The sequence below is a fragment of the Heterodontus francisci genome, chromosome 35 (genome assembly GCF_036365525.1).
Source record: "Heterodontus francisci isolate sHetFra1 chromosome 35, sHetFra1.hap1, whole genome shotgun sequence".
NCBI lineage: Eukaryota > Metazoa > Chordata > Chondrichthyes > Heterodontiformes > Heterodontidae > Heterodontus > Heterodontus francisci.
The window spans coordinates 27,196,548-27,268,636 of NC_090405.1; the positions used below are offsets into that span (position 1 = coordinate 27,196,548).

The 72,089-nt window shown below is 45.8% G+C and overlaps 1 long non-coding RNA gene and 3 other non-coding genes across 4 annotated transcripts; 1 reads left to right on the plus strand and 3 right to left on the minus strand.

Annotated features, from left to right (window-relative positions):
• Window positions 1–4,725: 4,725 nt before the first annotated feature.
• LOC137350462 (uncharacterized) lies at window positions 4,726–49,312 on the minus strand. Its single transcript, XR_010969431.1, has 3 exons — window positions 49,231–49,312; window positions 30,383–30,523; window positions 4,726–5,451 (listed from the first exon to the last, which is right to left on the minus strand). It is a non-coding gene; the product is annotated as an uncharacterized lncRNA (long non-coding RNA).
• Window positions 29,595–29,683, plus strand: trnap-ugg (transfer RNA proline (anticodon UGG)). The gene is given in 2 exon segments: window positions 29,595–29,630; window positions 29,648–29,683. It is a non-coding gene; the product is annotated as a tRNA-Pro (tRNA).
• trnam-cau (transfer RNA methionine (anticodon CAU)) lies at window positions 49,028–49,099 on the minus strand. Its single transcript has one exon. It is a non-coding gene; the product is annotated as a tRNA-Met (tRNA).
• Window positions 49,313–59,710: 10,398 nt separating the features above from the next.
• trnar-ucg (transfer RNA arginine (anticodon UCG)) lies at window positions 59,711–59,799 on the minus strand. The gene is given in 2 exon segments: window positions 59,711–59,746; window positions 59,763–59,799. It is a non-coding gene; the product is annotated as a tRNA-Arg (tRNA).
• Window positions 59,800–72,089: the final 12,290 nt, after the last annotated feature.

Here is a 72,089-nt window from a genome sequence, read left to right on the forward strand (position 1 = left end):
TGGGACCTTGTCAAATGCCTTGCTAACATCCATGTGGGACACGTCAGTTGCACTACCCTCATTTATCTTCCTTGTTACTTCTTCAAAAAATTCCATCAAGTTGGTCAAACAAGATCTTCGCTTAAAAATCCATGCTGACTATCCTTGATTAACCTGTGCTTTTCGAACTGACAGTTTATTCTGTCTCTCAGAATAGGTTCCAGTTATTGGGCCATGACTGAGGTTAGTCTGACTGGCCTGTAATTACTCGGTCTTTCCTTCGCTCCCTTTTTCAACAGAGGTTCAACCTCTTTTGTAGCAGACTACTGTAAATTTCACAATTCGCATGGGAAAAAGTATTAAATACTTCACTTACAAGTTCTAATGTTACTGGCAAAATGAGGGCTTATGTATGATTTGAACCCAGGACCTCACACAAATACACAGCAGGAATTCTGCTCCTTTACCAAAAAGCCATCTCCTTTATAGAGATGTAAATATGTAATATTGGAAGAGTGGAGGGCTTGGGACCAGGACAGTGACTTTGACTTTTCTGCCTGTCTTCCAAATTCTGCAAGGTTCCATACAGACAATTAATGAACTGTCAGGGTGTTACTTTATTCCATTCTTCTTCTTCTTCTTCTTCTTCTTAGGCAGTCCCTCGGGAACGAGAATGATTTTCTTCCACTTCAGGGTTCTGGGTCCAGTGACTAGATGTCTACTTAAATCGCAGAGAAATTAAACACTTTTCAATTTGTCTCACGACATAAATAGCAACATTTGCAGATATTTCACAGCTGTATGATTGGATGCTGCTAACGTTGTTACACTCAGTACACATGGTACCTTAATGTTGCAATAAATATTATAATATCTATTCAGGTAACTGTCATCCCACAGCTGCAAAATTTCACTGGTTCAACATTCTCATCAAATACTAAAGCATTCCACAAAGCAAGCCTCACAAATTCAACACCAGTTTCTCTTTTGGAGTCTCTCTGGTGTAATCTGATCTCTGATAGATTACTGGTGATCATCCTCCACATGAGCAGTCGTCCTAATCCCATGTACCTGTCCTGTTCCCACCTCCCTTTCCTGTATACACAACAGAATTCCATACTGCTGATATATGCTGGTAAACACTTTCCTTGTTGTATGAAACTGTGATTACAGTGGAAATCCGCAAGAGAGGAAGCTATTGTTGGCACCTTTAACTCTGCAGCCAGTGACCAGAAGAATTCTCACTCCTGAACGAGGACTGTTTCAATTTCCTTTTGGAAGATCACATCATCACATGAAGGAAGTGAAGTGTTTTTGTATCACAGTGACCACAGAGGAGTTTGAAAACAAACTATTAAATTATGAATTCATATTTTATTTTGAATGCTACATTGGAGGTTAATTTCACAGACAGTCCTGCAGTTTATGATTTGTGTGAAATCAGTGAGATTGTGAGTTGGGTCGACCCCTCCCTATCAGAGTCACCAGGACAAAGGGAGTGTTTAGTCATCGACATCTTGCTCAGTACAGCATTTTGGTGGCTGGCTCTTGAACTCACACCGTCTCCTGACAGTGACAGGAGTAAACATGTCATCGCTGAGGATTTCAAGTGCTATTTAAAGATTAATCACCTTTTACTGTTCACTTACTGCTGGAGGTTTGAAGAGGACATTTGAAACACGTTGGGAGACTTTCTGGGAAACTTTGTCAAGACTTCACCAACACTCTGTCAGCATTTACTCGGGAAATACTCTGAGGATTTCACCTATAAAGAGTAAGTGCTGTGTTACTCCACCTTATTGGAAACTTTATAGGAATCAGCAGGAGAAAGGGAGCGTTTGGTCATTGACATCTTGCTCGGTCTGCAGGAGGAATGGGAGGAGGACACGAGGCCAGGCTGAGCAGCACCAGCCGCGGCAGGAGAGAAGGACAGGAGAGACAGGAGAGGGAGGTGGACTCCTTCTCCTCTAAGTACAGGACATTCCTCCTCCTTTGGACCTCCTCCATCAAGACCTCCAGTACTGTATCTGTGAACCTGTGCCTTCGTTCCCTCAGTCCCTGAGTGATCCTGAAACATGCTGCTGTGTGTCAGACAGCACACTTCACACCTTCAGTGGAAATGTGTGTGTGGAACCCACTTATACTGCACCAAGAACATTGCTTCAAATCAGCACTCGAATGATGAACTGCAGCTTTCTGTTTTCATGCCTCCAGGCAATTTCAAATTATGGTCATCAGAATGTTGTGTGAAAACCAGATTTCAAACAGGCGAGTCTTATTATCACAGCACCCGTATCCCAAAATCACCAGCTGGAATTTCCTTCTGAAAACCACCCACTTCTGGGAGCTGGTCTGGCAAGTGAAGTGGGACACGGCCCCTCAGCAAAACTCCACATCAGAAGTGACCACTGGGATTTCTGCCATGATTTCCCTCTCTGAGCCTCTGTAACTCTGATCATTTTGTGACAGTGCACCCACCAGAATCAAATGACTGGAGCGACGGGAGAGAAATGGCTAAATGTGAACACACAGTGGGCTAATTCTGGATCAGGGATTTACCAGGAGTTATGGCAATGATGATGAAACTGCAGTTTCTGAGCAGTCAAGGCTACGTTGTCAGAATGCCAGCTATGGAAGCAGTAACTGTTGTCACTGTAGAAGTGACCAGAGCTCTTCTACCCTCCTCCTAATGTCTGGTTGGCAGCTACATTGATCTCCCGGACGGCCAGTGCCCAGGGTCTTCCTCACTTCATGTGTTGCCTCCCTCATTGTGTTGTCGGTGTGAGTTCTGGACTCCTCCAATTGTCCCGTCATCTGCACCAGGAGAGAAGAGACTGTCTCCACAGCCTGTGTGTGAGACCAATGCTCATCAATCATTGATCTTTACCAGCCGAGGCCTCGGAGATCTTGCTCTTGGAATCCTCAGCTGAGACCTCCTGCTTCTGTCACTCCCGGGGGAGAGACAGATTTCTCCTCAATGTTATCCCCAGTTCCTCCTGCTCACTGCTGCTCTGTGTCACAAATACTGCCTCCCTGAATGGGTTTGAAGATTCACCAATAGTTACAATAACACAACAGAATATTTATTTAATTACAATCCATACATTTACAAATGTGTAGGTCATGTTGAAAGAATGATCAGTTTGTTGTTCTGAAGAGGAGGAGGTGGAGGAGGATCGAGGTCTGTGTCTTTAGGTTTCATTCTGGTGGGGGACAGCAGCAGTTCATTACACAGCTCGTCCACCAGGTAACCCACCGGGCGGGTCAGACACGTTCCAGCTGCTGCAGGAGTAAAGTTGAAAAGGTCACGCGTGTTCTCGGAGCTGCTCCTGCTCATTATTGAAGAATAACTCACAATCCATGGTATAGGAATTGATCTTTCTCTGATCAATGGTTTTGTTTCTGAGAGTGAATCACAGCAGAGAGAATTCACAGCTAAATTTCAAACATCTATAAGTAGGGATTTGTGTGTCAATAGTGTGGAGACACTAAAGATCCCTTTGAATCAGACAATTATAGAGACGGAGCTGAATACATGGAAAGAAATGGAGGATGGGAACAGATGATGAACCTCTGCAAATTCAACAAGGGGGTTGTTCTGCTGCCAGAGCAATGGTGGAATATGCTGGTCCCAGTCTGCCTGGTATTGTGGAGCAGCTGGCTTCTCACATCCTTAAGATCCAACACTGTCAGGCAGTCACTGTGACTGTCTTCCTTGGAGAAGTGATAAAAGCTCCACAGGTTTCGAAGCATCTTAAACTAACTGCTGTGATAGGTATCTGAGGAAGTCCATGTAACTCCCATTGGGCTCCTCTAGATATCTATGAGGAAGCCTCGGCAGATCCAGTAAGTGGCAAGATCATCCACAGTGTTGACCTACAAGATCTGATGATCTCCTCACTCTTTCCATCCAAGTGCAACAATAAGTGAACCAGTTTGGAATGGACCTGTTGGTAGAAGAAAGATCTTCACCCTCAGATTCCACTTGGTCAAGTTTCCCAACACATTGGAACATTTCCACCTGTACTTTCTCACACCTTCCCTCAAAGAGTGACTGAATTCTGCTGAGGATTGTATCGACAAAGGGTGGATTAGTATTTTCTCTCAACTGAATCATGTATGACAGCACCTCAAGCATTAGCATCTCTTTGTTCTGCTTATTCCTCAACAGGTTAATGATTGAGTCCAGCACCCTCCAAAACCATCCAACATCTCCAAAGGTCATGTTCTCCAGGCCCCTGACACACTGCAATGAGAGAAGCAAACAGCAAATACCTCAACAATCTGCTCACCAGAGTGATTGTGAGTGGTTGCGAAGAGGATGGAAGGACAGCAAGTGACAATATTAGCTTGCCCAGCGGAGACAGAAATTGATGAAACCTGGTGGTGTTTGGTGGATCTCCCAGCTCCAAAACTTGAACAGAGACAGGGAATGAGGCCACCGTTCCCTTCTGCACCCCCTTTATCATCTCCGACTTCGGAGCACCAAACCTACATGGCTCAAGTGGTGACTAAGGTAACTGCAGCAGCCCCGACAGCGTCTCTAGTTGAAATTAGCTAACTCAATCAAGAGTGGGAATCAAGCCTGAGATCCTCTGGTTCATATGGTTGAATGTCAGGTGAACGGCAGTGCCTTTACCACTAGACCATTGGGAGAACTTGACAAAATGCATTTCTAAATTAAAACCTGCAATTTGTTTTCAGCAGCTTAAAAAACACAGATTTAGTTTATTTTCACAATTCCCTGTCTGGTTTTTACACAAATGCACTGAGTTCCCATTGAGCCTTGAGGATAGAGTGTAATTAGTCTACAAAAGCAGACAGGTCAAATGGCTACTGATTGGGACAATCCGATTAATGTCATTTGAGAATTATAATAACTTAAATCTCTGGGAAGGAGAGGAACTTATTACACTGGGTTTTTAAAAATCCACAATATAAGTGATTATGTTTGTAAACAGTTTCAAAGCAGCTGTTTACAGAAGTTAAAGGAACTCGGTTATGAATTATAGTCATCTTTTTGATGAGGCATTATTAGAGGTCATGCTAGATTAACACTGGTGTTTTGTAGAACCAATGCTTCTCTGGTCTCAAAATTCCTCGCGTTCGACCACAATGTTGCTCATCAACACATTTAGCCTTTAGATTCTTAACTATTTACAAACATCTCCCACTCCCCAAAAAATCTTATTCCCCGTGCTTGAATGGATCAGATTGTCGGACGGCTCTAATCTTGATTATCTCATGTTTTTTCATGCTTGTAGAGAAAGTGAATACATTTACAAAAGGTCAGGGATGAGTTCTGTTTGACTTGTGGGTTCTGGATTTCTTCGGTAAGTTGTATGGTCTGTTTAGTAGTGCAGTCTTCGGAAGGCAAGCCTGCTCTTGCTGCAGAGCCTCTGCTGGAAGCACAGCAGCTCAGTGAAGTGCTTGAAGACTCAATATCATCTGTCAAGCTGCTGTCTTCTAGATCTGGGGAGTAAAAAACACAATCACATGAATAAAAAGTTACTGTGCTGAGAATGTTTCAGGTTATTGAAGTGTTCTGGCTCAGTCTGGGTTCAACAAAATCCATAAGACAAACAAGCAGTTTCTCAATTGTATAAAATCCGTCATTCTTCAACTCAACCTAAATCGAAACAAATGTTACATTCTGTAGAAAAAAATTATTCCCTTATTGCTCAGGCTGTCAACACAGGCCAAACCCATGCATACGAGGTAGTCAATGTGACTGCATGGTGTCACAAGTGTTTCTGCCCCGACCTTTGAGGCCAGACTCCTTTTCTTAAAGATGGCCTTTTTGCACCTTCCCCATGCCCCGCACCATAATTCACTCCTCGCCAAGTGCACAAGTGACCTTACACACTACAAATTAGCAGCACTAGAACAGAACCGTGTGGGGCACTGCTCCCCACTTCCATCCCCACGGAGAAACTGCCCTTAACTCCTACTCTCCCCTCCCTCAGAACCAGTTTTTAATCCCATTTCATCCCCTTCCCCTAATTCCAAAAGTGTTAATCTTCTCCAATGGTCTCCTCTCTACTAACTTTTCCAAGGCATTCCGAATGTCCCTGTACACACGGCCACCATTATCTGTCACTTCGAAAGAACTCTATTGGGTTTTGTCGAGCACGATTTTCCTTTATGAAACCAGTGTTTCTGCTTCTAATTATTTTCTCACTTGGATATTTAGTAATTTTATCTTTAAAGATTCTAAACATTGACCTAGAAAATAAGAAATAGGAGCGGGTGTAGATTGTACGGCCCCTCGAGCCTCTCCACCATCCAATAAGATCATGGTTGATCTTCTACCTCAATCCATTTCCCACCCTATCCCCATTTCCCTTGTTTCCATTCGTGTCCAACACTCTACCAATCTCAGTCTTGAACATACTCACTCAACTAACATAGATGTTAAATTAACTGGGCTGCAATTATTCGGCTTAGTTCTGTCACCCTTTTCGAAGATGGATCTTACATTACCTCTGAATGAACACAATAAAAGTGTCAGTGCAAAGCTGAAACCACTTCACACTGATCGAAAATGCAGTCTAAATACACCCAAAATGGAAGAGGGAACTTCAGGATTTTGACCACAAGGACTTCATAATGGCTCCAGTTGATGTGAGGATTAGTGAAATAGATTCAGCAACACATTTGTGAATAAGATCTAGGGTTTTACAAAGAGGTGATGTAAAATACATACAGGTTTGACAAATCTATTTTGGAGATCTGTTAGCTGTACCTTGAGCTCACAGTTCTGTGTCCTCACCGTGCTTATCGTAACCTTGTCACTCTGCATGAGAGGGAGTCTCATGTAGGTGAGTTATCTCTTTTCCATTGGTTGTTTTGCCAATGCAAGCCACTTCACTCAGACTACAAAGCAAACAGATAACATATCCCCAGACATGTAGCTATTCAGCCTTACAGGTTATAAACATTGGGATTCTGAGGAATGCCATCTGGCCTATTCACAGGAACAAAGAACAAAGAACAGTACAGCACAGGAACAGGCCATTCGGCCCTCCAAGCCTGCGCCGATCTTGATGCCTGGCTAAACTAAAACCTTCTGCACTTCCGGGGCCCATATCCCTCTATTCCCATCCTATTCATGTATTTGTCAAGATGCCTCTTAAACGTCTCGATGGTACCTGCTTCCACCACCTCCCCTGGCAGCAAGTTCCAGGCACTCACCACCCTCGCACATCCCCTCTAAACTTTGCCCCTCTCATCTTAAACCTATGTCCCCTAGTAACTGACTCTTCCACCCTGGGAAAAAGCTTCTGACTATCCACTCTGTCCATGCCGTTTATAACTTTGTAAACCTCTATCATGTCGCCCCTCCACCTCCGTCGTTCCAGTGAAAACAATCCGAGTTTATCCAACCTCTCCTCATAGCTAATGCCCTCCAGACCAGGCAACATCCTGATAAACCTCTTCTGTACCCTCTCCAAAGCCTCCACATCCTTCTGGTAGTGTGGTGACCAGAATTGCATGCAATATTCTGTGGCCTAACTAAAGTTCTGTACAGCTGCAGCATGACTTGCCTATTTTTGTACTCTATGCCCCAACCGATGAAGGCAAGCATGCCATATGCCTTCTTGACTACCTTATCCACTTGCGTTGCCACTTTCAGTGACCTGTTGACCTGTACGCCCAGATCTCTCTGCCTGTCAATACTCCTAAGGGTTCTGCCATTTACTGTATACTTCCCACCTGCATTAGACCTTCCAAAATGCATTACCTCACATTTGTCTGAATTAAACTCCATCTGCATTTTCTCCGCCCAAGTCTCCAACCGATCTATATCCTGCTGTATCCTCTGACAATCCTCATCACTGTCCGCAGCTCCACCAATCTTTGTGTCGTCCGCAAACTTACTAATCAGACCAGCTACATTTTCCTCCAAATCATTTATATATACTGCAAACAGCAAAGGTCCCAGCACTGATCCCTGCGGAACACCACTAGTCACAGCCCTTCATTCAGAAAAGCACCCTTCCACTGCTACCGTCTGTCTTCTATGACCGAGCCAGTTCTGTATCCATCTTGCCAGCTCCCCTCTGATCCCGTGTGACTTCACCTGTTGTATCTGTCTGCCATGAGGGACCTTGTCAAAGGCTTTACTGAAGTCCATATAAATAACATCCACTGCCCTTCCTTCATCAATCATCTTTGTCACTTCCTCAAAAAACTCAATCAAATTAGTGAGACACGGCCTCCCCTTCACAAAACCATGCTGCCTCTCGCTAATAAGTTCGTTTGTTTCAAAATGGGAATAAATCTGTCCCGAAGAATCCTCTCTAATAATTTCCCTACCACTGACATAAGGCTCACCGGCCTATAATTTCCTGGATTATCCTTGCTACCCTTCTTAAACAAAGGAACAACATTGGCTATTCTCCAGTCCTCTGGGACCTCACCTGTAGCCAATGAGGATGCAAAGATTTCTGTCAAGGCCCCAGCAATTTCTTCCCTTGCCTCCCTCAGTATTCTGGGATAGATCCCATCAGGCCCTGGGGATTTATCTACCTTAATGCTTTGCAAGACACCCAACACCTCCTCCTTTTTGATAATGAGATGACTGAGACTATCTACACTCCCTTTCCTAGGCTCATCATCCACCAAGTCCTTCTCCTTGGTGAATACTGATGCAAAGTACCCATTTAGTACCTCGCCCATTTCCTCTGGCTCCACACATAGATTCCCTTCTCTGTCCTTGAATGGGCCAACCCTTTCCCTGGTTACCCTCTTGCTCTTTATATACGTGTAAAAAGCCTTGGGATTTTCCTTAATCCTGTTTGCCAATGACTTCTCATAACCCCTTTTAGCCCTCCTGACTCCTTGCTTAAGTTCCTTCCTACTGCATTTATATTCCTCAAGGGATTCGTCTGTTCCTTGCCTTCCAGCCCTTACAAATGCTTCCTTTTTCTTTTTGACGAGGCTCACAATATCCCGTGTTATCCAAGGTTCCCGAAACTTGCCAAACTTATCCTTCTTCCTCACAGGAACATGCTGGTCCTGGATTCTAATCAACTGACGTTTGAAAGACTCCCACATGTCAGATGTTGATTTACCCTCAAACAGCCGCCCCCAATCTAAATTCTTCAGTTCTTGCCTAATATTGTTATAATTAGCCTTCCCTCAATTTAGCACCTTCACCCGAGGACTACTCTTATTCTTATCCATAAGTACCTTAAAACCTATGGAATTATGGTCACTGTTCCCGAAATGCGCCCCTACTGAAACTTTGATCACCTGGCCGGGCTCATTCCCCAATACCAGGTCCAGTACGGTCCCATCCCTAGTTGGACTATCTACATATTGTTTCAAGAAGCCCTCCTGGATGCTCCTTACAAATTCTGCCCCATCCAAACCCCTAGCACTAAGTGAGTCCCAGTCAATATAGGGGAAGTTAAAATCACCCACCACGACAACCCTGTTACCTTTACATCTTTCCAAAATCTGTCTACATATCTGCTGGCTGTTGGGAGGCCTGTCGTAAACCCCCAACATCGTGACTGCACCCTTCCTATTCCTGAGCTCCACCCATATTGCCTCGCTGCATGACCCCTCCGAGGTGTCCTCCCGCAGTACAGCTGTGATATTCTCCTTAATGTAATGCAACTCCCCCACCCCTTTTACATCCCCCTCTATCCCGCCTGAAGCTTCTAAATCCTGGAACATTTAGCTGCCAATCCTGTCCTTCCCTCAACCAAGTCTCTGTAAAAGCAACAACATCATCGTTCCAAGTACTAATCCAAGCTCTAAGTTCATCTGCCTTCTGTTATACTTCTGGCATTGAAACAAATGCACTTCAGACCACCAGTCCCGCTGTTCTCCGCAACATCTCCCTGCCTGCTCTTCCTCTTAGCCTTCCTGGCCTTATATACTAGTTCCTCTTCATTTATTTCACTTGCTGTCCTACTGCTCTGGTTCCCACCCCCATGCCACACTAGTGTAAACCCTCCCGAGTGACACTAGCAAACCTCGCAGCCAGCTCATTGATGCAGAAAGAACTGCATCCCTCACTCCCACACTCTCCAACTGTTTCTTCAATGTTGCCAAGCTTTTTTATCTTCACTGCCCTATCTGGAAGTCTTTTCCACATGGCGATCACTATTTGTGTACGGAACACCTGACATCAGTCCTAATTTTGCTTTCTACCAGTTGAACCTGTGTGTCTTGGTTTGCTAAAATAACTGGCACTAGCCTTCATGTCCTAGGCTGACACTCCAATTTCACTTTCACTGAGGAGCCTCCTAGTCTGTAGATGGAGAATATTACTGCTGGGCACTTACGGGTTCAAACCCACATCATGTTGTTTTGTTGCAGCATCAACTATTGCATTATATATAACTTTACAAATAGCATTTCAATTATTTTATCCAATCATTGTTTTTTTTAACTTTTTCTCCTCCTCTGGTTGTTGAGTCCTCACTGGGATTATGATCCATGGGTTCGGTCAGCCCTCTAGAACATTCTTCATGTGTGAGCTGAGAGAGCCATTGTTGACAGGCTGCTTGGAGCACATCACAAGTTGAGCTTAATCTCTCCCTTGCCTCAGGTCCATCCCTGTGTAATTGACATCAAGTCACTGAATTGCTATTAGGAGGAGGAATCCTGGCTACGTTTTCCCATTCTTAAACTAAGGACACTGAGACTAAATGTGGTACATCAGCTCAGCACAAATCTGGGCAAATCTACCTTGGGGTTTCCGAGTTTCCATCATTCCATTGCCACGCCACATACACCCATTAAACCTTTAGGGGAGGTGGAACAACAAACAGCGGCAAAGAATTTTGATCCAGTTTCTCCAGTTGAATGTGTCCAGTGCATTTCTTTCTTTGTTTTAAAGAACATTTTTTCCTCAAGCCCCAAGAGAGTGGGAAAAGGAACTGGATTGTTATCTCACAACATTCTGTGCAGTTCAGTTCAGTCAAAACTCCGAATGGATGTGTTCTTTGAGATTTATGTCTTCTGGGAAAGCCATTCCCCCTCCCTCCTACCCTAAATGAAGAGGGAGCCCCTCTTATCTGTGCAGGGATAGGCACTGACATGTTGATGTTGCACCATGGACATTTGACAAAATTATTGACTCAGCCACAGACATGGAGGCAATTAATCTGTATATAAATTGTATAGCCAATCTGATGCCTTCAAAACACAGTCTGATTTAAAACATATTTCTCCCTGTAAATAAAGTAGCATACAAACATCAATGGAGAGCAGCACAAATGCATTAGCTAGCAAGCAAGCAATATAGTATGTAATGCCAATGCGAATTACTTCCATTGACAGAATAGAGCCAGCTACACCATGTCACGAGGCAGTAGATGGACCTTATCGATGACTTCTGTGGATTCACACTGTGTCAGGACTGCAAATTCATTCAATAAACCATGAAACCCAAGGAGATGATAGTTATTGTTTTTATTGAGGTGAGGCAATAGAAATATCAGCAGGAAAATGGACCATTTCTCATACTACTGATGTTCTTGTGTTCTTGTGTCTGTACAGAGTAGATAGGGAGAAACTGTTCCCATTGCTGGAAGGATCGACAACCAGAGGACACTGATTTAAGATGATTGACTAAAGAATCAATGGCAACATGAGGAAAAACTATTTTAAGCAGCGAGTAGTTAGGATCTGGAAGGCACTGCCTGAGAGTGCGGTGGAGGCAGGTTCAATCGAGGCCTTCAAAAGAGAATTGGATAATTACCTGAGGAGAAAAATTTGCAGGGCAATGGAGAAAAGGCAGGGGATTGAGACTAGGTGAGTTGCTCTTGCAGAGAGCTGGCATTGACACGATGGGCTGAATGGCCTCCTTCTGTGCTGTAACCAGTCACTGATTCGATGAGTTTATCATCTTAAAGCCCTGTTACATTTGCTCTTCCTTTTATCCATGTTAAAGACGAACATTTTTGATTTCTTTTGTTAAATACTGCTTACATGCTTACTTGCATGAATTTGTATTATTTATTCAGGTTGAATTGTCTTATTCAAAAAAATTATCTGTTTATTTATTTCTGTCTTATTTATTAATAACACCTAAGTACATTTATACACAATGATACACACAAATATATTCCAAAACCACACATACAGACACACACATTTATTCATAATGAGCCCATTGATGCACCCCCGGCTACAGTAAAATAGTGGTAATATTTACTGCACTAGTAATCCAGAGGCCTGGACTAATAATCTGGTGACAGTGATTTCAAATCCCAGTAATAATTTGGTGACAGTGATTTCAAGTCCTATCACCACATTTGCAGAATTTAAGTTCAGTTAATGAAATAAATCAGCAATAAATAGCTTGTATCAGTAATGGTGACAATGAAACAACTGGATTATTGGTTCACTGATGTTGTCAGGACAGGAAATCTGCTGTCCTCACCTGGTCTGGCCCATGTGTGACTTCAAACTCACAGCAATGTAGTTAACTCTTTACTGCTCTCTGAAATGCCTGAGCATACCGTTCATCTGTTTCAAATGAACAACAACAAGAAAAACTGCAAATCCACATGGGCTGCAGCTGTTCAGGAAGCCGGTTCAGCAGCAGCAGCTCAAGGGCAAGTCGGGATGGGCAGTAAATGTTGGCCTTGTAAACGATGTCCATATCTAATGAATGATCAATAAAACTCATCATTTACAGGATCACAGTTTCAATCACAGACATGTATAACATGATGTAGATTAGAAACATAATGAAAATACATTTACAACTGATACCGTCATAACTTCAGCACTCATTTCGTATATAAATGTGATACCCACATACACACACTGACAGTTTATATTGTCACAAGGTACTATTTGCAGTTCTAGGAAAAGTCTACACACCAGAGCTTTCCAAAGCCAAATGCTGCAGTTGTAGAAAATGTGAAATTAGGAAGGGAAATGTTCATAGAATCATAGAATAGTGAACAAAGAGACCATTTGGCCCATCGTGCCAGTGCTGTATATTTGGCAGTGTTCTCCAATTAGTCTAAGTGCGCTGCTTTTTCCTAAAAACATCTCAAAATGATACTCCCCTGTCCTGGCAATATATCCACATGACATTCATTTTATGGAAACTTTGCATGTAAGTCAGCCAATGACCAGAAGAGGGCAGCATGAACCGCCATTGCAGCTGAACATATTGGGCTGAATTTTACCAGCCTCTCGATGTCATGGGTCACGGCAGGAGGGGGCCATAAAATTCTGCGGGAAGAGGCCCGCCTCGACCCCCGACTTCGGGAAAGGCCCGCCGCATATTACCAGCAGTGGGGGGACCTCGGTGCAGCCTCCCCCCTCCCCCCCTCCACCCACCCCCAGCCGCTTGGCAATGGGACCAAGTGTGAGATTCTGAAACCAGTTTTCAGGCTTCAAAATGTGTTCAATGGGGAAGAAGAACAGTCAGAAGTCGTGGTCTATTTTGGAACCAATGACATGGGTAAGAAAAGGGTTGAGATCCTAGAATCAGAGTTTTAGGAGCTGGGAAGGAAGTTAAAGAGCAAGACCACAAAGGTTATAATATTTGGATTACTCCCATGTGTATTAGTGAGTATAGGAATAGTAGGATAATACAGGTTAATGCATGGCTGGAGAAATGGTGGATGAGGCAGGGCTACAGCTTCCAGGAACATTGTCACCACGTCTGGTGTTGATGTGACCTGCACAAGATGGACAGGACAAATGTCCTCGCAGTCACTTTAATTAATGCTTTGTGAAAGGATTTATACTAATTTGGCTGGGGGAGGGGCACAAGGATGAAGCATTAAAGAATAGATACAAGGTGCACCGAGGACTGAGAGAAACAAACAGCATTAGAATAAAGAATAGTTCAGAAACACAAGCCTCAAACAAGAGACAAATGCAAGGCAGACTGAGATAGGTTTAGAGTGCATGTTTGTAAATACTTGCAGCATGGTAAATAGGATTGGTGAGCTGCAGGTACAAGCAGTCACATGGGATTGTGATCCAGTGGCAATAACGGAGACATGGATCAAACAAGGGGAGGAATGGGAACTTAATATTCCTCACTGCGATGTATTCAAGAAAGATAGAGAAGAAAAATAGGCAGAGGATTGTGTGGGTGCAGCTGTATTGATCAAAGATACTGTTACAGCACTAGGAAGAGAAAATGTACTTGAGGGTTGAAAGGTAGAATCTATTTGTTTAGAATAATGCATCAACAGAGGAGTTATTCCACTGCTCAGTGTATATCCAGGCCACTAAATAGTAGGAAGTGGATAGAGGAGCAAATTTGTAGGCAAATTGTCGAAAGATGCAAGAACCTCTGAGTAATGCTAATGGGGATTTCAATTATCCGAATACAGGCTGGGAAAATAACTGTGTGAAGGGCAAAGAGGGAGAAGAATTCCTGGAATGTGTGTAAGAGAACTTTCTGAATCAGTATATTTCCATCCAATGGGGAAGGAGATGGTACTGGATCTAGATTTGGAGAATGAAGTCAGGTGAATGAAGTATGTTTCAGTCGGAGAGGATTGTGTGCAAGAATCATTAAAATATCATTCGTTTTAGAGTAGCTGTGAAAAAGGACTGTCTGTGTGGGTATAAGAACATAAGAAGTAGGAACAGCAGTAGGCCATTCAGCCCCTTGATCCTACTCCGCCATTCAATAAAATCATGGCTGATCTGATCGTGGTCTTAACTTCACTTTCCTGCCCCCTCATAACCCTTGGCTCCCTTGTCAATCAAAAATCTGTCGAACTCAGCCTTGAATATATTTATTGACCCAGCCTCCACTGCTCGCTGGGAAAGAGAATTCCAAACGCTAATGACCTACTGAGAGAAGAAATTCCTCCTCATCACCATCTTCAATTGGAATCACCTTAATTTGAAACTGTGTGCCCTATTTCTACATTCCCCCATGAGAGGAAACATCCTCTCAGCATCTAGCCTGTCGAGCCCCCTCAGGATCTGATATGTTTCAATAAGATCACCTCTCATTCTTCTAAACTCCAATGAGTACAGGCCCAACCTGCTCAACCTTTCCTCATAAGACAAACCCCTCATCCGAGGAATCAGCCTAGTGAACCTTTTCTGAACTTTTTCTCCCCCCAAAAATATGCTTTATTCATAAAAATCTGTAAAAAAAAAGGCATGACAAAACAGTTCAAAACAGCACCAAGTTGACATTCCAGAGATGTAGAGGAAAGGATAGCGAAGATGATTCTCGACAGGGGCGAGAGTAACAGGGTAGTTGTTATGGGGGACTTTAACTTTCCAAATATTGACTGGAAATACTATAGTTCGAGTACTTTAGATGGGTCTGTTTTTGTCCAGTGTGTGCAGGAGGGTTTTCTGACACAGTATGTAGACAGGCCAACCAGGGGCGATGCCACATTGGATTTGGTACTGGGTAATGAACCCGGCCAGGTGTTAGATTTAAATGTAGGTGAGCACTTTGGTGATAGTGATCACAATTCGGTTAGGTTTACCTTAGCGATGGGCAGGGACAGGTATATACCGCAGGGCAAGAATTATAGCTGGGGGAAAGGAAATTATGATGCGATTAGGCAAGATTTAGGATGCGTAGGATGGGGAAGGAAACTGCAGGGGATGGGAACAATCGAAATGTGGAGCTTATTCAAGGAGCAGCTACTGAGTGTCCTTGATAAGTATGTACCTGTCAGGGAAGGAGGAAGTTGTCGAGCGAGGGAGCCGTGGTTTACTAAAGAAGTTGAAGCGCTTGTCAAAAGGAAGAAGAAGGCTTATGTTAGGATGAGACGTGAAGGCTCAGTTAGGGCGCTTGAGAGTTACAAGCTAGCCAGGAAGGATCTAAAGGGAGAGCTAAGAAGAGCAAGGAGAGGACACGAGAAGTCATTGGCGGATAGGATCAAGGAAAACCCTAAGGCTTTCTATAGGTATATCAGGAATAAAAGAATGACTAGAGTTATATTAGTTTAGAGATACAGCACTGAAACAGGCCCTTCAGCCCACCGAGTCTGTGCCGACCATCAACCGCCCATTTATACTAATCCTACACTAATCCCATATTCCCACCTGTCCCTATATTTTCCCTACCACCTACCTATACTCGGGGCAATTTCTAATGGCCAATTTACCTATCAACCTGCAAGTCTTTGGCATGTGGGAGGAAACCGGAGCACCCGGAGGAAACCCACGCAGACACAGGGAGAACTTGCAAACTCGACACAGGCAGTACCCGGAATTGAACCCAGGTCGCTGGAGTTGTGAGACTGCGGTGCTAACCACTGCGCCACTATTCCGCCCCAGATGAGAGGCAATCAAGGATAGTAGTGGGAAGTTGTGTGTGGAATCAGAGGAGATAGGGGAAGCGTTAAATGAATATTTTTCGTCAGTATTTACAGTAGAGAAAGAAAATGTTGTCGAGGAGAATACTGAGATTCAGACGACTAGGCTAGATGGGATTGAGGTTCACAAGGAGGAGGTGTTATTTTGGAATTTTGGAAAGTGTGAAAATAGATAAGTCCCCTGGGCCAGATGGGATTTATCCTAGGATTCTCTGGGAAGCTAGAGAGGAGATTGCAGAGCCTTTGTCCTTGATCTTTATGTCATCATTGTCGACAGGAATAGTGCTGGAAGACTGGAGGAGAGCAAATGTTGTCCCCTTGTTCAAGAAGGGGAGTAGAGACAGCCCTGGTAATTATAGACCTGTGAGCCTTACTTCGGTTGTGGGTAAAATGTTGGAAAAGGTTATAAGAGACAGGATTTATAATCATCTTGAAAAGAATAAGTTCATTAGCGATAGTCAGCACGGTTTTGTGAAGGTTAGGTCGTGCCTCACAAACCTTATTGAGTTTTTCGAGAAGGTGACCAAACAGGTAGATAAGGGTAAAGCAGTGGATGTGGTGTCTATGGATTTCAGTAAGGCGTTTGATAAGGTTCCCCACGGTAGGCTATTGCAGAAAATACGGAAGTATGGGGTTGAAGGTGATTTAGAGCTTTGGATCAGAAATTGGCTAGCTGAAAGAAGACAGAGGGTGGTGGTTGATGGCAAATGTTCATCCTGGAGTTCAGTTACTAGTGGTGTACCGCAAGGATCTGTTTTGGGGCCACTGCTGTTTGTCATTTTTATAAATGACCTGGAAGAGGGTGTAGAAGGGTGGGTTAGTAAATTTGCGAGTGACACGAAGGTCGGTGGAGTTGTGGATAGTGCCGAAGGATGTTGTAGGGTACAGAGGGACATAGATAGGCTGCAGAGCTGGGCTGAGAGATGGCAAATGGAGTTTAATGTGGAAAAGTGTGAGGTGATTCACTTTGGAAGGAGTAACAGGAATGCAGAGTACTGGGCTAATGGGAAGATTCTTGGTAGTGTAGATGAACAGAGAGATCTTGGTGTCCAGGTACATAAATCCCTGAAAATTGCTACCCAGGTTAATAGGGCTGTTAAGAAGGCATATGGTGTGTTAGCTTTTATTAGTCGGGGGATCGGGTTTCGGAGCCACGAGGTCATGCTGCAGCTGTACAAAACTCTGGTGAGACTGCACCTGGAGTATTGCGTGCAGTTCTGGTCACCGCATTATAGGAAGGATGTGGAAGCTTTGGAAAGGGTGCAGAGGAGATTTACTAGGATGTTGCCTGGTATGGAGGGAAGGTCTTACGAGGAAAGGCTGAGGGACTTGAGGTTGTTTTCGTTGGAGAGAAGGAGGAGGAGAGGTGACTTAATAGAGACATATAAGATAATCAGAGGGTTAGATAGGGTGGATAGTGAGAGTCCTTTTCCTCGGATGGTGATGGCAAACACGAGGGGACATAGCTTTAAGTTGAGGGGTGATAGATATAGGACAGATGTTAGAGGTAGTTTCTTTACTCAGAGAGTAGTAGGGGCGTGGAACGCCCTGCCTGCAACAGTAGTAGACTCGCCAACTTTAAGGGCATTTAAGTGGTCATTGGATAGACATATGGATGAAAATGGAATAGTGTAGGTCAGATGGTTTCACAGGTCGGCGCAACGTCGAGGGCCGAAGGGCCTGTACTGCGCTGTAATGTTCTAATTCTAATTCTAAAAAAAAGGTGCAAAAGAAATCAGTTTTCTTCAAAGCAGGAGTGAGTTGCCACACAACCCTTCCATTCCTTTTTTCATGTCGTGTACATTTTACAGCAAACCCACATTTGGTGTAGACAGCCTGAGGGGTTTCCCATGGGTCCAGCCCCTCAGTTCACTATGGTGGGAGGACTTTACACTGTGGTCTTTCCCCATTGAGCCTTTGTGACGGCAGCCCCAAGCTTGAGTGCATCCCTCAGCCTGTAGTCCTGGACCTTGGAATGTGCCAGTTTGCAACACTCGGTGGTGGACAACTCTTTGCGCTGGAAGACCAGCAAGTTTCGTACAGACCAAAGAGCGTCTTTCACCAAATTGATAGTCCTCCAGCAGCAGTTGATGTTTATCTCAGTGTGTGTCCCTGGGATCAGCCCACAGAGCACAGACTCCTGTGTTACAGAGCTGCTTGGGATGAACCTCGACAAATGCTTTTCCACACATGCTTTGCAAATACACATTCCAGAAGGAGTCTCTTCCCCACTGCAGCCACCTCAAGGGCAGCGTGTGGAGGGGGATAGACTCCGGGTGTGCAAGAGGGATCTGACGGGGAGGGCCCTTCTCACCAGCAGCCAAGCTACATCCTGGTGCTTGTTTGATAGTTCTGGTGATGAGGCATTCCGTCAAAGGACTTTGACGGTCTGCTTGGGGAACCATCCGACCGGATCCACCATCTCCTTTTCCCAAAGGGCCTTGAGGACATTCTGTGCAGACCACTGCCTGATGGATTGGTGGTCAAAGGTGTTTTCCCGCAGAAACATTCCCACATCGGATAGTTGGTACGACATGGTCCAACTGGTTGGAGCGTTCCGCGGCAATGTGACCAGGCCCATCCTTCACAACAACGGGGACAGATAGAACCTCAGCACGTAGTGACACTTGGAGTTTGCGTACTGGGGGTCTACACACAGCTTGATGCAGCCGCACAAGAAGGTGGTCATCAGGATGAGGGCGATGTTGGATACATTCTTCCCGCCCTTATCCAGAGGTTAGAACATCGTGTCCCTCCGGACCTGGTCCATTTTAGACCTCCAGATCAAGTGGAAAATGGCTCGGGTGACCACCACAGCGCAGGAGTGGAGAATGGGCGACTTGCGCCACGTACAGCAACAACGTGAGCACCTCGCACCTGATGACCAGGTTCTTACCCACAATGGAGAGATTGTTGCTCCCACATGCTCAGTTTATGGTGGACCCTGGCTTCCCTGAACTTTTTTTTAATTTCCAAAATATACTTTATTCATAAAAATCTGTAAAAAAATTACATGACAAAACAGTTCTAAACAGCACCAAGTCAAAAATTACAAATAGTGCAAAGGAGGTCAGTTTCCTTCAATACAGGAGTGAGTTGTCTCACAACCCTTCCATTTCATTTTTCATGCCATGTACATTTTACAGCAAACGGAAATTTCCCAAAACAGTTCGAGGGGTTTTCCATGGAGCCAGCCCCTCAGTTCAGCTTGGTGGGGGGACCTTACACTGTGGTCTTTCCCCATTGAGCCTTTGCTGCAGCTGCCCCAAGCTTTAATGCGTCCCTCAGCACGTAGTGCTGGACCTTGGAATGTACCAGTCTGCAACATTCGGTCGTGGACAACTCTTTGCGCTGCAAGACCAGCAGGTTTCGGGCAGACCAAAGGGCGTCTTTCACCGAATTGATAGTCCTCCAGCAGCAGTTGATGTTTGTCTCGGTGTGCATCCCTGGGAACAGCCCGCAGAGCACAGACTCCTGTGTTACGGAGCTGCTAGGGATGAACCTCAACAAAAACCACTTCATCTCTTCCACACCTGCTTTGCAAAGACACATTCCAGGAGGAGGTGGGCAATCATCTCTTCCCCACCACAGCCACCGCGGGGGGAATTGCGCGGAGGGGACGAGACTTCGGGCGTGCAGGAAGGATCTGACGGGGAGGGCCCTTCTCACCACCAGCCAAGCTACATCTTGGTGCTTGCTTGAAAGTTCTGGTGATGAGGCCTTCCACCAAATGACTTTGACGGTCTGCTCAGGGAACCATCCGACAGGATCCCCCGTCTCCTTTTCCCGTAGGGCCTTGGGGACATTCCGTGCAGACCACTGCCTGATGGATCGGCGGTCAAAGGTGTTTTCCTGCAGAAACTGCTCCACGAAGGATAGGCAGTACGGCACGGTCCAACTGCATGGAGCGTTCCGCGGCAATGTGACCAGGCCCATCCTTTGCAACACCGGGGACAGATAGAACCTCAGCACGTAGTGACACTTGGAGTTTGCGTACTGGAGATCTACACACAGCTTGATGCAGCTGCACACGAAGGTGGTCATCAGGATGAGGGCCACGTTGGGTACATTTTTCCCACCGTTGTCCAGAGATTTGAACATCGTGTCCCTCCGGATCCGGTCCATTTTAGATCTCCAGATGAAGCGGAAAATGGCTCGGGTGACCGCCACAGCGCAGGAGTGGGGTATGGGCCAGACCTGCACCACATACAGCAACAATGTGAGCGCCTCGCACCTGATGACCAGGTTCTTACCCACAATGGAGAGAGATCGCTGCCCCTCCCTTCCGAACCATATCCCCAGCACCTTCAGGTAGTCTGACCTGACGGTGAAGGGGACAAAGGATCGGTCAGCCCAGTTCCCAAAGAACATGGCCTTGCTCTTGCCATGGTTAACTTTGGCTCCCGAGGCCAGTTCAAACTGGTCGCAGATACTCATCAGTCTGCGCACGGACAGTGGATCCGAGCAGAAGACGGCGACGTCATCCATGTACAGGGAGGTTTTCACCTGAGTGCCTCCACTGCCTGGGATTGTCACCCCTCTTACGCTCGCATCCTTCCTAATAGACTCAGCAAAGGGTGCAATACAGCAAACAAACAAGACCGGGGAGAGAGGACAGCCCTGTCTGACTCCAGATTTGATCGGGAAACTTTCCGATTCCCACCCGTTGATTGAGACTGCGCTACTGATGTTTGTGTAGAGCAGTTGGATCCAATTGCAGATTCCCTCCCCAAACCCCATTTTGGAAAGCACGTCCATCATGTAGGTGTGCGATATCCTGTCAAAAGCCTTCTCCTGGTCCAGGCTGATGAGGCAGGTGTCCACCCTCCTGTCCATACATAGGCGATCGTATCCCTGGGTAGTGCGAGACTATCAGAGATCTTCCTGTCGGGTACAGTACAGGTCTGATCAGGGTGAATCACCAACTCCAGAGCAGACTTGACTCGACTGGTGATGACTTTGGACAGAATCTTGTAATCAACATTAAGCAGTGAGATGGGCCGCCAATTTCTGATTTTTGCCCTCTCCCCCTTCCGCTTGTAAATGAGGGTGATGATGCCTTTCCTCATGGATTCTGACATGCTGCCGGCCAGGAGCATACTCTCGTATACTTCCAGCAGGTCCGGGCCGACCCAGTTCCACAGGGCCGAGTACAACTCAACCGGTAAGCCGTCGCTCCCGGGAGTTTTACTCGTCTCGAAGGACTCAACGGCCTTTGTCAGCGTGTCCAGAGTTAGTGGCTTGTCCAGTCTCTCCCTCCTGCTGTTATCTAAGACCTTTGTGATAGATGACAGGAAGGACTGGGAGGCTCTGCTGTCTGTGGGCTTCGCGTCATACAGCCCAGCATTAAAGTATTTGCTAATCCTTAGTATGTCGGACTGTGAAGACGTGACTGAGCCATCCTCTTCCTTCAGGCTGCTGATAACAGAGCTCTCTGTGTGTACCTTTTGGAAGAAGTAATGCGAGCACATCTCATCCTGCTCAATGGAGCGAAATCTGGACCGGAAGATGATCTTGGAGGCCTCCGCGGCAAAGAACGAGGCCTGCTGGCTCTTCACCTCTTGGAGGTCCTCCTTGACCTCGACCCCCATTGATTGCAGCCGGAGCAGATTTTGCATACTTTTCTGGAGTCGGGACATTTCCCTCTGTCTCTCTCTCGCCCTCTGAACACCTTTGTGGATGAAGAACCTCTTGATGTTCTCCTTGATCGCTTCCCACCACTGAACTGGAGACTCAAAGAGAGGTTTCACGGTCCTCTAACCTTTGTTATCCCTTTTGAGTTCCTCAACGTTCTCTGGGGTCAGCAGTGTAGCATTGAGCTTCTACCTCCCTCTGCCAACCCGCTGGACGTCCTGTAAGTGACAGTCGGCCAGTAAGAGGCAGTGGTCGGAGAAGAACACCGGCTTGACATCGGTGGATCTGACCGTGACAGCACGGGACACAAACAGGAAGTCAATCCTGGAACGGGCAGACCCGTCCGATCTTGACCATGTGTATCTGCGCTGCGCTCCGTCTGCAGGTTTGCTGAAGACGTCGTGCAGTTTGGCATCTTTAACTGTTTCTATTAGGAATCTGGACGTAGCGTCCAGTTTGCTGTCGTCACTGCTGGATCGTCCAGCCGCATTGATGATGCAGTTGAAGTCACCGCCTAGGATGACTGGCCTGGACGTCGCCAGCAGCAGTGGGAGCTGCTGGAAGACGGTCAGCCGCTCGCTGCGTTGTACCGGGGCGTACACGTTGATCAACCGGAGCGGAGCGTTGTTGTCCATTACGTCTGCTACGAGGAGGCGACCGCCCACCACCTCCTTAACTTCGGAGATGGTGAAGTTACCTCCCCGCAGCAGAATACCCAGGCCGGAGGAATGGCAGTCATTACCCCCCGACCAGATCGATGGCCCATGGGACCACCATCGTGACCACTGCCTGTAGGTGCTGAGATGTGGTATTCCACACTCCTGCAGAAACAGGAGGTCGGCTTTGACCTTGGCAAGGTAATCCAAGGTTGAAACATATCGCGTAGTGGATTTAATGCTAGGCACATTAATGGAAGCAATCCTTATACCCATTTTTTAAAAGTTGGTTGTTGCTTCCCATACCATTTGTCCTTGCTAGTCCCAGTCCTTCGGGATGTTCCTGCATACCCATAGTGTACGCAAGCTGTTTCACATTCGTTGGGCTCAGAAACCCCTCCTGGTTTTTCATGCAGGGTTTGTTCCGCTGGGTTGACATCGGGGGGGTCTTGTAGGCAGTAAGGATCGGGTTGTCCTCTGCTGTTCCCCTCTGTTCCTCCTCGAAAACATCACTGCTCCCTGCTTCCCGGAGCTGAGGTGCGCCAGACGTGTCTTTGCTCTCAGTGTCCCGGAGCTGGGATGCGCTGGCCATTTCGTTAGGTGTGGCACTTTGGGGTTGGGGCTCGCCAGGCCCATCACATCTTCCTGTGTCCGGGGGCTGGGGGGCGTTATCTTCCAGCTCCTTGGAGTTCTGCCGCTTCTTTTGAAGGGGCCGTCGTTCCAGCACTTCCTCATCCAGTGAAGAGGAGCTGTTGTAGTCTGTCTCAGAAGGTAGTCTCCACTTGCCACTGGTTTGGGTGGTGACCTGTTCTGCTTTTGGAGGTCTTTTCTTTGTGTTTTTCCTTTGTACCACTTTCCACTGACCGGTTTGTCCATCTGCTGCCTCCTCCTCCATTGATTCTGTCTGTGGAGGAGGGGTTTCCGGGTGCAGGGGAGGTGCTGGGTCGCTGGTTTCAGCTGCCTCCCCTTTGTTCTCCTTCTCAGGTAGAAGTTCCTCACTGCGGAGAAGGTTGCTTGTCTTCTTTCCAGCACCTGACGCCTTCGTCGAACCTTCTCCCGGCCTTTCCTTGGACCTTGCTGCCTGAGCATAACTGAGGCAGCGTTTGGGGCAGGTTTTGTAGAGATGGCCTGCCGCACCGCACAAGTTGCAACACTTAGTCTGCTTACAGTCCTTGGTCTGATGGCCTTCCTCCTTGCAGTTCTTGCAAACAACCATGCTGCAGCTAGCTGCCGCGTGACCAGATTTGCCACAGGTGCAGCAAAATCTGGGCTGCCCAGCATAGACCAAGAAGCCTCGACTTCCCCCGATAGCGAAGCTGGAGGGAGGGTGGATAATGGTTCCACTGGCATCGACCTTCAAGGTCACCTTGACCTGCCGCTTGCTGGTCCAAATCTCAAAGGGGTTCTTGACATCAGTGCTGCTGCCGGCCACCTCGACGTACTTGGCGAGAAAGGTGAGTACATCCACCACCGGAACATGGGGGTTGTAGAGGTGAATCGTCACCACCTGGTCACGTTGTGAAGAGTGCCTTCACTGTGAGGATCGACAACGGCGCCTGGTCCCCTTTCTCCTTGAACGCCTTCAGGAACTTGATGCATCCTGCCACATTCTTGAACATCATGTCGAAATACCCACTGTTGGGGAAATCCTGCAGGCAGAAGATGTCCGAAGCTCGAAATCCACAGCAATTGATGAGGATTTTCTTGATGAAGAAGGTGCGATCGACCAGTGCATCTCCTTCCTTGTCCTTCACCACCACCCGAACGGTGTTCCGCACTCCCTGGCCTGAAGCGCGAAGATTGGTTATAGCCATTTTACTCAAAGCCTACCCAGGATCAAAAGCCAATGATCATGCTTTCTTCTCTTCCAAATAAGCACCGATAAGAACAGATACTACACTTGATCTTAGCCAAAAGGCCCTTATTTATGTTTAAAATACTAGTCTGGGACCCACTCTTCTCTCCCTCAAACTGAATGTAAAATTCAATCATATTATGATTGCTACTACCTAGGGGCACCTGAACTATGAGGTCATTAATTAATCCTATCTCGTTGCACAATGCCAGGTCTAGTATAGCCTGCTCTCTGGTTGGCTCCAGAATGTATTGTTCCAAGAAGTTATCCCAAAAACATTCTATGTATTCCTCATCTAGGCAACCTCTGCCCATCTGAATTTTCCAGTCTATATGTAGATTAAAACCCCCCATAATTATCGCTGTACCTTTCTGACAAGCTGCCATTATTTCTTCCTTTATACCCCATCCTACAGTGTGGTTAATGTTAGGTGGCCTATACACTGCTCCCACAAGTGACTTCTTGCCTTCATGATTTCTCATCTCTACCCAAACTGCTTCTACATCCTGATCTCCTAAACTTAGGTCATCCCTCTCTATTGTGCTAATACCATCATTAATTAACAGAGCTACCCCATCACCTTTTCCAAGCTTCCTGTCCTTCCTAAATGCCATGTCACCTCCAATATTCACATTCCAATCTATGTCGCCCTGCAGCCATGTCTCTGTAATGACTATCAGATCGAGATCGTACTTATTTATGCTATTTGTGCTCTCAGTTCATTTGTTTTGTTTCGAATGCTCCATGCATTCAGATACAGAGCATTTAGTTTTGTCCTTTTATTATTTTTGTCACCTCTAGCCTTATCTGTTGATTTACTCTTTGATTTGTATGCTTTGTCTCTTCCTGTCTCGGTCTCTTTATCATTTCCCCTATTTATACCTTTCTCTCTTGCCTTGTCTCTCCTCCTTGATTCACCATATCTTCCCAAATTTGATCCCTTGCCCCCACTATTCAGTTTAAAACCGTCTCTACTTCCCTAGTTATGTGGCTCGCTAGAACACCGGCCCCAGCATGGTTCAGGTGCAGACTGTCCCAACGGTACAGCCACCTCTTTCCCCAGTACTGGTGCCAATGCCCCACGAACCAGAACCCACTACTACCACACCAGACTTTGAGCTGTGCATATGTTTCTCTAATCTTATTTGTCCTATGCCAATTTGCACGTGGCTCAGGTAATAATCCAGAGATGATTACCTTTGAGGTTCTGCTTCTTAATTTGCTGCCTAGTTCCTCATTCTGACGATGCAGAACCTCTATCCTTGTCCTGCCTATGTCGTTGGTACCGACATGTACCACGACAACTGGATCCTCCCCCTCCCATTGTATGTTTCACTCCAGCCCTGAGCAGATGTCCTTAATCCGAACACCGGCAGGCAACACAGCCGTCTGGACTCTTGCTCTTTGCTGCAGAGAACAGAGTCAATCCACCTTACTATACTGTCTCCTACCACCACTACATTCCTTTTTTCTCACTCTTTGAGCCGCAAACACTTACTACAGATGTGTTTGCCCTGGATCACACTGGCATCCAGGAGCTCCCACATGCTGCAGCTGTGACACATCACCTGTCCTGTCATCCTTAAAGTGTTCTAATTAACTACTTAATTATTTTATTCAATTATTTATTTTATTGTATATTTTATTAAGCTTACCACTAGTTTGTTTACTATTTTAAACGTTAGGACTAAAATGGACCTTAATCACTTACCAGATAGTCATCAAACATGCAGCTTCTTCCAAATCAATGAACTACCTGCTTGCCTGTGATGTCACAGCTTACCAGGTCCTCACCAAACAGCTCCTTCCACTGCACCGAAGCAAGAACCAAATCCTGCAAACTCACCCCAGCGGCTCTCTGTTTCCCTGCTCTCACTCTCCATTGTGATGTCACTCCTGCCTTGCTCTGTCTCCAAGTCTGTGCTTTTGACGCACTTCTTATCTCTCTGTTCCGTCGTGCTCCTGTGTCTCTGGTCCAAAATTAGACTTTGATGAGACTCGAACCCACACCTTTGAACATTTTCTCTATCATTATTTATCAGGTCCAACACGCTATCCATTGCACCACAGAGCCACATATGTTTGAAGAAACATCACCAGGGCCTTTGATCTTGTCAGCAGAGATGGTCTCTTCTTCTTTCCACAAGAACATGCACAGTTCCATCAGTTACAATGGAGCAACATCAGACACTTTCAAGATCAGCAGTGGGGTAAAGCAGGGCTGCGCGCTGGCGCCAACTCTCTTAGGAACAGAGGAACATAGGACTAGGCCATTTAGCCCGTCGAGCCTGCTCGACCATTCAATTTGATCATGGCTGATTATCTACCTCTATGCCCCTTTCCCCTGCTATCCCCATATCCCTTGATATCATGAGTATCAAGATTTCTATCAATTTCTGTCTTGAACATGCTCAATGATTGAGCTGCCACAGCCCTCTGGGGTACAGAATTCCAATGATTCACCACCATCTGAGTGAAGAAATTCAACCTTTTCTCAGTTTTAAATGGCCTACTCCTTATTCTGAGACTATGTCCCCTGGTTTTAGACTCACCAACCAGGGCAAACATCCTGTCGACACCCACACTATCACGCCCTGTAAGAATTTTGTCAGTTTCAATGAGATCACCTCTCATTCTTCGAAACTTTAAGGAATACAGGCCCAGTTTCCTCATCAGACAATCCCACCATCCCAGGGATTAGTCTGGTGACCCTCTGTTTCACTCCCTCTATGGCAAGTATATCCGTCCTTAGATGAGGAGACTAAACTGTACACAATACTCCAGTGCGGATTCACCAAGGCTCTATACAATTGCAGCAAGACATCTTTACTCCTGTACTCATGACCCCTCGTGTGAAGGCCAACATACCATTTGCCTTCCTAATTGATTGCTGCACCTGCACAAGAGCTTTTAGTGTCTCAGGAACAAGGACACCCAGGTCCCTTTGGACATCAACACTTCCCAGCCTCTCACCATTTAAGAAATACTCTGTCTTTCTGTTTATTCTACCAAAGTGGATAACTTCACACTTACTCACATTATATTCCATGTTCTTGCCCATTCACTTAGCCTCTCCAGGTCCCCTGGAAGCCTCTCTGCATCCTCCTCACAACTCACACTTCACCGAGCTTTGTGTCATCTGCAAACTTGGAAATATTACATTTAATCCCCACATCCAAATCATTTATATAGGTTGTTAACAGCTGTGGCTCCAACACTGATCCTTGCAGTACCCCAATAGTAACAGCCTGCCATCCTGAGGAGGACCCGTTATTCCTGCTCTCTGTTTTCGGTCTGTTAACCAATTCTCAATCCATATCAGTATATTATCCCCAATCCTATGTGCTCTAATATTGTTTACTCACCTCCTGTGTGGGATCTTACCAAAGGAAAATGCAAATACCACACATCCACTGGTTCTCCTTTATCTGTTCTATATGTAACAACCTCAAAAATCTCAACAGGTTTTTCAAACCTGTTTTCCTTTTCATAAATCTATGTTGACTCTGCCCAATCATATCATTATTTTCTAACTGTCTCGTTATCACATCCTTTATAATTGGTGTATTCTTCTCCATGCTGCTATTGTACGCTTTCAGTGACTCAGATGGGGGTGTTCACCTGCACATCAGAGCTGACGACAAGCTGTTCAACTTGGCAAGACTGTGCGCCAAGACCAAAGTGGGTAAATTCCTAGTCTGTGAGTTGCTGTTTGCTGATGATGCTGCGCTGACATCCCATAATGAAGTTCACTGACAGCAGCTTGTAGATCGGTTCTCCCTGGCCTGCAAGGAATTTGGACTGACGATCAGCCTCAGGAAGATCAAAGTTATGGGCCAGGACGTAGAGACTCCACCTTCCATCAACATCGACAACCTCACTTTGGAGGTTGTCAACAGCTTCACATACCTTGGATCAACAATCACCAGCAATCTGTCCCTTGATACTGAAATCAGCACCAGGATTGTCAATGCTGCAGCTGTCATGTCAAAGTTGAGAAGATGAGTGTGAACCGACAGCAAACTGAACGATACAAAGCTCCACGTGTAACAGGCTTGTGATCTCAGCACCCTCCTTTGTAGTAGAGAAGCATCAACAACTTATATAAGCCAAGAAAAGCAGCTGAACAGCTTCCACCTCCGCTGTCTCAGATGGATATTGGACATCTCCTGGCAGGACAGAGTGCCGAATGCGGAAGTATACCAGCGTGCAGTGATCCGCAGCATGTTTGCCCTCTTGAGTCAGCGGTGACTCTGTTGACTGGGCCAAATGAATGACGGTCACATTGCCAAATACATGCTCTATGGTGAGCTTGCTATCAGCATGAGACCAACAGGTCAGGAAGAAAATTGAAGTCATTTGGGTGGCACAGTGGCGCAGTGGTTAGCACTGTAGCCTCACAGCTCCAGGGACCCAGGTTCGATTCCGGGTACTGCTTGTGTGGAGTTTGCAAGTTCTCCCTGTGTCTATGTGGGTTTCCTCCCACAAGCCAAAAGACTTGCAGGTTGATAGGTAAATTGGCCATTATAAATTGTCACTAGTATAGGTAGGTGGTCGGGAAATATAGGGACAGGTGGGGATGTTTGGTCGGAATATGGGATTAGTGTAAATGGGTGGTTGATGTTCGGCACAGACTCGGTGGGTCGAAGGGCCTGTTTCAGTGCTGTATCTCTAATCTAATCAAATTTGGAGAGGTTTGAGTGAACGGAGGTGAGTGGGCATGGATTTATTAATGGGAGTTCATGCTTGACAAATCTAACTGCATTTTTTGATAAACTATCTGAGAAAGTTGATGAAGGGAATGCAGTGGGTGTTGTTTATTTGATAAAGTACCACTTGCAAATTCCACACAAGCAGTACTCAGAACTAAACCTGGGTCATTGGAGTTGTGAGATTGCAGTGCTCACCACTGCACCACCTTCAGAATGTGGATAGAATAAAAAGTGAGATTGGATGGACAGAAGCAGTCTGAAAAGATGGTTCAAACAAAAGGTGAAAACCCTGAAATGTTAATTCTGATTCTCTCTCCACAGATGCTGCCCGAGGTGCTGAGTATTTCCAGCACTTTCTGTTTTTATTTCAGCTTTGCAGGATGTTGCTTTGATCAGAAAAAAATGGATGATCGGCTGTGGGCGCCAGTGAAATTCCACAGGAGCAAATAAAAAATTCACCAATAGTGGCTCGTTGGTCTAGGGGTATGATTCTCGCTTTGGGTATGTAAGTGATTAATATGTGAGAGGTCCTGGGTTCAAATCCCAGACGAGCCCTTCTCTGTTGCTATTTTTAGTTTCAGGTCATCGATTGGTTTCAGCCTTCCAGAAAGCGGAATCGATTTCCAAACTGAGCCTGCTTGAGGACCGGGGAACTGGATTCAAAGAGCTTGTCGACAAAATTGAAATGAACAAAATATACAGATTGTCAAGTGGGAATATAAGGTTGCAACAGTAACTAAAGGCCTGCTCGGGTCAGCAAATGTAACCCGACCCAAGCCTGACAGCACCACATCCGACCTGGTCCGAGTCCTTTCATTTTTTCCCGTGCCCGAACTGACCACCAGAATGTTCAGTTAAACTTGCTTCCGTTTTTCACTTTTTAAGCTTGTGCAGGTAAGCAACAAAAACTGTAACTGGACTTGAAAGGTTGTTTAAATGTACATTAAGATTAGAGCTACGTACCGGAGGTGATGAGCTGAAGATTGTTATCATAGAAGTTAGTGATTGTTAGGTCACTAGTTAAAGAGAAAGTCATGGAGTTGTGCCCAGACAGGTTGTCCCACACTGTATTGATTAAAATATTGCCCGAAGGCTAGAAAATATCATTATACATTCCCTAGACTCCTGCTTTACAGGTTGAAATACTTGCTGCAAGTTTATCAAGAGAGCAGCTGAGATGCAGAGACCAGGAAGGTCTTGAGTGATTAATTATTATAAAATATACATTCTTATATTAAAGAGATTGTGCTCTACCTTCGATGGAATCGCTCACTGCAGACTAGTGCAGAGTGTTTCCCGCCTTAACGTCCTGGCTGTCACTGGATCTTGAGTCTCGGCCTCTGGATTACTGGTTCAGTAATCTTTGAAATGTCTCCCGTGATTTAATATTTTAATCTGGTAATCAGATTTTACAAAAAAAAAAATTAACTTATTTAAGACTGCTTCGTATTTAGCCGTGTCAAATGAATAAAGAAATTAAAATATATTCAAAATTATATATCAACTATTAAATACTAATGCCCAGCTTTGTATATAAAAAATGCCTCTTAATTTCATTAATTATCCATAAACACTGAGGCCACATTAAACTAAAAGCAGCGATTTATCAAGTCTGACACTTAATTAATTAAATATATTCCAAATTTAGAGCATAATTCATTGTCTTTCCCCTTTCAATCTCTTAATTTGCATTACAAGCCTCCTTTACTTTACAATCTTTATTCAATACAATATGTTTTGAGGCAGGCACAAGAAGTCTTGCCAACCCCTAACGGGATGCAGTCAATTCATTTGCAAACTGTGCAATTAAAGAAAAGGGTGAAGTTGCTATTAATGCAGATTGTAGCTGTTCAACTGCTTTTGTCACCAAGAATACAAAGTACGAAGGAAAACCAAGAGAGAAACCAAAACACAAAAAGGTTAAATTTGTGTCAATGAAAAATAGAACTCATTAAAAACATCATATTACACAACAGTGCAGCAACTGATTACATTGTAAATATTTCATTAAGATTAAAATGGCAAAGACCTTCAACACCCCTAGAATCAGGAAAGGGCAAGAAAGAGCTAACCGGATAATTATGTGCCTGGGGCTGAGTTCTGCTACAATGTACACAAAAACTGTTTATTGATTAGTACACAGCAAGTTGAAATACCAAGCAGAGTAGGCAGTACACTTCAAAAGATCTGCGGTTTCCAGTGTTTCACTAACACAATTATAACACAAGGTATTTAGAGTATTCGAGTGTGTCTGACCCAGCCCGCCCTGACCTGAGCCCGAATGCTGAACCCAAATGCTGAACCCGGAGGAGCGACCCAAACCCGACACATGTCATCGGGACCCGTCGGGTTAGGGTCAGGCAGGTAGCCATGTTCTAGCATTAACTGAGACCTGGCTCCAAAAGCAACAAAATTGTGTTCTGGTCTGGAATGGAATTCTTCAATTGTTTCTGTTTGGCTTGGATTGACTCATCGATTTTCTTGTTTTTCACTTTGTCAATGCCTTTGAATAATTGTGGCTCCTTCTTCAGGGTGTCTTCTTTCACCAGGTAGTTCTGACCTCTGATGATGTTGATCGTAATCAGCTTCAATTTGCTGATAATTTTGGAAGTGAGCAGATTTCCTTTGCTTGAGTCTACAACATGGAACTCAGTCTGACATGTGGACCCATGGGAGGATTTGAAAGCTGCCCTTGCATTGGAGCATACAGTTGCATCCATCCAAACAGAGGTAGAGTAGAAGTGACAGTTCAGTCTGTCAATCATGGGACGTTTAATCTCAGGGTTGTGAGTTTGAGCGCCATTTAGATTTTCCCTATTTTTCGGCTTCAGTAGCAGAGATGACAAGGAGTGTTTGAAATGAAATTCAACAACAGTATGAGAAAGTCTCACTTTCATTCGGGAATCTTAACTCTCTGCAGCATCTCGCTGTGAAAGATTGAACTTTATCTCATTTCTTTTTCAGCTGGGAGTCAGTGCAGCTCAGTGGGACTTCTGGCTGTCTCCCACCTCACAATCCATCAGTACTGAGAAAGCAATGGGAAATATTACGCATGGCTGAGTAAGCAGAGGACACCGATTTAAGGTGAATGGGAAAAGAACCAAAGGCAACATGAGGAAAAACCTTTTTTTACGCAGCGAGTGGTTAAGATCTGATATGTACTGCCTGAGAGTGTGACGGAGGAAGGTTCAACCATAGCTTTCAAAAGGATATATGATAATTATCTGAAGAGAAAAAAAAAATCAGGTTTTCATGGAATACATGAGGATGTGGCATGAGCTGAGTTGCTTGTGCAGAGAGGCAGCACAAGCACGATGAGCTGAAACCTCCTTTTGTGCTGTAAGTATTCTGTGATCTATGATTCTATACAAAGTGAAACCAACACTCACATCTGAGAAACTGACAGGTACAGTGTAAACCCCACACTAACAAACCAGCAAATGCCAGGGACAGATTAAAACAACAGGCCTAGACAAGAAACTGACAGATACTGTGTGAAACCCAAAAATCATTTCGCAGGATTTGGCAGTTAATGTGTAAAAACCTCTCTTCAATATCCATACTGCAAGGTACAAAGAAAATTAGGTACAAAACCAGGCTCATACTTGGAAGACTGAGAGATAAAAAGCAAAACACAGACTCACCTACAAGAGACTGACCATTACAGAGAATAAAACACACTCACCTAGAGGAGGTGCAGATTAAAAACACATGCATGTAACAGAAACTGATAGGGATAGAATCAAACCCTTTCTCACACATGACACGAAAATTGGTGGTGTCGTAAATATTAGATTACAAGACGATATAGATCATCTGAGGCATAGAATATAAGAGCAGGGCGTTATGATGGAGCTGTATAAAATGCTAGTTAGGCCACAGATGGAGTACTGTGTACTGTTCTGGGCACCACATGATAGGAAGGATGTGATTGCCCTGGAGAGGGTGCAGAGGAGATTCACCAGGATGTTGCCTGGACTGGGGAATTTCAGCCATGAAGAGAGACTGAAAAGGCGAGGGTTGTTTTCCTTAGAGCAGAGAAGGCTGAGGGGAGAGCTATACAGAATTATGAAGGGCATTGATAGTTTAGATAGGAAGAAAGTATTTCCATTAGCAGAGGGGTTAATAACGAGGGGGCGTAGATTTAAGGTAAGGGGCAGGAGGTTTAGAGGGGATTTGAGGAAAAAATTTTACCCAGAGGGTGGTTGGAATCTGGAACGCACTGCCTGAAGGGGTGGTAGAGGCAGGAACCCTCACAACATTTCAGAAGTATTTAGATGAGCAATTGAAATGCCATAGCATACAAGGCTACAGGCCAAGTACTGGAAAATGGGAAATGGAATAGTTAGGTGCTTGATGGCCGGCACAGACACGATGGGCCGAAGGGCCTGTTTCTGTGCTGTATAACTCTATGACTCTATATCAGAAACTGATAGATCTGGACAAAAGCTGATGCTCACATACAAGTTGTTGAAAGATAGGTGGTGAAACTCACATCGCAATAGCAGAAACAAACAGTCACAGACCAAAAATTGAAACATACAGAGTAAAAACCCACATTCTCACACCCGAAATTCACGGTTACGAAGTGAAGCTGACTCTCTCCTCCCAGGCACTGACGGGTACAAAAGAAAACACGCACGAACATACCAGGAAATGAAAGGCTGCATTTGCTGACAACGCCACCACTAGGTGGCGCTGCATCAGCACATGTGCAAAAGCAGCCTGTTCAAATAAAACGTCCCAGTCAGCGACGTTCTGGCAGCTGCCAGGACTAAAGATGGCGCTGCTCAAATAATCACACAAAGGCAATGTAAAGCAAAACAAAGGCCATGTGTTTACATGGCAGCAGGGAATGGCCGGAGAGATCAGGCGGGGGAGAATGTCCGGAGAGAGCGGGGAGGAGGAGGAGAGCACACCCACCGCCACCAAGGTCTTCGGCCGCTCCCTCCCCACTTCCCCCACGCTCTCTACTTGCTTCCCCCACACTCTCTCCCCGCTTCCCCCACGCTCTCTACTCGCTTCTCACCCCTCTCCCCGCCCTCTCCCCTCACTTCCCCCGCTATGTCCCCCCACCCTCTCCATCCCCCACTTCCCCCGCCCTCTCCTTCTGTTAAGCTATTCCGTGACCTTGTCCTCTCAATACCTTCTCCTTTGTTATCTCTTGCCCCACCCCCACTTTACTTGCTTAAAATCTTTTACATTTCTTATATCTGCCAGTTCTGAAGAAGGGTCACTGACCTGAAATGTTAACTCTGTTTCTCTCTCCACAGATGCTGCCAGATCCGCTCTGTTTTTCCAGCACTTTCTGTTTTTATCATCGATTTTCTTCTTTTTTACTTTGCTGATGTCTTTGAATATATTGTGGATCCTTCTTCAGGGTGTCTTCTTTCACCAGGTCGTTCTGACCTCTGATGATGTCGATCGTAATCAGCTTCAATTTGCTGATAGTTTTGGAACTGAGCAGATTTCCTTTGCTTGAGTCTACAACATGGAACTCAGTCTGACATGTGGACCCGTGGGAGGATTTAAAAGTAACTTGGATGATCCCTAGTGGATCCCTAGTGGAGGAGTATCTGATCCATGGGAACCCAGGTTCAATCCTGGGTTTCAGCATTTCTGCTTCCTTATGCGTCCCTTGCCTTGGTTCTGATTTTCCAGTTGCACAATTTACTTTGAAATTATTTACCAAGCACCAGTGGATTGAATTTGAGAAACAACACAGAGTTATTTCCAGCATAGAAGGTGGTTGTTTGGCCCATCATGTCCATGCTGGCTCTCCCCGTAGCAGTAGAGTCAGTTCCACTCACCAGCTCGATCCCTTTCCTCCTGCAAGTTTCTTTCCTTCAAGTATCCATCCAATTTCCTTTTCAAATCATTGATTGTCTCTGCTTCCACCACACTCATGGGCCAAGACATTACTACCCACAACATAAAAAAGTTCCACCTCATCAAGGATGCGAAATATTTATATCTTCTATATTTAGCTTATTCTCTATTTCTATGAGAATAGACTGGCAGTCAACATGAAAAGGAACCCAAAAATCTTTGAGCAGCATGTAAATGATAAGTGGGTAGTAAGAGGTAGAGTGCGGCCTATTAGGGACAAAGAGGGTAATATATGCTTGGAAGTGCAGGGCAATGTTAATCTACTTAATGAGTACTTTGTATCAGTGATCAGTAAGGAAGTGGAATTGGACAAAATATCAGTAGAAGTGAAGAGAGTAGAGTCAATGGAGAGGGTACAAATTGAGAGAGGGAGGTACTAAAAAGGCGGAGCAAAGCGGCACCGTAAAGTGCTTCGTGATAATATCCAGGGCATCACTAAACCAGCAATCCGCCGCCTGGCTCGCCATGGCGGGGTCAAGCGGTTCTCGGATTTGATCTATGAGGAGACTCGCGGGGTGTTGAAGGTTTTCCTGGAGAATGTGATCAGGGATGCGGTCACCTACACTGAGCACGGCAAGCGCAAGACGGTCACTGCCATGGATGTGGTGTACGTTCTGAAACGGCAGGGCCGCACTCCACGGATTTGGCGGCTGAACAACTCGACCCTTTCCAGCAAACACACAACAAAGGCTCTTCTAAGAGCCACCCACCGCCTCACACAGAGAGAGCAGTGACCTGGAAACGGGAGCTGGGATTGGCTGTTCAGAACTGACTGGAATAAATCTGTGCTGCATTCGGGAATAAAACTGGAATCCCCAAATTTGACATTTCACTTGCAGCAAGGATGTGCAGTGGATTTGATTTTCTAAACGGGCTGTGTAAACAGTGCCCAAGGTTCTACAGTTAGTTATTTCCCCAGTCGACACATGCCCTCAGTGAAAAGCCACACCTTCTTCTTTGGCCTCCTTGTCTCGAGAGACAATGGGTAAGCGCCTGGAGCTGGTCAGTGGTTTGTGGAGCTGTGCCTGGAGTGGCTATAAAGACCAATTCGAGAGTGACAGACTCTTCCACAGGTGCTGCAGATAAAATTGGTTGTCAGGGCTGTTACGCAGTTGGCTCTCCCCTTGCGCTTCTGTCTTTTTTCCTGCCAACTGCTAAGTCTCTTCGACTCGCCGCACTATAGCCCCGCCTTTATGGCTGCCCGCCAGCTCTGGCGATCACTGGCAACTGACTCCCATGACTTGTGATCAATGTCACAGAACTTCATGTCGCATTTGCAGACGTCTTTAAAGTGGAGACATGGATGGCCGGTGGGTCTGATACCAGTGGCGAGTTCACTGTACAATGTGTCCTTGGGGATCCTGCCATCTTCCATGCGGCTCACATGGCCAAGCCATCTCAGGCGCCGCTGGCTCAGTAGGGTCTATAAGCTGGGGATGTTGGTCACCTCGAGGACATCTGTGTTCGAGATACGGTCCTGCCACCTGATGCCAAGGATTCTCCGGAAGCAGCGAAAATGGAATGAATTGAGGCGTCGCTCTTGGCTGACGTATGTTGTCCAGGCCTCGCTGCTGTAGAGCAAGATACTGAGGACACAGGCTTGATACACTCGGACCTTTGTGTTCTGTGTCAGTGTGCCATTTTCCCACACTCACTTGGCCAGTCTGGACATAGCAGTGGAAGTCTTTCCCATGCGCTTGTTGATTTCTGCATCGAGAGACAGGTTACTGGTGATAGTTGAGCCTAGGTAGGTGAACTCTTGAACCACTTCCAGAGTGTGGTTGCTGATATTGATGGATGGAGCATTTCTGACGTCCTGTCCCATGATGTTCGTTTTCTTGAGGCTGATGGTTAGGCCACATTCGTTGCAGGCAGTCGCAAACCTGTCGATGAGACTCTGCAGACACTCTTCAGTGTGAGATGTTAATGCAGCATTGTCAGCAAAGAGGAGTTCCCTGATGAGGACTTTCCGTACTTTGGTCTTCGCTCTTAGACAGGCAAGGTTGATCAACCTGCCACCTGATCATGTGTGGAGGAAAACTCCTTCTTCTGAAGACTTGAATGCATATGAGAGCAGCAGGGAAAAGATGATCCCAAACAGTGTGGGTGCGAACAGTTCCGGATCCAAAACGTTAACTCTGCTTCTCGTTCCACAGATGCTGCCAGACCTGCTGAGTGGTTCCAGCATTTCTTGTTTTTATTACATTGGTTTAAATTGTCGACCTGGCAGAAAGTTTGAATTCGCAAAAGGCGCCAACTTCAGTGTCGGAACGAAGCGATTACTGGAAAATCTATTTAAAGTTGTTCGTAAAATATTTTCCACCAACCTTTAAAAACCTTTGTTTATTCCGCTATTTTCGCCACAAATTCCTGGCGCTATTTTACGCACAATTTTAACCTGTCATTTTTTTCCCACTTCTTATCTGTAACGGTAAAAGACTCCATTCAGCAATCCTTAAGGGACCAATAACTCAAACTTGGTGTGGAAAGGAATAAATTAGACTATTGGTAATTCCCTTCACACAGGGATCAGGGGGACAGTGAGAAGCCACTGAAATAGTTGCTTGAACATTTTAAATAGATCCTATTCTGTCCTGTTACTGACATGCTGGAATTAGACAGTAATCAGCCCTTTCACAGAGACTGTGGGTGGCTCTGAAAAGAGCCTTTGGGTTATTAGATGACATTTTGGCCGCTTTCCTTTTTCTGGAAGCTCTGAGCGCTGGTTTTCTTGGGCAGCAGCACGGCCTAGATATTAGGCAGCACCCCGCCCTGTGCGATGATCACTCCTCCCAGCAGCTTGTTGAGCTCCTCGTCGTTGCGGACGGCCAGCTGCAGGTGTCTGGGGATGATGCGGGTCTTCTTGTTGTCCCGGGCCGCGTTACCGGCCAGCTCTAGGATTTCAGCGGTCAGATACTCGAGCACAGCAGCCAGATAGACCTGGGCTCCGGCACCCACACGCTCAGCATAGTTACCCTTTCTCAGGAGCCTGTGAACACGGCCCACCGGGAACTGCAGTCCAGCCTGGGAGGAGCGAGACTTGGCCTTGGACCGGGCTTTTCCGCTGGTCTTTCCTCTTCCAGACATTTCCACAATCTCACAAATACTTTCACAAAGAATGGATAACTACCTCAGCATTAAGCATCCACATGGGGTAGACAGGATGGTCAAGCAGTCTGAAATGGTGCATTCAGATCACAACGCTCTCTGGAGGGGTGGGTTTAAATCCCACTTCTGACAAGTTGTGCTTTGACATGACTACAGGCATTTGGGAGCAGTGGTGAAAAACACAGAGCATGAAAGAATTTTGACAAGCAAAATCAAAACGAATTCAAAGATATTTCTTCAATACATGGGAGTAAGAGGCAACAGAGGATAAAGTAAGGCCCATCAAAGAACTAAAAAGTAACCTATGTGTCAGGGTTGAAGATGTTGGTATGTTTGTTAATGAATACTTTACTGTCTTCACAAATGAGGGGGTGATGCAGACATTATAATTAAGGAGAAGGAGTGTGAAGCATTGGACATGATAAACTGAGGGGGAGAAGAAGTATAAATGGGATGAGCATCCTTGAAAGTGGATAAATCATCAGGGCCGGATGAAATGTACCCCAGCATGTTAAAAGAAGCCAGTGAGGAAATAGTGGGAGGTCTGACCATCAGTTTCCAATCCCTCACTGGATACAGGTGTGATGTCAGAGGATTGGAGGTCTCTGCAATAAAAGCAAAATTCTGCAGATGCTGGAAATCTGAAATAAAAACTATTAGTGCTGGAAATACACAGCAGGTCTGGCAGCATCTGTGGAGAGAGAAGCAAAGTTAACATATCTGTTCTGATGAAAAGTCACTGACCTGAAATGTTAACTTTGCTTCTCTCTCCACAGATGCTGCCAGATCTGCTGTGTATTTGCAGTACATTTTGTTTTTATTGCTAACATTGCACCATTGTTGAAAAAGGAAGCAAGACCGAATAATTAAAGACCAGTCAGCCTAACCTCAATAGTGGGTGAATTATTGGAATTAATTCTGAGAGACAGGATAAACTGTCACTTAGAAAGGCTCAGATTAATCAAGTATCATCAGCATGGATTTGTTCAGGGAAGCTCCTGTCTGACTATCTTGATTGAATTTTTTGAAGAAGTAACAATGAGGATAGTGCAGTTGATGTGGTCTACATGGATTTTAGCAAGGCTTTTGACAAGGTCCCACATGGCAAACTGGTTAAAAAAAATAAAAGCACATGGGATCCAGGGGAATGTAGCAAGCTGGACATAAAATAGACTCAGTGGCAGGAAGCAAAAAGGAATTGGGTACGGATGTTTGTGCAACTCGAGGTCTGTTTCAAGTGGTGTTCCACAGGGCTCAGAACTAGGTTCCCTGCTTTTTGTGGTATATATTAATGATTTGGACATGAATGTAGAGGGCACAATCAAGACGATTGCAGATGACATGAAAATTGTCCGTGTTGCTGATAGCGAGGAGGATAGCTGTACACTGCAGGAAGATATCAATAGACTGGTCAGGTGGGCAGAGTAGTGGTAAATGGAATTCAAATTGGACAAGGGTGAGGTGATGCATTTGGGAGGTCAAAAAAGGCAAAGGAATACACAATTAATGGGAGAACACTGAACGGTGTAGAGGAAGTGAGGGACGTTGGAGCGAATGTCCACAGATCCCTGAAGGTAGCAGGACAGGTCAATAAGGTGGTTCAGCAGGTATGTGGAATCCTTTCCTTTATTAGCTGAGGTATAGAATATAAGGGTGACCTGGGTGTCCATGTCAATAAGTCACTGACAGCTAACATGCAGGTGCAGCAAGCAATTAGGAAAGCTAATAGTATGTTAGCCTTTATCACAAGAGGATTTGAGTACGAGAGTCGTGAATTCTTGCTTCAATTGTATAGAAACTTGGTTAGACCGCACTTGGAATGCAGTTTTGGTCTCCTTACCTTAGGAAGGATATTATTGCCACAGAGGGAGTTCAACGAAGGTTCATCAGACTTGTTCCAGGGATGGTGGGACTGTTCTATGAAGAAAGGTTGGAGAAACTGGGGCAGTATTCTCTAGAGTTTCGAAGAATGGGAGGTGATCTCATTGAAACCTACAAAATACTTAAATGACAGTCAGGGTAGATGCAGCTAAGATGTTTCCCCTGATTGGGGAGTCAAGAACCAAGGGAAGGAATTTCAAAATAAGGGAGTAGCCGCTTAGGACAGAGATGAGGAGAAATGCTGTTCCTCAGAGGGTTGTGAATCTTTGGAATTCTCTACCCCAGAGGGCTGTGGAAGCTCAGTCATTGAGTATGTTTAAAGCAGAGATTGACAGATTTCTAAATACAAATGACAGAAGGGAATATGAGGAAAGTGTGGGGAAAAGGACATTGAAGTGGACGATCAGCCATGATCATATTGAATGACGGGGCAGGCTCGATGGGCTGAATGGTCGACTCCTGTTCTTATGTTCCTAACTCCACATGATCGGCGAGGCACAGCCTCAGGCCGACTTGATGGGTGGTGCAAAAAGATATCACTGCTTCTGATCTTCACCAGAAAAGAGAGTGAGATGTAACATTGATCATCAAACAGAATGTGAGCAAATAGAACAGAATAAAACACATGGAGAGACACTGTGGAATAACAAATAGATTTGATTGGAATGTTGAATTTTAATTGGAATGGATAAAACACCAGAAACAGCAGATTAAATTGGGATTCTCATCATTATATTGATCTGGGACAGAAAAGAGAACCTGATGGAAAGAAGGGAAGAAGAAAGAAAAGAAAGGATGGAACTGTTCACTTTTTTCAGTTTTTTCACTCACCCATCAAAGCTGGATAAAAAAGTTTCAAATAACAGAGAATTTCACCAAAAAGGGAGATTAAATGCTGTCGAACCCTTGGATTGAAGGATGCCTCAACAGATCACCTGTTTAACTGTCTCCTCACTGGGGGATTTCAAGCAGTGAGTAATATTATTCTCTACTTTTGTTAAATGAACCCAGAACTGTCACTTGGAATTAATATCTGTGTTCCGACTCCTGAATTATAAAATTGTGACTTTATCAATATTTTCTGGACACATTTCCTGCTGAAAGAACTAAGACCTCTTTTCTAATTTACACAATACTATATACACACTCATCAAGCCTCCGAAACTAGCATCCTTGGTGCTGCTCTCTCTTCTCCCAAACCTCATCTCATGTGACTGTTTCATCATTACTCTGACAGTGGGAGGGGTTGATCCCACTGTTTTCAGCATTAACCCTTCACATCCTTATCCTACACTGTCAGAAAAAAATGGTTGGAGGGAACTTCCTTCATTTATCGAAAAACCAGCTGCTCCCAGTTGAAAATCAACTCAAACCCATCGGCAAGAGAGAGAGACTGTCAGAGAACTTCCTGCATCCAGTCCTGACCCTGTCACACTCAGCATCTGCTCACCCAGACCCCACTCTCCTCAACACTGAACATTGTTACCGAGACACTTCAAATACTGTTGAGAAAAGGCAGGAAAGGTCAAAGTTCACACAGCTGTTTTGAATAGAACAAAGTTTAATATCTCCTCACCGTTTCTCGGTAACCACATGAGACATAGGTTTTCTTATTTGGTTCCTTTGATTTTTCTTGTTCCTGACTGAGAAATATTCCAAACCTCAGATCAACCCTCCCACTTGCGTCGTGTCTCAGTCTCAGTTACAAGCAACACATAATGACACACACACTTTGAAACATACAACACGGTCACACTTTCCTTCAGTGAGATTAAGGTCGAGCTTTTTTTCCAGGTTGAATGCAACTGTGAACAAATTTGTATCAAAGAGGTTGCCTTTGAAATATCAGCACTGAATTTCTGGACAAGGAGGAACAGCCATTCCAAACTCACATCCTTCACAAAGGCTGTTTTCTCCTGTGAATGAAATTCATCATGTAATTTGAATTCTAAGTTAAAGTTCACAAGACACAGACATAAATGTTAACACCCAAACTTCTCAAGCATATTGCAAATATGAAATAAGGCTCCGCTGGGAATTGAACACAGAATTTCCTGTTCACAAGACAGGTGCTTTAACCAACTAAGCTACAGAGTCAGATCACAAGTGCTGTTGCAATTGAAATCTGAGGTGGTTACTATTTAGTCTCATCCCACTTCTCCACAGGTCACAACAAAAATTTTAAATTTTCCCACTTACTGATACAGTCAATCATATGCTCTATTTTTCCCAGAATAGAAGACACTTAATGAACAACAAACTTTAAATCTGTGCCCTCCCGTTCTCGATCCTTTCACAAGTGGGAACAGTTTCTCCCTATCCACTCTGTCCACACCCCTCATCATTTTGAATACCACTATGAAATCTCCTCTTAGCCTTCTTTTCTCCAAGGAAAACAGTCCTAACTTCTCCAATCTATCTTCATAACTGAAGTTCCTCATCCCTGGAACCATTCTCATGAATCTTTTCCATAATCTCTGCAATGCCTTCACATCTTTCCTAAAGTGTGGCACCCAGAACTGGACTCAGTACTTCAGCTGAGGCTAGTGTCTTATACAAGTTCAACATGACCTCCTTGTTCTTGTATTCTATGCCTCTATCACTAAAGCCGAGGATACTGTATGCTTTATTAACCACTCTCTCAACCAATGACTTATACCCCCAGGTCCCACTGCTCCTGCACCCCCTTTAGAATTGTACCCTTTATTCTATATTGTCACTCCATGTTCTTCCTACCAAAATGAATCAATTCACATTTCTCTGCATTGAACTTCACCTGTCATCTGTCCTCCCATTCCACCAACTTGTCTATGTCCTTTTGAAGTTCTACACTATCATCCTTACAGTTCACAATGCTTCCAATTTTCGTATCATCCATAAACTTTGAAATTCTGCCCTGTACACCAAGGTCTAGGTCATTAATATATATCAGGAAAGGCAAGGGTCCCAACACTGACTTCTGGGGAACTCCACTACAAACCTTCCTCTAGCCCGAAGAACATCCATTGCTCACTACTCTTTGTTTCCTGTCACTCAGCCAATTCCATATCCATGTTACTACAGTCCCTTTTATTCCATGAGTTATAATTTTGCTCACAAGTCTGTTGTGTTGCACTGTATCAAACTCCTTTTGAAAGTCAATAAAAGCAAAATACTGCAGATGCTAGAAAGCTGAAATATAACTAAAAAGTGCTGGAAATACTCAGCAGGTCTGGCTGCATCTGTGGAGAGAGAAACAGAGTTAATGTTTCAGGTCAGTGACCATTCAGATGCTGCCAGACCTTTAGAAAGTCCATGTAGACCACATCAACAGCATTGCCCTCATCATCCCTCTCTGTTACCTCATCAAAAAACTCCAGCAGGACAGTTAAACATGAATTTCCCTTAAGAAATCCATGCTGTCTTTCCTGAATTAACCCACATTTGTCCATGGGACTATTAATTTTGTCCCGAATTATTCTTTCGAGAAGTTTTCCCACCACCGAAATTGAACTGACTGGGGAGTGAGACGAGGTGAGTTGCTTCAGCAGAGAGCCAGCATGGGTTCGTCAGGCCGAATGGCCTCCTTCTGTGCTTTAGCCATTCTATGATTGTATGATTCTAGCAGCAACTGTTGGTGGAGAGGCAGTGATGCAGGAATGGGTTGACAGAAAGGGAAAAGTCTGGGCTGGTGTGTGTTTGCAGCATTTGCAGCTTGTGTTCGGGTTTGTGAATAAAGGTGATTTGGAAGCTGTGTTCCAAATTGAAGTGTTTACTGGAAGGAAGAAGTTGATGTAAATAAAGAGTAAAACGTGTTAAGATGAAGCGTGGTGTGAATGTGGATAGCAGTAAATATTGTGCTGGTGAATTATTTGTGTTAATAAACTTCCACTGCACCCTCTGCTGCAGGCTGCTGTTTATATCCAGCTGTGTATTAGTGCTGTGTGTTAACTAGATAAATGTTTGTTTCAACGCTGTTTATAAAGCAATAGCATTGCACTCAAACAGTCCCAGACATAGCAACACACGTACAAAAGCAAAATACTGCGGATGCTGGAAATCTGAAACATAAACAGAAAATGCTTGAAATAGTCGGCAGGTCTGGCAGCATCTGTGGAGAGAGAAACAAAGTTAATGTGAGCTGAGGAAACAGATCTGAACTGTTAACTGTTTCTCTCTGCACAGATGCTGCCAGACCTACTGAGCATTTCCAGCATTTTCTGTTTTTATTACAGCAACACCTTTGATCAGCAGTAGCAGTGATAGTGCGAGCCAGGGGGCAGCTGGGAAGGTACGTTTCACTATAAAGTACTTACCTGGCGATTCGGCGGACGCGGACACGGGGACTGCTGGGTAAGTGAACTTATATATTCGGGCAGTGGCTAAACCCGAAACACTACACGTGTAGTGTCTCCCACCCATCTTCCTCCTCCAACCAAAAAAAAGGACTCTTGTGTGGAGGGTTTGGTAAGGTAAGGTTTTACTTTATATTTTTTTATTCTCTGTTGTCAATTTAGAGCAGAGGGGATGGAAGCTAGGGCAGTTGCATGCTCCTCTTGCAGGATGTGGGAGGTAAGGGTCACCACTTGTGTCCCTGCTGACTTCACCTGTGAGAAGTGCACCCAACTCCAGCTCCTCACAGACCGCGTTAGGGAACCGGAGCTGGAGCTGGATGAACTTCGGATCATGCGGGAGGCAGAGGGGATGATAGGGAGCAGTTATAGGGAAGTACTGACACCTCAGTCACAGGATAAAGGTAGCTGGGTGACCGTCAGGGGAGGGAAAGGGAATAGGCACACAGTGCAGGGATCCCCTGTGGCCGTTCCCCTCAATAATAAGTATACCGTTTTGGATACGGTTGTGGGGGGGGACCTACCAGGGGAAAGCCACAGCGGCCAGGTCTCTGGCACTGAGCCTGGCTCTGCGGCTCAGAAGGGAAGGGTGGAGAATAGGAGAGCGATAGTGATAGGAGATTCAATGGTTAGAGGAACAGACAGGAGATTCTGTGGTCGCGAATGAGACTCCCAGATGGTATGTTGCCTCCTGGGTGCCAGGGTCAGGGATGTCTCAGATCGAGTCTACAGGATTCTTAAGGGGGAGGGGGAGCAGCCAGAAGTCGTGGTACATATCGGTACCAATTACATAGCTGGGAAAAGGGATGAGGACCTGAAAAGCGAATATAGGAGTTAGGTTGGAAGCTAAAAGGCAGGACGAGCAGAGTAGTAATCTCAGGATTGATACCGGTGCCACGTGCTAGTGAGGCTAGAAACAGAGAGCGAGTGCAGCTGAACACGTGGCTACAGAGCTGGTGTAGGAGGGAGGGCTTCAGTTATGTGGATCATTGGGATACCTTCTGGGGAAGGTGGGACCTGTACAAGAAGGACGGGTTGCATCTGAACTGGAGGGGCACCAATATCCTGGGCGGGAGGTTTGCTAGAGCTCTTCGGGAGGGTTTAAACTAGTTTGGCAGGGGGATGGGAACCGGAGCTATGGATCAGTGGATGGGGTAGCTGTTGAACAGGCAGATACCGAGTGCAGAGAGTCTGTGAGGAAGGTTAGACAGTTGACAGGGCAAAGTTTCAGCCAGTATGATGGGTTGAAGTGTGTCTATTTTAATGCAAGAAGTGTCAGGAATAAGGGTGATGAACTTAGAGCATGGATCAGTACTTCGAGCTACGATGTTGTGACCATTACGGACACTTGGAGATCACAGGGGCAGGAATGGATGTTGGATGTTCCCGGGTTTAGATGTTTCAAAAGGAATAGGGAGGGAGGTAAAAGAAGTGGGGGAGTGACATTGTTAATCAGGGATAGTATCACAGCTGCAGAAAGGGAGGTCATCGAGGAGGGTTTGTCTACTGAGTCATTATGGGTGGAAGTCAGAAACAGGAAAGGAGCAGTCACTTTATTGGGAGTTTTCAATAGACCCCCCAATAGCAACAGAGACACGGAGGAACAGATTGGGAGGCAGATTTTGGAAAGGTGCAGAAGTAACAGGGTTGTTGTCATGGGTGACTTCAACTTCCCGAATATTGATTGGAACCTCCTTAGTGCAAATAGTTTGGATGGAGCAGTTTTTGTCAGGTGTGTCCAGGAAGGTTTCCTGACTCAATATGTAGATAAGCCGACTAGAGGGGAGGCGATGTTGGATTTGATGCTTGGCAACGAACCAGGCCAGGTGGCAGATCTCTCGGTGGGAGAGCATTTCGGTGATAGTGATCACAACTCCCTGACCTTTACTATCGTCATGGAGAGGGACAGGAGCGGACGGGATGGGAAAATATTTAATTGGGGGAGGGGGAATTACAATGCTATTAGGCAGGAACTGGGGTGCATAAATTAGGAACAGATGTTCTCAGGGAAATGCACGACAGAAATGTGGAGGTTGTTTAGGGAGCACTTGCTGCGACTGCTGGATAGGTTTGTCCCGATGAGGCAAGGAAGGGATGGTAGAGTGAAGGAACCTTGGATGACAAGAAATGTGGAACAGCTAGTCAAGAGGAAGAAGGAAGCTTACTTAAGGTTGAGGAAGCAAGGATCAGACAGGACTCTAGAGGGTTACAAGGTAGCCAGGAAGGAACTGAAGAATGGACTTAGGAGAGCTAGAAGGGGACATGAAAAAGTCTTGGCGGGTAGGATTAAGGAAAATCCCAATGCGTTCTACACTTATGTGAGGAACAAGAGGATGGCCAGAGTGAGGGTAGGGCCGATCAGGGATAGTGGAGGGAACTTGTGCCTGGAGTCGGAGGAGGTAGGGGGGTCCTAAATGAATACTTTGCTTCAGTATTCACGAGTGAGAGGGACCTGGTCGTTTGTGAGGACAGTGTGAAACAGGCTGATATGCTCAAACAGGTTGATGTTAAGAGGGAGGATGTGCTGGAAATTTTGAAAGACATGAGGACAGATAAGTCCCTGGGGCCAGACGGGATATACCCAAGGATATTACGGGAAGCGAGGGAAGAGATTGCCGCGCCTTTGGCGATGATCTTTGCGTCCTCACTGTCCACTGGAGTAGTACCAGATGATTGGAGGGTGGCAAATGTTATTCCCTTGTTCAAGAAAGGGAATAGGGATAACCCTGGGAATTACAGACCAGTCAGTCTTACGTAGGTAGTGGGCAAATTATTGGAGAGGATTCTGAGAGACAGGATTTATGATTAGTTGGAAAAGCAGAGTTTGATTAGAGACAGTCAGCATGGCTTTGTGAGGGGCAGGTCATGCCGCACAAGGCTTATTGAATTCTTTGAAGATGTGACAAAACACATTGATGAAGGAAGAGCAGTGGATGTGGTGTATATGGATTTCAGCAAGGAGTTTGATAAGGTTCCCCATGGTAGGCTCATTCAGAAAGTAAGGAGGCATGGGATACAGGGAAAGTTGGCTGTCTGGATACAGAATTGGCTGGCCCATAGAAGACAGAGGGTGGTAGTAGATGGAAAGTATTCAGCCTGGAGCTCGGTGACCAGTGGTGTTCCGCAGGGATCTGTTCTGGGACCTCTGCTCTTTGTGATTTTTATAAATGACTTGGATGAGGAAGTGGAAGTCTGGGTTAGCAAGTTTGCCGATGACACGAAGGTTGCTGGAGTTGTGGATAGTGTGGAAGGCTGTTGTAGGTTGCAACAGGACATTGACAGGATGCAGAGCTGGGCTGAGAAGTGGCAGATGGAGTTCAACCTGGAAAAGTGTGAAGTGATTCATTTTGGAAGGTCGAATTTGAATGCAGAATACAGGCGAAAAGACAGGATTCTTGGTCATGTGGAGGAACAGAGGGATCTTGGGGCCCATGTCCATAGATCGCTCAAAGTTGCCACCCAAGTTGATAGGGTTGTTAAGAAGGCGTATGGTGTGTTGGCTTTCATTAACAGGGGGATTGAGTTTAAGAGCCGCGAGGTTATGCTGCAGCTCTATAAAGCCCTGGTTAGACCACACTTGCAATATTGTGTTCAGTTCTGGTCGTCTCATTATAGGAAGGATGAGGTAGCTTTAGAGAGGGTGCAGAGGAGATTTACCAGGATGCTGCCTGGACTGGAGGGCATGTCTTACGAAGAAAGATTGAGGGAGCTGGGGCTTTTCTCATTGGAACGAAGAAGGATGAGAGGTGACTTGATAGAGGGGTACAAGATGATGAGAGGAATAGATAGAGTGGATAGCCAGAGACTTTTTCCCAGGGTGGAAAGAGCTATCACCAGGGGGCATAATTTTAAGGTGATGGAGGAAGGTTTCGGGGAGATGTCAGAGGTAGGTTCTTTACACAGAGAGTGGTGGGTGCGTGGAATGCACTGCCAGTGGTGGTAGTAGAAGCAGATACATTAGGGACATTTAAGCATCTCTTAGATAGGTACATGGATGATAGTAGAATGAAGGGTATGTAGGTAGTTTTGATCTTCGAGTAGATTAAAGGTTCGGCACAACATCGTGGTCCGAAGGGCCTGTACTGTGCTGTACTGTTCTATGTTCTATAACACAGGTGTTGGGAGGCTCAGCCTGGCTACACAATGTTACAAGGACGCTGAGTGACACCATCGACAACGGGACAGAGAGAAAAACACACAGGAAACTAATAGACTGTGAGGAAGCAAAAGTGAGGAACGGAGAGAGAGAGACAGACAACGAAACTGAGATGGAGAAACAAGGCATTTGTATGATTGTGTTCTCCCTGTTGTGTAACGGTATTTCCTGTTGTGTAAATATGTTTTCTGTTGTGTAAAGATGTACCCTGTTGTTGTGTAAAGGTTTTCCCTGTTCTTGTTGTATTTTCTGTTCCTGACCGTCTCCTCACTGCGACCATTTGTCCTGGTTTTCTTGTGGCCAACATCACCATCTGGTGGTGGAGAGGAGACTCTGCAGGAAGGGGTTGACAAAGTGGGAGAGACTCGGCTGGTCCGTGTTTGCAGCTTGTGTTCGTGTGAGCAAAAGTGATTTGTTGCTGATTGATGTGTTCACTAGAAGGAAAAAGCTGATTGCAATCGAGCACATCTTGTTATGATGGGGAAACACTTGATATTTTGAAAGTGAACGGTTTGTGTTCCTACCAAACATAAATAGCAGAGAATGGTTTCGATCCATCGACCTCTGGGTTATGGGCCCAGCACGCTTCCGCTGCGCCACTCTGCTAACTGCTGGTTTAAATTTTAGCTGCCCGTTAGTGAAATATGTTCATTTCCCCAATGTTTTTATAAAAATAGGATTGCGGTCGGATTTCTCAAGAATCCCGGACTCAGCAACACACGTGCTGACGGACTCACCCTCACTGCACAATGACACAAGGACACAGAGTAACAGCACCGACAATGAGGCAGGCAGAGAAAGACACACAGAAAACCAGGAAGATATTATCAGGACCCAGAAAGGAACAGACAGAGAAAGACACACAGAAAACCAGGAAGAGATTATAAGGACCCAGAAAGGAACAGACAGAGAAAGACACACAGAAAACCAGGAAGAGATTATCAGGACCCAGAAAAGGAACAGACAGAGAAAGACACACAGAAAACCAGGAAGAGATTATCAGGACTCAGAAAGGAACAGACAGAGAAAGACACAGAAAACCAGGAAGATATTATCAGGACCCAGAAAGGAACAGACAGAGAAAGGTACTGAGCAAACCAGCAAGAGACAGCGAAAGACTGATGATTTATGTAATTGTGTTCTCTGTTGTGTAAAGATGTTCCCTGTGTTCTTTTAAAGATATTTCCTGCTGTGTAATATGTTCTCTGTTGTGTAACTATATTCGCTGTTGTGTAAAGATGTTCTCTGTTATTGTGTAAAATGGTTCCCTGTTGGGTAAAGATCTTCTCAGTTGTGTAAATATGATCCGTCTTGTGTAAAAGTGTTCCCGGTTGTTTAAATATGTTCCCTGCTCTGTAATGTAGAGCTGAGTCTGCACTAATGGAATTGCTACAGTATCTTCCAGTCTGATACTGGATGAGGGCTGGAATGTGATCCAACGCACAGTCTATACAAATTAAATTGCTATTGTATCTTTTAGTTTCACAATCCGGGGGAGTTTTAAACTGAATTCTCAGTTTGTATCTCAGGTTATACTATCTTTCAGATTCTCTCAATCTGATATCGCACTTGAGATTTAGACTTCAGAAAGGATGTACTGGCATTGGAGGAGTTCAAAAGAGATTCACTCAGCTGATTCTTGGGATGAAGGGGTTGACTTATCAAGAACGGCTAAACAGGTTATTCATTCGTGTTTAGAAGAATGAGGGGTGATCTTTTTGAAACTTACAAGATTCTGAGGGGGCTTAACAGGGTGAAGAAGGGTCTCTGACCTGAAACATTAACTCTGCTTCTCTCTTCACAGATGCTGCCAGACCTGCTGAGTATTTCCAGCATTTCTTGTTTTTATTAACAGGGTAGATGTTGAGAAAATGTTTCCACTAGTGGGGGAATCTCAAACTAGGCGACATAGTTACAGAATAAGGGGACACTCATTTAAACTGAGATGCAAAGGAATTTCTTCTCTCAGAGGATAGTGAATGTCTGGAATTCTCTACCCCAGACAGTATTGGAGGCTAAATCACTGAAAGTATTTAAAGAGGATGTAAATAGATTTTTGAAATATTGTAGAGTTGAGGGCTATGAAGAGCTGGCATGAAAGAGGAGTTGAGGTCTGGGGCAGATCAGCCATGATCTTACTGAATGGCGAGGCAGGCTTGAGGGGCCGAATGGCCTACTCCTGCTCCTATTTCTTCTGTTCTTATGTTATGTTATATCTAATGTATATGTCAGGATGCACTAATGGGAATTAATACTGAAACTTATAAACTCATAATGTGTGTAAATATTGGGATGATATTTAACTTGAATCTCAGAGTACATTATTGTGGTTAATTCTGTAAGTTTGAAAAGGGAACTCTGTGCCATAATGAAAACAAGAAATGCTGGAAATACTCAGCAGGTCAGGCAACATCTGTCCAGAGAGAAGCAAAGTTAACGTTTCAGGTCAGTGACCTTTCAGATGCTGCCAGACCTTTTGAAAGTCCATGTACACCACATCAACAGCATTGCCCTCATCAACCCTCTCTGTTACCTCATCAAAAAACTACAGCAGGACAGTTAAACATGATTTTCCGTTAAGAAATCCATGCTGGCTTTCTTGAATTAACCCACATTTGTCCATGGGACTATTAATTTTGTCCCAAATTATTCTTTCGAGAAGTTTTCCCACCTCCAAAATTGAACTGACTGGGGAGTGAAATGAGGTGAGTTGCTCTAACAGAGAGCCAGCACGGGTTCGACAGGCCGAATGGCCTCCTTCTGTGCTGCAGCCATTCTATGATTGCATGATGCTCGCAACAACTGTTGGTGGAGAGGCAGTGATGCAGGAATGGGTTGACAGAAAGGGGAAAGTCTGGGCTGATGTGTGTTCGGGTTTGTGAATAAAGGTGATTTGGAAGCTGTGTTCCAAATTGAAGTGTTTACTGGAAGGAAGAAGTTGATGTAAATAAAGAGTAAAACGTGTTAAGATGAAGCGTGGTGTGATTGTGGATAGCAGTAAATATAATGTTGGTGAATTATTTGTGTTAATAAACTTCCACTGCGCCCTCTGCTGCAGGCTGCTGTTTATATCCAGCTGTGTATTAGTGCTGTGTGTTAGCGAGATAAATGTTTGTTTCAACGCTGTTTATAAAGCAATAGCATTGCACTCAAACAGTCCCAGACATAGCAACACACGTACAAAAGCAAAATACTGCGGATGCTGGAAATCTGAAACATAAACAGAAAATGCTTGAAATAGTCAGCAGGTCTGGCAGCATCTGTGGAGAGAGAACAAAGTTAATGTGAACTAACGAAACAGACATGAACTGTTAACTGTTTCTCTCTGCACAGATGCTGCCAGACCTACTGAGCATTTCCAGCATTTTCTGTTTTTATTACAGCAACACAGGTGTTGGGAGGCTCAGCCTGGCTACACAATGTTACAAGGACGCTGAGTAACACCATCGACAACGGGACAGAGAGAAAAACACATAGAAAACGAAGAATAGACTGTGAGGAAGCAAAAGTGAGGGACAGAGAGAGAGACAACGAGACTGAGATGGAGAAACAAGGCATTTGTATGATTGTATTCTCCCTGTTGTCTAAAGGTATTTCGTGGTGTGTAAATATGTTTTCTGTTGTGTAAAGATGTACCCTGTTGTTGTGTAAAGGTTTTCCCTGTTATTGTTTTATTTTCTGTTACTGACCGTCTCCTCACTGTGACCATTTGTCCTGGTTTTATTGTGGCCAACATCACCATCTGGTGGTGGAAAGGAGGCTCTGCAGGAAGGGGTTGACAAAGTGGGAGAGACTCGGCTGGTCCGTGTTTGCAGCTTGTGTTCGTGTGAGCAAAAGTGATTTGTTACTGATTGATGTGTTCACGAGAAGGAAGAAGCTGATTACAATCGAGTGCCTTCGGAAGCATCTTGTTATTATGGGTAAATACTTGATGTTTTGAAAGTGAACTGTTCGTGTTATTTCCCCAATGTTTTTATAAAAATAGGATTGCAGTCGGATTTCTCAAGAATCCCGGACTCAGCAACACACGTGCTGACGGACTCACCCTCACTGCGCAATGACACAAGGACACGGAGTAACAGCACTGACAATGAGGCAGGCAGAGAAAGACACACAGAAAACCAGGAAGATATTATCAGGACTCAGAAATGAACAGACAGAGAAAGGTACTGAGCAAACCAGCAAGAGACAGCGAGAGACTGATGAACACCACTTGGAGGGAGCACTGAGGGTGGCAAGGGCACAGAATGTAGTCTGGCTGGGGGATTTCAATGTCCATCACCATGAGTGGCTCGGTAGCACCGCTACTGACCATGCTGGCCAAGTCCCAATGGACACAGCTGCTCGATTGGGTCTGCAGTAGGTGGTGAGGGAACTAACAAGAGGGAAATACATACTTGACCTCATCCTCACCAATCTGCCTGCCGCAGATGCATCAGTCCATGACAGTATTGGTAGGAGTGACCACTGCACAGTCCTTGTGGAGATGATGTCCCGTCTTCACATTGAGGATACCCTCTTTCGTGTTGTGTGCCACTACCACTGTGCTAAATGGGATAGATTTTGAACAGAACTAGCAATGTATAACTGGGCATCCATGAGGTGCTGTGGACCATTAGCAGCAGCAGAATTGCAGTCAACCATATTCTATAACCTCATGGCCCGGCATATTCCCCCACTCTAACATTACCAACAAGCTGGGGATCAACCCTAATTCAATGAAGAGTGCAGGAGGGCATGCCAGGAGCAGCACCAGGCATACCTTGAAATGAGGCGTCAGCCTGATGAAGCTACAGCCCAGGACTACTTTCATGCCAAACAGCAGAAGCAGCATGTAATAGACAGGGCTAAGTGATCCCACAACCAACGGATCAGATCTACACCCTGACACATCCAATGATGAATGGTGGTGGACAATTAAACAACCAACAGGAGGAGGTGGCTCCACAAATATCCCCAACCTCAATGATGGGGGAGCCCAGCACATCAGTGCAAAAGACAAGGATGGAGAATTTGCGACAATCTTCAACCAGAAGTGCCGGGTTGATGATCCATCTCGGCCTCCTTCTCAAGTCCCCAGCATCACAGATGCCAGTCTTCAGCTAATTCGATTCACTCAACGTGATATCAAGAAACGACTGAAGGCTCTGGATACAGCAAAGGCTACGGGCCCTGACAATATTCCAGCAATAGTACTGAAGACCTGTGCTCCAGAACTTGCCGCGCCCCTAGCCAAGCTGTTCCAGTACAGGTACAATACTGGCATCTACCCGGCAATGTGGAAAATTGCCCAGGTATGTCCTGTACACAAAAAGCAGGACAATTCCAACCCAGCCAATTACTGCCTCATCAGTCTACTCTCAATCATCAGTATAGTGATGGAAGATGTCATCGACGGGGCACTTGCTTTGCAATAACCTGATCAGTGACGCTCAGTTGGGTTCCGCCAGGGCCATTCAGCTCCTGACCTCATTACAGCCTTGGTTCGAACAAGGACAAAAGAGCTGAACTCAAGAGGTGAGGTGAGAGTGTCTGCCCTTGACATCAAGGTAGCAGTTGACTGAGTATGGCATCAAGGAGCCAGAGCAAAACTGGAGTCAATGGGAATCAAGAGGAAAACTCTCCACTGGTTGGAATCGTACCGAGCACAAAGGAAAATGGTTGTGATTGTTGGAGGTCAATCATCTCAGCTCCAGGACATTACTGCTGGAGTTCCTCAGGGTAGTATCCTCGGCCCAACCTTCTTCACTCCTTCATCAGTGACCTTCCTTCAATCATAAGGTCAGAAGTGGGGATGTTCACTGATGATTGCAAAATTTAGCACCATTCGCGACTCCTCAGATACTGAAGAGGTCCATGTAGAAATGCAGCAAGACCTGGACAATATCCAGGCTTGGGCTGATAAGTGGCAAGTAACATTTGCGCCACACAAGTGCCAGGCAATGACCATCTCGAACAAGAGAGAATCTAACGATCTCCCATTGACATTCAACGGCATTACGATCGCTGAATCCCCCACTATCAACTTCCTGGGGGTTCCCATTGACCAGAAACTGAACTGGAGTAGCCTTATAAATAGTGTGACTACATGAGCTGGTCAGAGGGTAGGAAGCATGCGGTGAGTAACTCACCTCCTGACTCCCCAAGCCTGTCCACCATTTACAAGGCACAAGTCTGGAGTGTGATGGAATGCTATCCACTTGCCTGGATGGGTGCAGCTCCAACAACATTCAAGAAGCTCGACACCATCCAGGACAAAGCAACATGCTTGATTGGCACCCCGTCCACAACATTCACTCCCTCCACCACTGACGTACAGTGGCAGCAGTGTGTACCATCTACAAGATGCACTGCAACAATGCACCAAGGCTACTCAGGCAGCACCTTCCAAACCTGCATCCTCTGCTGCCTAGAAGGACAAGGGCAGCAGATGCATGGGAACACCACCACCTGAAAGTTCTCCTCCAAGCTACACATCATCCTGGCTTGGAACTATATCGCCATTCCTTCACTGTCGCTGGGTAAAAATCCTGGAACTCCCTTCCTAATAGCACTGTGGGTGTACCTACCCCACATGGACTGCAGTGGTTCAAGAAGGAAGCTCACCACCACCTTCTCATGGGCAATTAGGGATGGACTATAAATGCTGGCCTGGCTGGCGACGTCCACATCCCATGAAACAAATAATTAAATACAATAACAGCTCATCTCAATTCCTAGTATTTCTAAATCCCACCAGTCCAACATAAGCTGAACAATTATTGCATGTTGTGATTGACGGTCTGGTCTGTAAACTGCACTGTATCACAGATTGCTGACATTTGCTAACTGGAAGTGAGAACTGCAAAATCGGGACAGTAGTTCACACAGTCTGTCAGTGTGAAAGAATCAGGCAATGTGAGGTAATAGAATTTGTCTGTAAATGTTACACTCATATTGCTTTATATTTTTATATTGAAAATAAAAGTAATCATTTCGTGAAAATAGTGACATGTTGTCCAAACTTTGGTAGCCAGTTGTTTTCGTCTTGCACTCAGCAGGGCAATCCGCAAGAATACCAATTTAAGGGAAAACAACAACTTTCTTCTGTATGAGAAGAGAGTGCTGATTGGTTGGCAAGTGAACTCTGATTGGTAGAGGCATTGCCATTCAGAATGCACCAGTTTATGGTAACTGACAGATAACTGCCCAGCTTTGTTTGTAATTTAAACCAGGCAGCTTGACTCTGATTGGTCAAGGCATTGCCCTGTGGAATGAGCCAGTGAATGGCTGTCACTTATTTTGTTCAGCTGAAACTGGCACAACATGTGTGCATGTTCTTTCTGTCTGCAAAGAACAGGGCCCTGTGTATTAATACATGTAGTTTACAGTACACACCAATGCACCACACTGCGAGCCCTACTGACAGTCTTAAATCGGTTGTCAACGTAATTCTTAGCACACTGAGAATTATTTAGCAAATGTTGTCCGATTGTGGAATCACATCTCATGTTGGATACTGTGTTTTGAGTTTTGCAAGCACGGGTTGGTTGGGTAGGGCCCATTGCGAACAGCGGAAGGGACATGTTATTTGATACAATCCGCCAGTTTTGGGATGTACGGTCTAGAAACCTAGCATCACACTGGTATTAAAATTCATATACCACGTTACTTATTTGTGTGATAGGCAGGACGTCTCTTTTGCTTGACAGCAGCATCCTGTTAGTGGTGAACACCACACTTGTTGCTCCTGCATAGTAACAGCAGGAAACAGCTCGCTTCACCTGTTACTCAAATACTGGGGATATATTACCCTTCCAGGGTAATTTGAGGGAGACTGGTCACTTTTCAGGGCTCAAAACGACGGCCTTCAGCCCGTTTATAAGTTTGTGTGATATACAGTGAGAAATGATCTGATCAGTGTAGCCATTGTAATGCAGGATGTCTTTGATTCGCCCTATTTCAGCATCAAGCTTGCATGGTGAGCAAATGGCTCAGCCCTATTTATGAGGTTGTCGATAAGACCAATCTTATAGCGCGTGGAACTGTAAGAATCCCAACGCGTGTATTGACCAGTGAAGGTAGGTTTGCGGTAGACCGTTGTAGAAAACCACTTAGCAGATTTCTCAACTAGTACATCAAGGAAAGGGAACTCATTTGACTGCTCCATTCCAAAGGTGAATTTGAGTGTAGGATGGAGCCCATGAAGACGTGCAAGGAAATTATTTCATGCAGCTGCGGATTCAAATATAGCAAACGTATCATCTACATATTGGAAATAGTCAAGAGGTAGGCGGTTAGGTGTCATTCCCTTAAAAACAGGCTTGTCATGGAATCCAACAAAGATGTTTGTGAGAGCTGGGCCTAGAGGGGATCCCATGGCAACACCAGCGATACATGGTGTCAATAAAACTGAACTCAACTGTGCAAGTTGCCGAGTTCATAAGTTCAATGAATACGGATTCACACAATGGTGACGGGTCTAGATCACCATGATATAGCACTGCAGTGCAAATATCTATGGCTTCCTGAAGTGGTACATTGGTGAATAGGCTAGCAATGTCAAATGAACACATGGACACGGCATTGCTATCGATATGCAAGTCCTGTATGGTCTTCACAAATGTGAAGGAATCCTTCACCGTGTATGTGGAGAACTTGCTCAAAAACTGGTTGTAACAATTTGCCCAACCATTTGGCAAATTCATTTCAGGATACTATTTACATTACTTCAAATAAAGAAAACACAACGACACAAAGAATTGAGCACAACGCTGAAAGTTTCACAGCAAATCGACAAATGGGAAATGGATGAAATACAGAAAGAAAAAGTCTAAAATACTGAAAACACTCAGCCAGTCCGGAAACAACTGTGGAGAAGAGAAGCTCGGGTTAGTGGTCCAGTTCTGTGACCCTTCTATAGACCTGAAACATTGCTCCTACCTTCCTCTCTCCACAGATACTGCTGGAACTGCTGAGTGTTTCCAGAATCTTCTGTTATTATTCAGGTTTCCAGTGTGTGCAGTATTTCTCTTTTTGAAAATTAAATATTCCCTGAGAGAATGGAACTTTACATAAAAAATAGGAGTAGGCCATTCGGCCCATCGAAATAGCTCTGCCATTCAATAAGATCACAGCTGATCTCCTACATCAACTCCATCTTACCACATGAGCACAGATCCCTTGATTCCCTTCGTATCCAAAAACCTATCGATCTCTCTCTTGGATATACCCAATGATTGAGCATCCACATCTCTAGAGTCACAGAGAGATACAGCACTGAAAAAGGCCCTTCGGCCCACCGAGTCTGTGCCGACCAACAACCACCCATTTATACTAATCCTCCATTCATCCCATATTCCCTACCACATTCCCACCATTCTCCTACGACCTATCTCCACTAGGGGCAATTTACAATGGTCAATTTACCTATCAACCTGCAAGTCTTTGGCTGTGGGAGGAAACTGGAGCACCCGGCGGAAACCCACGCGGTCACAGAGAAAACTTGCAAACTCCGCACAGGCAATACCCTGGACGGAACCGAGGTCACTGGAGCTGTGAGGCTGCGGTGCTAACCACTGCGCGTAGAGAATTCCAAAGATTCACAATACTTTGAGTGAAAAAAAATTCTCCTCTTCTCAGTCCTAAATGATGGAGCCATTTATACTGAGACTGTGATTCCTAGTTCTAGATTCCCCAGCCAGAGGAAACATCCTCCCAGCATTTACCCTGTTAAATCCCTTAAGATTTTTAGGTGCCAGTAAGATTACCTCTCACTCTTCTAAATTCTGAGGAATATCGGCCTCGTCTACTCAATCTCTTCTCATAGGACAATCCCCTCATCCCAGGAAGCAATCGAGTGACACTTTGATACACTTCCTTTAAGGCAAGTATATCCTTCCTTAGATAAGGGGAACCAAAACTGTACACAGTGCTCCAGGTGTGATCTCACCAAGGCTCTGCCTAATTGTAGTCAAACTTCTTTCTTCTTATAAAAACTCTTCACAATGTTGAACACAACTATTAACTGCCCCATTAACATCTCTGCTCTAAGAAGAAGGACCCCAGCTTCACACACCCCAGACCCCTATTCTTTCCACATTAGCTGAATTCCTGCATCTCTGATACATTCTAGTAAATCTCCTCTGCACCCTCTCTAAGGCCTTGCCATTCCTGCTAAAGTGTGGAGCATGGAATTAGACACAATGCTCTAGCTGAGGCCAATAACCAGTGAGATTTAGAAAGGTTCAGCCTCAATTCCTTGTCTGTGTCCCGTACTCCCATTTCTGGTTTCTGACTCAATGTCGGCTCTGAGCTGTTGAAACTGCCTGAAGAAACATTTCCACCCAACAAAGCGCTCGGAATGTGAGAAGGGACAAAGTGAGTGACCAAGTACATCAACTCCAAGTAAAACTCCACCGTGTAGTGAAAACACTCGAAACACAACGGCTCTTTTAAGAGCCACCCACAATCTCTCTGAAAAAGCTGCACCAACATCTCTCTAGAATTGGTTTATTTCATTGGTTTTAATGCTCAGTAACTCTCTGGAACTTTCTCACTGTCTTTGTGTTTTCTGTTTCAATCTGGTATGGAGATTCTGGGAAGATGAGTTTCACTGCCTGGGAGGATCTTTGTGGTTTTCCTGCAGAAACACAAAACAAAGTCTCTTTTCAGAGTCACCCACCGCCTCATAGGGACAGCAGTGACATGGGAACGGGAGCTGGGGTGTGTTTTATGCCGGAAATATCAGTTAATGATTTATGTTGTGCTCTCGTTATAGTCCAATCTCTGAATTGAGCCTTTCCACCGCACCAGGGTTATGGGGAGAGTTTTCATCGTTTCTTTTCTAAACGTACAGACGATGTTATAAAGTTGCTGATTTACCCAGATGGTGGATTCTCCCCTCACAGTGAAAAGTAACATCACACCTTCACATCTGCCCATTGTTTTATAATTGAATAATTAGTCAAATGGAATTATTTGTGATGTTATTTCCCCCGAGACGGTGTTTCCTGCAGTGAAACTGATCAGTTTCAGCTCAGTCATTCAGGGACCTGGAATTCCTGCAGTTTGAGCCCGCTGTAACCCCAGCCCACTTCTGATTGGTCACCCTCTTCTCATAAAGTCAGTGACAGAACATGAGGAGGCCATTCGCCCCATCAAGTCCATGTCGGGTTTCCAATCTGTTCAGTCCCCGACTTGATCCCCAAAGCCCTGCATAATCCCTTTGGGTCAAAATGACTGTGGCAGGACTCGAACCTGCAATCTTCTAATAACATCATCGAATATACCGAAGTCAGACGCCTTATCCATTAGGCCACACGGCCATTAACTCACAGGAATGATTCAATCAGAGAACCTCGAAGCACAAAATACAAAAAATCATTGGTTGAACCTGTCAACCTGGCAGAATATTTGAATTTGTGAAAGCCGCCAATTTCACTTTGGAAAAGAAGTGATCGACTGGAAAAGTACATAAAAATCTATTTTCCCGTAGCGGTTTAAATAAACTTTTAAAACACAATTTTGCTTTTACCGACTCAAATTGCTGGCGCTATTTTATGAACAGCTTTATTTTGCCAATTTTTGTCAACTTCTCATCCGTAACTGACAGTAAAAGACTCCGTTCAGCAATCTTTCACACGACAAATAACTCAAACTCGGTGTGGAAGTAATAAATTACAGACTATTGGTAATTCCCCTTCACACAGGCTTCAAGGGGACAGTGAGAAGCCACTGAAATAGTTGCTTCATCCTTTTAAAAGGTTCCCATTCTGTCCTGTTACTGACATGTTGGAATCAGATTTGTATTTAACAAGTTATTTCTGTGAAAACAAAATCCTCAACAGACCAGCTGGGAATCTGGGAATCACTGAAGTAAAATAAAAGGCTTTTGATTGAGAAGACGGGACCTTCTCACCAGCAGCCGGGTTACATTCCCCTCACATCCTTACACAGTGAGCTGCTCTTTCCCTCGAGAAATAGACAGCAGCAGTTGGAAGTTCAGTAAAAGGATCGGTTCATTGAGACAAGTTTCTGACTGACAGGTGGTGCTGAATATTAATACAAGAAGGTCCTGGAATGGGAAACAAGTGTCCAGAGTGGGGTCTGAAATCAGGACAGGGAAATGGCCAGCACTGACACAGATCATTTCATTATTACATTGATATCTGACTGTCAAAAAGGAGAAGCGAGTTAAACACATGATGGTGAAAGGAATGGAAGATGACGCTGGTTGTTCTAGATGAAGAGGGATAGACAGAGGTGTGGGTAGAGCAGACTTCAGACAGTAATCAGCCCTTTCAGATACTGTGGGTGGATCTGAAAAGAGCCTTTGGGATAGGGAAAAAAGCTCTTTGTTTAAAAACCCTCAAATAGCTACCTTGTAATTGGTCAGGTTACTAATGTTTTAGTTAGTGTAATTTATGAATAATTACTAATTAGAAAGTGCTGTTTGGACAGAGTGTAAAGCTGTGAGTTGATGTGTGAGGGACTTCACTGACTAGGGGAAGGAGGTGCTCTTTGGTCTCTCTTTTCTCTTCTGCCTTTTCAGCCTCCATGGTACAGGGGAAGAAGCTGATCGGTGAGTAACTGGTAAATTATTCTACTTATTACACTTATTACACGAGCAATAATGAGTTTGTAAAGCTAAGTAATGGCAGGGCAGCTCGAAAAGTAAAAGTTCGAAATTGGGGGAAGGCAAATTTTATAAAACTGAGAGGTGATTTGGTGGATGTGGACTGGATACAACTACTTGAAGGAAACCCAAAGATGTTTTATCAGTCCATTAAGAGCGAGAGGATAACTAAGGAATGGGTATGGCCTATCAGAGATGTACAAGGGAACTTCTGTGTGGATCCAGAAGATGTGGGCGGGGTTCTTAATGAGTTTTTTGTCTCTGCCTTCACAAAGGAGAGGGATGATGCAGACATTGTAGTAAAAGAAGAGGAGTGTGAAATATTAGATACGGTAAGCATAATGAGAGTGGAAGTACTAGAGAGTCTGACATCCTTGAAAGTGAATAAATCACCAGGGCCAGATGGTTTGCATCTGAGGTTGTTAAAGGAAGCCAAGGAGTAAATAGTGGAAGCGCTGAGGATCATCTTCAAATCCTCACTGGATATGGGGGAGGTGCCGGAGGATTGGAGGTCTGCGAACGTTGTACTATTATTTTAAAAGGATGTGGTAAGTCTGACCTCAGTGGTGGGTAAATTATTCGAATCAATTCTGAGGGACAGGATAAACTACCACTTGGAAAGACATGGATTAATCAGGGATAGTCAGCATGGATTTTTTAAGGGAAGGTCATGTCTCACTAACTTGATCGAGTTTTTTGAGGAAGTAACAAGGAGCATTGATGAGGATAGTGCGGTGGATGTGGTTTACATGGATTTTAGTAAGGCATTTGATAAGGTCCCACATGGCAGTCTGGTCAATAAAATGAAAGCCCATGGGATACAGGGGAATGTGGCAGGTTGGATCCAAAATTGACTCAGTGGCAGGAAACAAAGGATAGTAGTCAACGGATGTTTTTGCAAATGGAAAGCGGTTTTCAGTGGCGTTCCACAGGGTTCAGTGTTGGGTCCCTTGCTGTTTGTGGTGTATATTACCACACGGGCAGCACAGTGGCGCAGCGGTTAGCACCGCAGCCTCACAGCTCCAGCGACCCGGGTTCAATTCTGGGTACTGCCTGTGTGGGTTTTCTCTGGGTGCTCCAGTTTCCTCTCACATGCCAAAGACTTGCTGGTTGATAGGTTAATTGGCTATTATAAATTGTCCCTGGGTAGGTGGTAGGGAAATATAGGGACAGGTGGGGATGTGGTAGGAATATGGAATTAGTGTAGGATTAGTATAACATGGATGGTTGATGGTCGGCACAAACTCGGTGGGCCGAAGGGCCTGTTTCAGTGCTGTATCTCTTAAAAAAAAAATTAATTATTTGGAATTAAATGTGGGAGCTATGATTGGGAAATTGGCCGTGTAATTGATGGTGAGGAGGATAGCTGTAGACTTATGAATGGATTAATTGAGTGGGCGGAAAAGTGGCAAATGGAATTCAATCTGGAGAAGTGTGAGGTAATGCATTTGGGGAGGGCAAACAAAGCAAGGGAATACACAATAAATGGGAAGATATTGAGATGGGTAGAAGAAGTGAGAGACTTTGGAGTGCATGTCCACAAGTCCCTGAAAGTGACAGGATAGGTAGATAGAGTGGTGAAGAAGGCATATGGAATGCTTTCCTTTCTTGGTTGACAAAAGCAGGGATGTAATGCGAGAACTGTTTAAAACGGTGGTTTGGCCACAGCTGGAGTATTGCGTACAGTTCTGGTCATCACATTACAGAAAGGACATAATTGTTGTGTAGAGAGTACAGAGGAGATTTACAAGAATGATACTGTGGGTGGCTCTGAAAAGAACCTTTGGGTATTTGATAAAATCCTGGCAGATTGCCTTGGTTTTGGTGCCCGGAGCGCTGGTTTTCTTGGGCAGCAGAATGCCCTAGATATTAGGCAGCACCCAGCCCGGAGTGATGGTCACCCCTCCCAGCAGCTTGGTGAGCTCCTCGTCATTCTGGACAGCCAGCTGTAGGTGTCTGAGGATGTTGCGGGTCTTCTTGTTGTCCTGGGCTGCGTTACTGGCCAACTCGAGGATTTCAGCGGTCAGATACTCGAGCACAGCAGCCAGATAGACCGGGGCTCCGGCACCCACACGCTCAGCATAGTTGCCCTTTCTCAGGAGCCTGTGAACACGGCCCACCAGGAACTGCAGTCCAGCCCGGGAGGAGCGAGACTTGGCCTTGGACCGAGCTTTCCTGCCGGTCTTTCCTCTTCCAGACTTTTCTTTTCCAAAGATAGACTTGAGGACATTCCGTGCAGACCACTGCCTGATGGATTGGTGGTCAAAGGTGTTTTTCCACACAAACATTTCCACGAACGCACAGTCCAACTGGATGGAGCGTTCCGTGGCAATGTCACCAGATCCATCCTTCGCAACACCGGGGTCAGATAGAACCTCAGCACGTAGTGACACTTGGTGTTTGCATACTGGGGCTCTACGCACAGCTTGATGCAGCCACAGACTAAGGCGGCCATCAGGTTGAGGGCGACGTTGAGTACATTTTTTCGCCTTTATCCAGTGGTTTGAACATCGTGTCCCTCTGGACCCTGTCCATTTTGCGTCTTCAGATAAAGCGGGAAATGGCTCGGGTGATCGCCACAGCACAGGAGTGGGGTATGGGCCAGACCTGTGCCACTTACAGCAACAACGTGAGCACCTTGCACCTGATGACCAGGTTCTTACCCATAATAGAGAGAGATCGCTGCTCCCACTTGCTCAGTTTATGTTGTACCCTGGCTACTCGCTCCTCCCAGGTTTTGGTGCACGTCCTGGCCCTGACAAACCATATCCCCAGCACCTTCAGGTAGTCTGACCTGACAGTGAAGGGGACAAAGGATCGGTCAGCCCAGTTTCCAAGGAACATGGCCTCGCTCTTGCCATGGTTAACATTGGCTCCCGAATCCAGTTCGAACTGGTCGCAGATGCTCATCAGTCTGTGAATGGACAGCGGATCCGATCAGAATACAGCAACATCATCCATGTACAGGGAGGCTTTGACCTGAGTGACTCCACTGCCTGGGATTGTCACCCCTCTTATGCCCGCATCCTTCCAAATAGACTCAGCAAAGGGTTCGATACAGCAAACACACAAGTCAGGGGAAAGAGGACAGCCCTGTCTGACTCCAGATTTGATTGGAAACTTTCTGATTCCCACCCAATTTTTTGGACTGTACTACTGATGTTTGTGTAGAGCAGTTTGATCCAATTGCAGATTCCCTCCCCAAACCCCATTTTGGAGAGCATATCCATCATGTATGTGTGCGATATCCTGTCAAAAGCCTTCTCCTGGTCCAGGCTGATGAGGCAGGTGTCCACCCTCCTGACCCGTACATAGGCGATCGTATCCCTGAGTAGCACAACACTATCAGAGATCTTCCTGCTGGGTACAGTACAGGTCTGGTCAGGGTGAATCACCAACTCCAGAGCAGTCTTGACTCGACTGGCGATGACTTTGGACAGAATTTTGTAGTCTACATTAAGCAGTGAGATGGGCCGCCAATTTCTGATTTCTGCCCTCTCCCCCTTCTACTTGTAGATGAGGGTGATGATGCCTTTCCTCATGGATTCTGACATGCTGCCGGCCAGGAGCGTACTCTCGTACACTTCCAGCAGGTCTGGGCTGACCCAGTACCACAGGGCCGAATACAACTCAACTGGTAAGCCGTCGCTTCCGGGAGTTTTCCGACTGCAGCCGGAGCAGATTTTGCATTCTTTTCTGGAGTGCGGACATTTCCCTTTGTCTCTCTCTCACCCTCTGAACACCTTTGGAGATAAAGAACCTCTTGATGTTCTCCTTGATCGCTTCCCACCAGTGCACCGGATACTCAAAGAGGGTCTCACTGTTCTCCAACTTTTTCAATCTCTTTTGAGTTCCACAATGTTCTCTGGGGTTAGCAGTGTAGCATTGAGCTTCCATGTCCCCCTGCTAACCCGCTGGTCATCCTGTAAGTGACAGTCAACCAGTAAGAGGCAGTGGTCGGAGAAGAACACCAGCTTGACGTCGGTGGATCTGACCGTGAAAGCAGGGGACACATACAGGAAGTCAATCATGGAACGGGCAGACCCGTCCAATCTTGACCATGTGTATCTACGCTGCTCTCTGTCTGCAGGTTTGCTGAAGACATTGTGCAGTTTGGCATTTTTTACTGTTTCATTTAAGAATCTGGGCGGAGCGTCCAGTTTTCTGTCGTCACTGCCAGATCGTCCAGCTGCATCAATGATGCAGTTGAAGTCACCTTCAAGAATGACCGGCCTGGATGTCGCCAGCAGCAGTGTGAGTTGCTGGAGGATGGTCAGCCACTCGCTGCATTGGACCGGGGCATATACGTTGCTTAACTGGAGCGGAGCATTGTTGTACATTACATCTGCTACGAGAAGGCGACCGCTCACCAGCATCTTAACTTCAGAGATGGTTAAGTTGCCTCCCCGCAGCAGAATCCCCAGGCCAGAGGAACAGGAATCATTTCCTCTGGACCAGATCGATGACCCATGGGATCACCATCGTGACCATTGCCTGTAAGTGCTGCGGTGCAGGATTCCACACTCCTGACAAAACAGTACGCCGGCTTTGACCTTTGCGAAGTCATCCAAGGTTGAAACACATCACGTGGTGGATTTAACACAATGCATGTTAATCGAAGCATTCTTTATATCCACTATAAAGTTGGGTGTTGCTTACCACACCAGGTGTCCTTGCTGGTCCCAGTCCTTGAGTATGTTCCTGCATACCCATCGTGTCCGCAAGCTGTTTCACATTCGTTGAGCCCAGAAACCCCTCATGGTTATTCATGAGGGTTTTGTTCCACTGGGGTGACATCGGCAGGTGGGGGACTGGTCTTGTAGGCAGCAAGGCTTGGGTTGTCCTCTGCTGTTGGTGTCTTTCCCCTCGGTCCCTCCTCGAAGACATCACTGTTCCTGACTTCCCGGAGCTGGAGCTGGAATGCGCAGGACACTTCGCTGCTCTCGGTCTCCCGGAGCTGGGGTGCACTGAGCATCACCTTGGGTTCCATGCTTTTGGTTTGGGGTGCGCTGGGCGTGTCACAGCTTCCACTGCCCCGGAGCTGGGGGGCTTTATCTGCCAGCTCCTTTGAGTTCTGCTGCTTCTTTTGGAGGTGCCATCATTCCGGCCCTTCCTCGTGCAGTGAGGAGGAGCTGCTGTAGTCTGTCTCAGACGGTAGCCTCCTCTTGCCATTGGTTTGGGTGGTGACCTGTTCTTTTTTTGGAGCTTTTTTCTTTGTATTCTTCCTTTGTACCACCTGCCACTGACCTGTTTGTCCATCTGCTGCCTCCCCCTCCATTAATTCTGTCTGTGGAGGAGGAGTTTCCAGGCACGGAGTAGGTGTTGGGTCACTGGTTGCAGCTGCCTCCCCTTTCTTCTCTTTCTCAGATAGACTTTCATCGCTGTGGGGAGGATTGCTTGTTTCCCTCCCAGCACCAGACGTGTTCACCGTTCCTTAACCCGGTCTTTCCTTGGTCCTTGCTGCCTGAGCATAACTGAGGCAGCGTTTGGGCAGGTTTTGTAGAGGTGGCCTGCCCCACCTCACAGGTTGCAGTACTTACTCTGTTTACAGTCCTTGGTCTGATGGCCTTCCTTCTTGCAGTTCTTGCAGACGACTGTGCTGCAGTTAGCTGCCACAAGACCAGATTTGCCGCAGGTACGACAAACTCTGGGCTGCTCCGCATAGACCATGAAGCCTCGACTTCCCCCGAAAGCGAAGCTGGAGGGAGGATGGATGATGGCTCCGTTGGCATCGACCTTCAAGGTCACCTTGACCTGCCGCTAACTGGTCCAATTCCCAAATGGGTCCTTGACATCAGTGCTGCTGCCGGCCACCTCGACATACCTGGTGAGGAAGGTGAGTACATCCACGACAGGAACATGGGGGTTGTAGAGGTGGCTTCTCACCACCCGGTCACGTTGCGATGGCAGTGTGAAGAGCGGCTCCATTGTGAGGATCGACAGCGGCGCCTGGTTTCCCTTCTCCTTGAACACCTTCAGGAACTTGATGCATCCGCCATGTTCTTGGACGTCACGTCAAAATATCCACTGCTGGGGAAGTCCTGCAGGCAGAAGATGTTCGCAGCTTGGAATCCACAGAAATTAATAAGGATTTTCTTAATGAAGAAGGTACGATCAACCGGTGCATCTCCTTCCTTATCCTTCACTACCACCCGAACCGTGTTACACACTCCCTGGCCTGAAGTTACAGTATTGGTTGCAGCCATTTTACTCAAAAACTCACCTGAGACAGGATCATAGTCTTTCCCCTGCTCCTCTTCCAGACATTTCCACAATCTCACAAATACTTTCACAAAGAGTGAGGAATTCCTCCCGCACTTCCCTGCTTTACCTTCTGGAGGAATGCAGTCCGGCTACTTCTGATTGGTTACTGTCTGCTGAATCTCATTGGCTGGTTCATGTCACCAATCAGGTAGCTGCTATTTCGCCGATCATCAAAGGGCAATGAGAAAATGGGGTGGAGATTGACAGTGGCAAATTGTCAGAGCTGAAACCCATTCACAAATTTGAAAAGCCCGCCAAAATATTTGTGAAACAAGGAACAGCTGAAATATAATAAATAATATCGTCTGAAGAGTAAAATGTATTTCACTCTCTCCTGATATTGTGTTTCTCCTCATTGTCCGTCACAGATACCAGACTTACTTTCCTTCCAGGAGCGGAGCGGAGAGGAGTGGACCTGTGGGGAGAGCGCCGATAGCAGAACCAATAAATTGAGCCCAAGGATCGCGGACCAGTCACTCACCTTCCGGGAGAGGACTGGACCTGTGGGGAAAACACCGAGAGTGGAGCCGATAAATTGAGCCCGAGGATCGTGGCCCAGTCACTCACCCTCCGGGAGAGGAGCAGACCTGTGGGGAGAACACCGACAGTGGAGCCAATACATTGAGCCTGAGGATCGCGGCCCAGTCACTCACCTTCCGGGAGAGGAGCGGACCTGTGGGGAGAACACCGAGAGTGGAGCCGATAAATTGAGCCCGAGGATTGCGGCCCAGTCACTCACCTTCCGGGAGAGGAGCGGACCTGTGGGGAGAACACCGAGAGTGGAGCCGATAAATTGAGCCTGAGGATCGCGGCCCAGTCACTCACCTTCCGGGAGAGGAGCGGAGAGCAGTCCAGGCACGCCGGAGTTTGAAAACAAAGTGAGCAGTGATGTCACAGGAAGGCTGCAAGGTGATTGGTTGGTGAGTGTCTGCTGTTAGGGAGTTACTCTAAATAGCTGGGTAAGTAACTAAAAGTAAAGGGAAAGGTCTACAGTTTTTTCAATAAAGGAGGTCGTGTTTTTTGGGGGAGAATCAAGGTCCCTAGTGTAAATAATTTAATTTTTGGGTAATTTAAGGGGATAAATTAAGGGTAAGTCATGGCAGGGCAGTTCGGCAATGTGGAGTGATCCTCCTGTGCAATGTGGGAAGTCAGGGAGACTTCAAGTATCCAGGGCGAACACGTGTGCAGGATGTGTCTCCAGCTGCAGCTACTCGAAATCCACGTTTCGGATCTGGAGCGGCGGCTGGAGATACTGTGGAGCATCTGCGAGGCTGAGATCATCATGGATAGCACGTATAGGGAGGTGGTCACACCGCAGGTAAAGACTGCTCAGGTAGAAAGGGAATGGGTCACCACCAGGCAGAGTAGAAGAACTAGGCAGGTAGTGAAGGAGTCCCCTGGATCCATCTCCCTTTCTAACAGATTTTCCACTTTGAATACTGTTGGGGGAGATAGCTTCTCAGGGGAATGCAGCAAGAACCAAGTCTGTGGCACCACAGGTGGATCAGCTGCACAGGAGGGGCGGAAAAGGAGTAGAAGAGCTATAGTGATAGGGGATTCTATCGTAAGAGGTACAGATAGGCATTTCTGTGGCTGCAAACATGACTCCAGGATGATATGTTGCCTCCCTGGTGCTAGGGTCAAGGATGTCACAAAGAGTGGCTGCAGGACAAGGGGGAGGGTGAACAGTCAGAGGTCATGGTACACATTGGCACCAATGACATAGGTAGAAAGAGGGATGAGGTCCTGCAACCAGAATTTAGGGAGCTAGATAGCAGATTAAAAAGCAGGACCTCAAAGGTTGTAATCTCTGGATTACTCCCAATGCCACATGCTAATGAGTATAGGAATAAGAGGGTAGAGCAGATGAATGCTTGGCTGAAAATATGGTGCAGGAGGGAGGGCCTTAATTTCCTCGACCACTGGGTCTGTTTCTTATTCCTATCACAGAGACATGGTTGAGAGAGGGGCTGGACTGGCAGCTCAGTATTCCAGGGTACAGAATCTACAGGCAAGACAGGTGAAGGGGTAAAAGAGGAGGTGGCATTGCACTGTTGATCAAGGAGTCAATTACTGCAGTAAGGAAGGATGATATCTTAGAAATTCCTCAAATGAGGCCATATGGGTAGAACTTAAAAACAAAAAGGGGACAATCACTTGGCTAGGAGTGTACTACAGGCCTCTAAACAGACAGGAAGAGATAGAGGAGAAAATATGTCGGCAAATCTCAGAGAGGTGTAAGAATCTTCTTCTTCTTTGGCCTCCTTGTCTCGAGAAACAATGGGTAAGCACCTGGAGGTGGTCAGTGGTTTGTGAAGCAGCGCCTGGAGTGGCTATAAAGGCCAATTCTAGAGTGATAGACTCTTCCACAGGTGCTGCAGATAAAATTGGTTGTCAGGGCTGTTACACAGTTGGCTCTACCCTTGCGCTTCTGTCTTTTTTCCTGCCAACTGCGAAGTCTCTTCGACTCGCCACACTTTAGCCCCACCTTTATGGCTGCCCGCCAGCTCTGGCGATCACTGGCAACTGACTCCCACGACTTGTGACCAATGTCACAGGACTTCATATTGCGTTTGCAGACGTCTTTTAAGCGGCCGGTGGGTCTGATACCAGTGATGAGCTCGCTGTACAATGTGTCCTTGGGGATCCTGCCATCTTCCATGCGGCTCACATGGCCAAGCCATCTCAAGTGCCACTGGCTCAGTAGGGTGTATATGCTGGGGATGTGTTGGAGATATGGTTCTGCCACCTGATGCCAAGGATTCTCCGGAGGCTGCGAAGATGGAACGAATTGAGACGTCGCTCTTGGCTGACATACGTTGTCCAGGCCTCGCTGCCGTAGAGCAAGGTACTGAGGACACAGGCTTGATACACTTGGACTTTTGTGTTCTGTGTCAGTGTGCCATTTTCCCACACTATCTTGGCCAGTCTGGACATAGCAGTGGAAGCCTTTCCCATGCACTTGTTGATTTCTGCATCGAGAGACAGGTTACTGGTGATAGTTGAGCCTAGGTAGGTGAACTCTTGAACCAATTCCAGAGCGTGGTCACCGATATTAATGGATGGAGCATTTCTGACATCCTGTCCCATGATGTTCTTTTTCTTGAGGCTGATGGTTAGGCCATATTCGTTGCAGGCAGCCGCAAACCTGTCGATGAGACTCTGCAGCCACTCTTCAGTGTGAGATATTAATGCAGCATCGTCAGCAAAGAGGAGTTCCCTGATGAGGACTTTCCGTACTTTGGTCTTCGCTCTTAGACGGGCAACCTGCCACCTGATCTTGTGTGGAGGAAAATTCCTTCTTCTGAAGGGTTGAATGTATGTGAGAGCAGCAGGGAGAAGAAGATCCCAAACAATGTAGGTGCGAGAACACAGCCCTGTTTCATGCCACTCAGGATAGGAAAGGGGTCTGATGAGGTGCCGTTATGCTAAATTGTGCCTTTCATATTGTCATGGAATGAGGTGATGATACTTAGTAGCTTTGGTGGACATCCAATCTTTTCTAGTAGTCTGAAGAGACCATGTCTGCTGACGAGGTCAAAGGCTTTGGTGAGATCTATGAAAGCAACGTAGAGGGGCATCTGTTGTTCACGGCATTTCTCCTGTAGCTGGTAAAGGGAGAACAGCATGTCAATGTTGGATCTCTCTGCTCGAAAGCTACACTGTGCCTCAGGGTAGACACGCTCAGCCAGCTTCTGGAGCCTGTTTAAAGCGACTCGAGTGAAGACTTTCCCCACTATCCTGAACAGGGAGATTCCACGGTAATTGTTGCAGTCACCACGGTCACCCTTGTTCTTATAGACGGTGATGATATTGCCATCGCGCATGTCCTGTGGTACTGCTCCCTCGTCCCAGCACAGGCAAAGCAGTTCGTAGAGTGCTGGAAGTATAGCAGGCTTGGTACTCTTGATTATTTCAGGGTAATGCTGTGCTTCCCAGGTGCTTTTCTGCTGGCTAGAGAATGAATGGCATCACTGAGTTCCGATTTTGTTGGCTGTACGTCCAGCTCATCCATGACTGGCAGAGACTGGGCTGCATTGAGGGCGGTCTCAGTGACAACATTTTCCCTGGAGTACAGTTCTAGGTAGTGCTCCACCCAGCAGTCCATTTACTTCCGTTGGTCAGTGATTATGTCCCCTGATTTAGATTTGAGGGGGGCGATCTTCTTGATGTTTGGCCCAAAAGCTCTCTTAATGCCATCATACATTCCTCTGATGTTTCCAGTGTCAGAGGCCAGCTGAATATGACTGCATAGGTGTTGCCAGTAGTCATTTGCACAGTGCCTGGCTGTTCTTTGTGCAGCGCTTCTGGCTGCTTTAAGAGCTACGGATGTTAACTCGCTGGGGGCTTTCTTGTAGTTCAACAGTGCAATGCGCTTAGCGGCTATGAGAGGTTCCAGCTCTTCAAAGTGTGATTGAAACCAGTCTGCATTCTGCTTCACACGTTTGCCATAGGTGATCATAGCTGAGTCATAGATGGCATCTCTGATGTGGGCCCACTTGGTCTCTGCATCCCCTGTAGGAGTGTTTTGAAGGACTTTATCAAGTGAATTTAGAAACTTACGTAACAGCTGTGGATAAGAAATTCTGCTAGTGTTGATGCGCAGGCGGCCCTTCCGCTTGGAGTGATGCAGCTTCTTTGGTTTGAGTCTAACCTTGCTGCATACCACACACTGCACACCACATACATCCTTGTCCACTCAACACAGTATTAGAC